This window comes from Phoxinus phoxinus, assembly GCF_949152265.1.
Source record: "Phoxinus phoxinus genome assembly, chromosome: 12".
Classification (NCBI taxonomy): domain Eukaryota; kingdom Metazoa; phylum Chordata; class Actinopteri; order Cypriniformes; family Leuciscidae; genus Phoxinus; species Phoxinus phoxinus.
This window is the reverse complement of record NC_136887.1, coordinates 3,527,766-3,593,251: the sequence shown is the minus strand read 5'-3', so window position 1 is coordinate 3,593,251 and position 65,486 is coordinate 3,527,766. Positions and strand designations below refer to the sequence as shown.

The 65,486-nt window shown below is 43.9% G+C and overlaps 2 protein-coding genes across 2 annotated transcripts; both read right to left on the bottom strand.

The window, feature by feature from the left end:
• Positions 1-5,124: 5,124 nt before the first annotated feature.
• Positions 5,125-28,371, bottom strand: LOC307007815 (zinc-binding protein A33-like). The gene is made up of 6 exons (XM_079630186.1): positions 27,733-28,371; positions 7,673-7,768; positions 7,304-7,534; positions 7,164-7,186; positions 6,964-7,082; positions 5,125-6,594 (listed from the first exon to the last, which is right to left on the bottom strand). Exons 1-6 carry the CDS (start codon positions 28,126-28,128, stop codon positions 6,053-6,055), a joined length of 1,407 nt encoding a protein of 468 aa, XP_079486312.1. The 5' UTR covers positions 28,129-28,371; the 3' UTR covers positions 5,125-6,052.
• A 9,150-nt stretch (positions 28,372-37,521) lies between these two features.
• On the bottom strand, positions 37,522-58,635 carry LOC307007822 (uncharacterized protein). The gene is made up of 3 exons (XM_079630193.1): positions 58,347-58,635; positions 51,172-51,912; positions 37,522-37,751 (listed from the first exon to the last, which is right to left on the bottom strand). The coding sequence occupies exons 1-3, from the start codon at positions 58,450-58,452 to the stop codon at positions 37,678-37,680; spliced, it is 921 nt and encodes a 306-aa protein (XP_079486319.1). The 5' UTR covers positions 58,453-58,635; the 3' UTR covers positions 37,522-37,677.
• Positions 58,636-65,486: the final 6,851 nt, after the last annotated feature.

Sequence of the window (65,486 nt, the reverse complement as noted above, 5' to 3'; positions counted from 1 at the left end):
ATCTGGGGAATAGACAATCACATCGTCCAGGTATACCAAGGCGGACTCCATCAGCTGGCCTCCCAGGCACCGCTGCATCAGCCTCTGGAAGGTGGCAGGAGCGTTGCAGAGGCCGAAAGGCATCCGGTCCCATTCAAAGAGACCGAACGGGGTGGTAAAGGCGGTCTTCTCCCGGTCTGCCTCGGCCACTTGCACCTGCCAGTAGCCACTTGCCAAGTCCAGCGTAGAATACCATGCCGAGCGTGTCAAGCCAGCCAGGGAGTCCTCGATCCGGGGTAGGGGGAACGCGTCCTTCTTAGTGACCAGGTTCAGCTTGCGGTAGTCAACGCAGAACCTCCATGCGCCAGTCTTCTTTTGCACCAACACGATGGGAGCTGCCCACGGGTTGCTGCTCTCTCTGACAACCCCTCGATCGAGCATACCCTGTAGCAGTGTGCGGACCTCCGTATACAGGGTAGGTGGGACGGGTCGATACCTTTCTCTACTGGGCTCTGCCTCTCCGGTGGGGATCCGATGTTGCACGACGTTGGTGCAGCCGTAGTCCTCTTCGTGTGCCGAGAAGACATGTTGCCACTTGCTCAGCAGATCTCGCAGCTTCCTGGCCTGTGCAGGTCCCAGCTCCTCCCCTTGCAGGGAATATCCCTTCAGGTGGCCGGGCACCTCCTCTCCTAGACTCTGGGGCGACGAGCTCGCTTGGGTAAGGGCCACTTCAACCACCGCAGGGTGTACTTGGCGAAAGCTCACGTCCTTGTCCTCCCGCACCTGATGGGGTTCTACCGGCGTCACCTTGACCAGCCGCTGGTGTTTGTGTAAGTGCACGACATGGGGCGTCCCGTTCCGAACTCTCACCGGGATCCGTCCTCTTCGTGCCACGGCCAAACCTCTGGCGACTTCTACCTGCTGGCCATCCCAGTGGGGCTCCACCAGCACCCATTCTTCCGGTCCCACGTCCCGCTGGGGGACTCGTACCCATACTAGGGCCTCGCTGTTCGCTGGCACGGACAGGGCATACCGGCACGCTACCCGACCAGTCCCTTCGCGGCCTTGCCGGGCCCGGGACATCTGGATCCGTCGGCAGTCAGCGGCGACACGTTCCCATTCCTGTTGTTCTGCCGGTGAGACCCCTCGAGCGGGCTTTGCCCGAAACAATTCTTCCCAACATGCAGATAATACATTCATACCTAGTAGGGCCCGGTGACTCCCCAAGCAGTGGTCCTGTACGATGATCACTCCTTTCTGGGGCACGATAACTCCGTGGATCTCCAAGTCCGTCAGCCTGTAGCCAATGTAGGGGATGTCCAGACCATTTGCTCCTTTCAGGGAGAGCCAGGGAGCCTCCGTCCCATGCATCCTCTGGTTTCCAAACAGCTCTTGCGACAGGCTTTCCGCGAATAGGGTCACCTGGGATCCGGTGTCGATGAGACAGGGCACCTTCACACCGCACACCTGAACCTCCACCACTGGGCTATGCCCAACCAGCCTGTCCTTGGAGCCTGCTCCGACGGGTGGGTCATCTAAGGGGGTCCCAACCACACGACCCACTGTGGCCGGTTGACCTAAAAAAAACCCTCCGAACCTCTTCGAGGGCCACGCTGTCGGCTGTAATGGCCTGGTTGGCCACAGCGGTTGCAGATAGGTCGTCCTTGCTCGTCCCATTCGAACTGGGGCCGGTTGGGCCGATTAGGTCGCCTCCCTGAGTCCCTGTTCCCGTCCGAGTACGCCCGATCCCGCGAGATGGGCCTCACCTCTTGCCTGGTAGCCCCGAGACGCAGCTCGTCCACGAGCGTCTTGGTTAGCTCTGCCATCTGCTCCCGGACATCCTTTAGGAGTTCGAGCTTCAGAGTCTGTTTCCACTCTGCCATGTCGGGGACAGCCACTGCGGAGCTACTTACGGCCGCACACACAGGGGGTTCTCTCACCTCAACCTGATCAATCTCCAATGCCACCGCTTCTTTCTTTAGGTCTTCAAAGGTAAGTTCAGGGTCCCTTCTGAATTGTACTCTAAGGCCCTGGCGTACTGGGCCTTCCCTTAGCCCCAGCAGGAATTGGTCCCTCAACAGGGTCTCACCATCTCCGAGACCATGGTCTGGGCATCCCTGCAGCCTGGTAACTTGCTCCCGTAGTTGGAGGGCGAAAGCTCTGACGGATTGGCGGGGGCCCTGCTTGCTGCTGAAGAACTGGGCCCGGAGAACCGCAGTTGGGGTGGCGTCACCATACCTTTCCGTCAGGAATCCGAACACAGACTGGGCGGTGGTTCGGACAGCTTCGGGGGCGGCTTGGACTTCCCGCCGTGCTTCTCCTTCAAGGGAGTTGAGGGCAAACTGTAGCTGTTGAGTCGCACTTAGTCCCTGTAGCCCGGCCAGATACTCGATCTGAGCCCGCCATTCGGAGAGGCGCACCTCTGACTCGCTTCCTCCATATTTCTGGACCCAGGGGTTTCCCATGAACACTGGCATAACTCGGGGTGGGGCCCCCAGTGCCTCGTCGTCGGCCATCTGAGAATCCCTGGTCGCTCAACCCGAGGTGAAACCCTGCCGACTTACGCCAAAATCTGTCACAGGTCGGGGGGGTCAAGCCAGACTGCACCCACCCCTGAATCCCAGGACCACCTCGAGGAGCGTACCAGGAAAACCAGACAGACGAGAGAGTAAAAGTTAACAAGGTTTATTTAGTTAAAATCAATTAAAAGTCTCAGTGCTAATTCTGTATCTCCCAACCAGAACGGGATCGGACCGCGGACGCCGGGAGGGCGTGGAGTTCTCTTCGGCAGCTCGTGCCTATGCGTGGCCGGTAAGGGAAAAGAGGAGTCGGCCACCCGTCCACTGAGTGGGGGAGTATCCTGGTAAGTAGAACTTGTAGCTGCTTTAGTCAAGACGATGCCAGGAATATTTCTTATGTCCACCTCTCTTCACAGCGACATCACATACGGCGTTGGCCAGGAGGATCCTTCCATCTGCACAGCAGGGTAAGTAGTTCAACAACAGGTATATGTTCTTTGAATGAGTGATGGGGCTTACGGCTGGGAGATGCTTCGATCCAGACGAGGAAGGGAATAACTCTGATGTCCACCTCTTTTCACAGCGACATCACATACGGCGCTTGGCCAGGAGGATCCTTCAATCTGCACAGCAGGGTAAGTAGTTCAACAACAGGTATATGTTCTTTGAATGAGTGATGGGGCTTACGGCTGGGAGATGCTTCGATCCAGACGAGGAAAGGAATAACTCTGATGTCCAACTCTCTTCACAGCGACATCACATACGGCGCTTGGCCCGGAGGATCCTTCAATCTGCACAGCAGAGTAAGTAGTTCAACAACAGATATATGTTCTTGGAACGAGTGATGGGGCTTACGGCTGGAAGATGCTTCGGTCCAGACGAGGAGAGGAATAACTCTGATGTCCACCTCTCTTCACAGCAACATCACATACGGCGCTTGGCCAGGAGGATCCTTCAATCTGCACAGCAGAGTAAGTAGTTCAACAACAGGTATATGTTCTTGGAATGAGTGATGGGGCTTACGGCTGGGAGATGCTTCAGTCCAGACGAGAAAAGGAATAACTCTGGTGTCCACCTCTCTTCACAGCGACATCACATACGGCGCTTGGCCAGGAGGACCCTTCAATCTGCACAGCAGAGTAAGTAGTTCAACAACAGGTATATATTCTTGGAATGAGTGACGGGGCTTACGGCTGGGAGATGCTTCGATCCAGACGAGAAAAGGAATAACTCTGGTGTCCACCTCTCTTCACAGCGACATCACATACGGCGCTTGGCCAGGAGGATCCTTCAATCTGCACAGCAAGTAGTTCAACAACAGGTATATGTTCTTGGAACGAGTGATGGGGCTTACGGCTGGAAGATGCTTCGGTCCAGACGAGGAAAGGAATAACTCTGGTGTCCACCTCTCTTCACAGCGACATCACATACGGCGCTTGGCCAGAAGGATCCTTCAATCTGCTCAGCAGAGTAAGTAGTTCAACAACAGGTATATGTTCTTTGAACGAGTGATGGGGCTTACGGCTGGGAGATGCTTCGATCCAGACGAGAAAAGGAATAACTCTGATGTCCACCTCTCTCTCACGGCGACATCACATACGGCGCTTGGCCAGGAGGATCCTTCAATCTGCACAGCAGGGTAAGTTAATACATGTACACACAATCTTCCAGGAGGTAGGGAGAATCTTCACACTGAACGCCTGGGTTGTTTTGTTACGGTGACAGTGGTGGGCTTTCGAGATGGTGAGCGTACGGCATTAACTCTGCATATATTCCCCACACCCTGTAACTTCACTTCAAGCAATTTCTTGTGCAAACACACCACTTCAGGCACTGCATATCCACTCTTAGTGTAAATAGAGCCAGCACTCACCCAACGATTGCTCCTTCCACTGTCAGGCTGGATCGAGTCCCACCCAATAGCGAGGAAGTGCGAACGCCTCCTTACTGACCCGGGGACCAAGCGGTTCTTGCCCACACTCGAAGGAGAAGACGGGAGTTCAACTGATCCCTTAATCCACACACTCTCCGGTGATACAACCCTCGTGAACAATCCACTCCACAACGTTATGTCAATCTCAGTGCAGGTACAGTACATACATTCAATCAAATTCCACGATCATATTACTTATCTTCCCTCAGATGATGATGGCGCGGCTTGGTCTGCACTTGGTTCTCGTAACTCACTCTCTTTCCGTCCTCAAGATCTCCACTCGATCGCTGTTATATCTGTCGCACAGCCGAACGGCCAAACCCCACAACAATCCTCAGATACCTTCGCACGCCAGCCCAACCGTCAAAGGGATCCACTTCTCTCAGGGGAACACATCCGAAGAAAGGACAACCAGGAAGAACGACCGGGAGAACGAACAACCAGTGGGAATCACCAACTTCCTGGTCTCTGAACTTCCTTTTTATATGGTTCCTCCGCCTCCATAATCCTCGCACAGATCCCAACATCTAACTCTCCGCACCAGATGTCAATCCGTCATTAGCGTTGTTATGGTGACATCATGCGCAACCCGGAAATGAACCGGTGTTACAGCAACACCGTCCCGGGGGGAACACAATTCCAGCGGGACTTAGTTCCGCTTCCCTTTCGTCACCCCGTGACACTTTTTTATTTCAAAAACATTTGGCATTATTTTACTTCCATAAACAACGCCCTTCACCCGTGACTTATTCACGATACAGTACTAGCCTCGAGTAGCTTATTGCTTACATATAAACAGCTGCTTGTACGTTCATGTTTCTGAACTCGAGTTATAGGATAATATACAAATGAACATATGAGGATTTCACTGGCAAGAAGATTTACTAAAATATGTCAATACTTTATCTTGTCTTACATATTGTAAACATGAATTTAAACATATAATAATTTTAATTTTTTATTTAATTTTAATTTTAATAACAATCATTTTTCTTTATCAACTATTACATGCACATATAAAAATTAGTACATATACACAAACCTCACAGCAACACAAACACAATTATTACACAATAATTTATCCAATTGGCTCTAATATGCAGAATCAGAAAACAGGAAAAAAGTGAGTATTCGCTTTATAGACCAAACCTGAGGAAACGGCACCATCTCGTAAAAAGAAAAAAATGCTTTTATTTTATTTTAAAGCCCTGCCAACAGAACAAAAGTCTATTAACAAAGACTGCATCATTTTATAGTTAAATGGCCCTGTGATAAAAACAAATTGGCCGTTTTAATGGGTTTCAATGCGGACATTTGTGTCCTTGAGGTCCTGAGAGTAAATATGTTTTGTACCCAGAGATTTATGAAAGGAAATGCAGAAAGGAAATAAGAAAATTCCAATAAAAATACACACTTCTGCCAAAATGTATGCAGTTGCCATTAACACAGGAACAATGGTTTTTAAAAAAACTGAGAGACAAACGTGTCTTAAAGGAAACACAAGGGTTAATTTGGTTCTTAACTTTACAGTGAAGTGATTGATCAATGAGACGCTTTGATTACAGTGTTATTATTGAAGCATAATTTGCAAAACTGTATTAATCCAGAAGCAGAATCAGATTTAACTGTGATTTTCTGCTGTAATAAACAGTTTAACTGGTAAGATCCTCAGAGGAGTTGTGCAGATATTACATAAGAATGGAAAGACAGTTTCTGTGAAGGATCTCCTGAATGTGAACAGACAGTCTTTAGTTACAGGATCAGAGAATGACACTGTTCCTCTATCATAGTCCAGCCGAACTCTCACACGCTGGAGCTTCTGTTTAACAGTAAAGACAGTCTCGGGTTGCTCTGGGGATTGTGAGCTGTATTTGCTGTTCATGTAACACACATACCAGACATTAGAGTTACAGAAAACATGTCCCTTCCTCTGGTTTGATGCTGTGGTTATTCCAAGACTCCAGCCTGTACTGTCTCCAACCTCCACATCCCAGCAGTGTGTTCCTGAGTTAAAGCCCTCAGATCCCAGGACACATGGATAATAGTTAAACCGCTCTGGATTATCAGGAAGTGTTTTATCATCATCACTGACCGACACACTGGTCAGATCAGCAGAGAGTGTGAGATGAGGAGATGCTGTGTTTGGATCAAGAGTCAACGGCGCTGCAGAGAGAATAACATCAGATTAGAGGATGAGATATGATGTATTTAAATGTAAATGTAAAACATTTTTCTTTTGTTGAAAGAGATCATAAATTATACGATCATAACATTGGTCTGTCCGAACGGATTGAGGCTCCAGGTTTAATATCAGTGTTCAACAAACACGATTGTATCCTAATATATAAACATAGGTCATGAGGAATAGACTTCATTATGAGTTCGCTGTATGATCTGATGATTTCCTGTAATGCAGTTCAGATTCACTTAGTAATTCGATTGATTATTAAATATATTTCTATCAAATGTTATGTTGTGTGTGTTTCTATCTGCACTATCTTCTGCACTGGTGTCAGATCTGCTGAGACTCACTGTGTTGGACAGTTTCCAGCATCTTCTTCCCGACTCTGAACGGCAGGTTACCCAGATAACGCGACACATGAATCAAAGCTCCAGAACTCATCCGTGGATCCGGCTGTGAGATCTGGACTCTGAGGAACATTCAGGAGTCAGAACTGCAGTGAGTTTGAGTTCAGATCCACTGAGAGAAGAGATACGAGCAGCTCACTTACCTTTCCATTGAGGCGTTAAAGTTCTGGAAAATATAGAGTTTGAAAACATTTTAATATCTTATCAAACACTCTCACTGTCAATGAGTCTCTCTATACAAGTTGTTTTCTGCACAGAGAATGAAGCCAGATTGATTTGTCACCTTTAGAAACGAGACGTCGTTGTCTTTCATCATCTCCTCCATGTCTCTGAGTGTGTGTGAAAGAGCTGAGATGTGTGTGTTCATCTCCTCCAGCTTCTCCTTCATCCTCTGCTTCTTCTGCTCCTCTTCCTCCCTCAGTGCAGTGACTGCAGCTTCTTCTTCGTCTCTGAGAAACTGATGAAGCTTCTCAAACTCTTCTTTAATCTGACGCTCTGTGTGCTCAGCTTGAGACTGAAATCACATCACATTCACTTCAGTGTGAACACACACTCCACTAATGTCAATAATACACTCTGTGTGAACACACACTCCACTAATGTCAATAATACACTCTGTGTGTGAATGTTGAGTATTTAACTCTTTCCTCACCGTGATGTGTTGAATTGTTTCATCACACTTTTTCTTCATTTCTTCTCCATGTTTGAGCTTGTTTTGTAGGGACGTCAGCGCTGTATTAAATTCCTCCTACAGGTTAAGATGAAAATCTGTGAAACTTATGCAGCTTTAAGAGGTTTAAACAGTGTATGTTTGGATATTTTTATTGTTATATTATTTATATGTTGAATAGATCATTCCCAGTTAGCATTTGTGCCCGAAAATGGCAAGAGATGTATTTTTAATTATTAATTTGGTAAGGATGAACATCAAGAAATCATGTTTTCACCAAACAAATGTGTGATTTTTTTTTTGCAATGGCCAATTTCGCAATTATTATATCCATGCAGTTGTATACTTTGTTTTGTCCTTTTCACACCTAGGCCTTCAGTGGTGTCCAACCTGAATGAATAACTTTTAGTAAGCGCACAGACTCTCTATAATTGTTGTGAAATTGCTGTTTTTATTTCGCACCGGCAGTTATAGGGTTAATGCGGTGAGTTCGGGTAAGTTAGAGAGGAACGAGCGAGTGAGTTCGGCTTGTGCTTTATTGTGCAGTGGCTCTTGCTTTCCGAATCCGATTATAAGTTCAGAAACGGAGTATTATTGAACACACTGCTCACTAGTCTCGCGTAGTGACTGACGGCTGAAGGTCTGGAATTCATAGCAGCTTTCTTTGGCCAAGGCCCGCCCATAAGGCCGTTTGACCGACATGTCAAACAACCAATTACAGTTCGTTTCGTTCAGCGTCACGTTTCGGGGCGTGGAAATGTCCTCACAACAACAGACCGGCGTGCAACAAGTCAGTCAGCATAGAAAATCAAAGAAGGAGAAGAAAACAAGCAGTAAGTCATTGATCTGTTCGTGCACGTATAACAACAATGGCGTCTGCATTACCACAATATAACACAATACTGAATCGGCCAGCTGCAATGTCAGCGTCTGTTGTTTTCTGTTTGCCGGCAAACGCGGCTGATGTCCCCTTCGCAGTTCTTCCATAATAGATAGGAGGGGACACACAACTAGTAAAATTGGATCTGCTGGGAATCCTTCTAAATGCTGACAACGGGTCGACCAGGCTTGAAAAATAATACTCTTCCCAAATCCCGTCGGCAAACAGGCTAAAATATCTCTTTTTTGTCTCCACTAAGTGCCTCAAACAAAACTCCTGGACATCTCTTAAAGAGTCTATGCCGTGAACCTCGCATACTTTTGAGAATCCTACGTTTAGCTGATCTTGATAAATGCTCATTGTCACTCATGTAAACACAACAGTTTTTCTTCCGCAATCACACGTCTGCGCTTTGTTTCCCGGCGGACCGAAAATAAACGCGACACTCGCGCCCCACGGAAATCCGATAAAATTTAACCAATCAGATGACGACTTCGACATTCCTGAAGTGTTTCCAGTTAAGTGTACCTGCATCAGTGCCCGGTTGCATAAAGCACCTTAAGTTTTTCCTTTAAAGGGGTGGTTGATTGCGATTTCACTTTTTTCATTTTAAATAGTGTGTAATGTTGCTGTTGGTGCATGAACAGTATCTGCAAAGTTGCTGCGCTGAAAGTTCAACGTAAGCAGAGATATCGTCTTTTAAAAATCAGGAAGTTTAATGCCTACAAAAACGACTCGAATGGGACTACAACGAGATACTTCCCGGGTTTTATACGTAACTAACCCATACATTTACATAAACCCTCCCTCCGGAATATGGAAAAAAAGGGGCGTGGCCATATTTCTGCGGCTTTGTCGAAGAGGAAGAGTTATAGTGGAGAGCTAGCCATGCCGTCGAAAGTGTGTTATTTTGTGGGTGGTGATGGCGCAATGGATAAGACACATGCCTATGGTGTGAGAGACCTGGGTTCGAATCCACTGTGAGACACCAATGTGTCCCTGAGCAAGACACTTAACCCCTAGTTGCTCCAGAGGCGTGCGACCTCTGACATATATAGCAATTGTAAGTCGCTTTGGATAAAAAGCGTCAGCTAAAAGAATAAATGTAAATGTAATGTAAATTTTCACCCAGCTGTCAGGTCTTCTGTGCTCGGGCTTCCTATGGACGCTGTAGTTCGTCAACAATGGCTAAAATGTATGTTTGATTATGTTCCTGAAAATTACAATCGTAATTTAGCTCTCTGTGCTGCGCATTTTACGGAAGACAGCTTCCAGAATCTCCACGAATTCAATGCCGGTGTTCTGACGGAACACCATACCCATCAGAATGGGATACCTTCGGTTAATGCGCATGCGCAGCAGTGGAATTAGTGGAATTGCGCATGCGTTAAATTTAAACCATCATTTCAGCATACCAGATTACAAGCGGTAAGTGTTGGTGTATTATATCGCATATTATATACACATTACCTAATTGCATTTGTATTAAACCAGGGGCCATCAAAACAGCATACCCCTTTATAAACTGTATTTTTTATTAATATACCCCTTTATAAACTGTATTTGTATTAAACCAGGGGCCATCAAAACAGCATACCCCTTTATAAACTGTATTTTTATTAATATACCCCTTTATAAACTGTATTTGTATTAAACCAGGGGCCATCAAAGAAGCATACCCTTCACAAACATGGTATGCAGTTTTGACAAAGTAGGCTAAATTGACAGATCCCGCTATAAAACTCAACTTCCGGTATGCTATTCTGACAAAGTATGCTACATCGACAGAACACCGGGATTAAACAACTGTTACTAAAACATGAAGCAGTTCTAACCCAGAGGCAGCCGTTGTTGGGCTACAACCTGTAAGTACTTAATCATTTTAAATGTATTTGCATGTATAATTTCAGACGTAATGTTTTAGTTTTATCTGACGTAAACAAATGCCAGCGCTGGCCACTTAGTTATGCTATTTCGTGTGTCTATGACAAACGCGTACACACATTTTGAACCTGAATTTGTAATTATGTACTAATTTTGTAAATGTATTTTCCATGTATACTTTATGAAATAATTTTTCGATTTGATCAAGAACGTAAACCAATGCCAAAGCTGTTTGTTTATAGTAGCCAGTTAGTTCGATGCTATTTTGTGTGTATAAGACAAACGTGTATAAAGTTAAACAAATGATATGTAATCGCAACAGCAAACTTCAGCTGCGGTATTACTCAGTCATTTATTATGTTATTATAAGAGCCAAATGTGGTGTTTGTGTATTTATATATTGGGTGTTGTTTCCTGTTTGTACAGTGGGTGTCGCTCTAGTGTTACCTGAGGTCAAATGCATAAAAGAAGCATCCAAACTGCCAACAGGAAGGGGGGTTTGGCCCGGAAGGGCAAACGGTTTTTGACCGCTGTGGCGCATATAGGCTGAAAACTGATTGTTGACAATGTAATTGTATACAATAGGGGTGTAACGGTACGCAAAAATCACGGTTCGGTACATACCTCGGTTTTAAAGTCACGGTTCGGTTCATTTTCGGTACAGTAAGGGAAAGAAATGCAAAACATTAAACTGCTGGTTGTTTACTATAAACTTTTTTTTAACAATTTGTTTACACTTTTTTTAAACACACTTTTTTAATAAAATATAGGCTAATAAACAGAAAATATATAAAATAAAAAAGAATAAGAAATAAAATACTGCTGCAAAGTTCTCCACTAAATAAAATACTCTCAAACCAATATTGGCCATGACGCTAGCTAGCGAGAGGCTGGGCTAAAGCGAGCGTATGTGGTGATCTTTATTTATGCAATATTTATGTCCGAGCCCGACCCGAGTTAAAATCCTATTTTTTTTCTCATACTAATGACACATGTACGTTTGTTTGTGTGGAAAGCCCGCTTTTAACAGAAAGGCATTCGGAAATGTCCACAGATGAGTGCATCAGCGCGCACGGAGCTACAAGCGCTCATAACACAGGCGCGTGTGCACGTGTTTCGTTGTCACAGCAACATAAACAAATTTCCGCACACAGGAAGACAGATGTAATGGTACTATTTTACATGTATTTGAATCACAAAAACGATTAATCAGATTTAATCAGTGCAGCGCGGAGACTTCCGACACTTAATATGTTCGTGTGGAAACTCGGAATTGACCTATGTTCCGCACACAAAACTAGCCTAATTTAAGGGAATGATTGCATTCGGTACACATGTGCACCGTACCGAAAGTGCTGTACCGAAACGGTCCGGTACGAATACACGTACCGTTACACCCCTAGTATACAAATATGATTTGCCTGTGAAACTGGATAAATGGACATTTACCTCTGCACGGTAGAAACAAATAAATGCAATAATCAGCAAGACAAACGCCTGGACATTCTTAAGACCGAAGCCAATGGTAATAGAAAGCAAACAAACAGTGCGTCAGCCAGGGCATTACGGGGCTAAACCACTCCAGTAGCTGCTAGTATTAGACTGAGCGGTTACATTTAGTCAAAAACCTCGCTCACAAGGAACTTTGCTGGAATCGTGTGGGACGCAACGAGATGGCATAAAAGGATGCGCCGCTTTGTTGGCCGGGGGATTAAAACTACGCTGGTGGAGGCAGTCAGCTGTTTGTGAAAGGACGCGCAAGAGCTACGAGGCTGAAGCCGGCTGTCGTGCAGCGGATCACCGGAACATCGCAAGGCGCCCAACGCAAGAGGTATGTGTAGCGCTACACTTTTGGCCATTTGATTGTGTGCACACATAAAAGAGAATAAACCCAATGCATTGGTAACCAGATAAGACGGACAATAGAGCTTTCACTGACTGTTACGGCGAATTTTGAGTGACTGACTCGTTATCATGGAGGCGCGTGACGCAGTGTCGGTCATTAACCCCCTGGGGTCGGCAATCACGCCGGCGTGATTTGCGCGTTTTTTTTCACATAGCAGCAAAATAGACCTAAAATACTCAGTCAGTTTTGGTCATACAGCCTTAAGAAATATGAAAAAATAAGCTGTTAAATGTCTACTTTTTTATGTGTCCACTTACAATCGAAATAAAACATTGTGCTTTTGTAAAATAAAGAAAGTAAACAGGGAGTGCTTTCTGCCTCTCCGTCTCCGTGAACTTTTTTTCTAAAGCACGTCTCTAAACTCAAATAAAACTCAGTGAATACTATTCACTCAGACATGAGCTATATATCTCTATAATCATTTAAGTGTGTAGTTTTAAATGATCTAATTCAAAACTAAAATAAATATTCTCTGTTTATGTAATCTATATATAAAGAGCGAGAGATCAGCCGTCCTCATTATCTTTCTGCCAGCTCATTACTCCGCTAATGTGACACGCCCATCGACAGCGCGCGCGCTATTCAAATTCTAATCTGAAGCAACACAATGCAAACTAGTCAACGCCCACAACAGCTGGAGAACACACTCGCTGTGAGGAATAATAATATCGTGATAATCCTGGAAATTTTACCTCAAACGTGCTGGAGTAGCCGAACAACGGATCCAGCTGCAGATCATCAGTAAGTGCTTTGTTCTAATCGCGATATGAAATGGTGTCTGTAAACCGCAAAAGACTGTTTAAATTTGAATCACGTTTCTGTGTTTGAATGAATGCACGGCGCATGCGGTTGTTTACTACAGCTCGCGCGAGTTTCGCTTTTAGCAAACTATATTGCCTACTGAGATGAGTAAAAATCGACTGAATACGTTGAAATAAAATGTATTTGTATAAGCAACATATTAAACTGCAAATTAACATTTATGCCCTAATATATATTATAAAAGACCATATGTTACAGACGAAATATGAAAGACAACATTTCGTTTTGGATAGATTATTTATAAAGTTTTTACTGCCACATCAAAACCTAATTTACAAGGTGCAAACAAAATCTTAAAAGGTCAATATAAGCCTTCTCTATAAATTATTTTTGTGTTTTATTAGTGACAAATTTGGAGAGAGGATAGCCTACATCCAAAACTTTCTGAAAATACGAATGAGAATTAACTGCACAATTACTAGAAATGTTTACCTTGGATATTATACAATTTGCAAGCATACAGTTTGTGGAAAAATACACTTTTTTCAAGATGTTTCCAATTCTGTAGTAATATATATATATATATATATATATATATATATATATATATATATATATATATATATACCGGTGTATATATATGTATGTATGTATGTATGTATGTATATATGTGTGTGTGTTGTCTTTGCATTTTTTCTTGTAGCCACAGTGACACCTAAGGCTCATTAGTATGCAGCATTAGCAGGCCTTCTTTGTCTCCAGGTGTGAATGAGGACATTATTCATGACCTTGTTGGATCATTCACGCCCACCTGCATATTGCCTTTCCAAACAAAAAGTGTCTTACAAAATTTAAATCAATCTATTGTTTAATTTAAACGATTAGCCCGGATGATTTTCAGATCATTTTGAAGTAAATACTCTAGCCGACAAGATCCATTAGTCAAAAGTATTGTGGGAATATGTGAAGTTGGTCGTTTGTGGTCTTATATCAGACAATTTAAGTTTGAGTTTTTTGAATAACCACGCATAAATAATATTCTCTCAAAAATGCAAACATGTACATACATGTTGCTCACATATTATGCTAGCCATGTTCATGCTAAATAGAGTGTAATTACACCTTTGCCATTAATATGTTTATAAGCAACTGAAAAAAAATACAAATATCTGGGCATGTCAAAACATCTCAAGGACCCCAAAAACACCTTAGACCCCAGAGGGTTAACGGGACTAGTGCGCTTAAAGTTACAGCTGGTAAATCCAGTAGTGTGACTAGCGGTGCTCAAGCACAAACTGGAAAGCGGGCAGTGAAGCTCACTGCAAAGGCGCTTGCTGATAAATTGGACAGGTTGCAAAATGATAGAAAGGCTAAGCTTAACAAAGCCAGTGTGTTAAGAAAATCAATACAAACTCTGATAGAAAAGGGTGATAAAAAGCAGATACTGAGTGCTCTTGGAGAATTGATTGAGGTATGTGATGAATCAAAATGCATGCATGAATCTTTGTTGGGTTTATTGCCACTTGAGGAAAAGGAAAAACATGAAATATGGTTTAAAGCAAAAATGCTGTTTAATGATTTATGTATTGCTGATACAAAAAAGTGGGTTTCAAGCAATGAAGGTCATGACTTGGTAAATGTTGATGGTATTGATGATGTGAATCCTAATGACAGCGTTTCCCAGGTTGGTAGTAAGCGCTCAAATCAAAGGAGTGTTAACAGTGGTAGATCAAATACCACATCCTCTGCACGGATTAAAGCGGAGGCAAATAGAGCTGCGCTGGAAGCTCGTGTGTCAGCTTTAAAGGGGCAACATGCTTTAGAGGAACAGGAGCAGCAGCTGAGGAGGAAAAGACAGCAGCTTGGTTTGGAGGCTGAACTGGCTGCATCCAATGCTAAGCTGGCAGTATTACAGGCCGCTGATCTGAAAGGTTCTTCTCGGGCATTGTCAGATGGTATGAATTCCTACCTCCAAAAGGAAACTGTTAATGTTTTAAACCCTATGGCAAGGGAATATCAGCCTCGAGCAGAGAAATCAAAACAACAAAATGACATGACAAATTTGTCATTTCCACCGCATAAACAACTATCAATGGACGTGCGACGAAAGGTAACTGACCAATGGGTTGAAAGCAATACGTTGGGAACGTTGAATTATTCCCAATGCCAACCAACAACAAGGGACGTGGAAGGAACGCTAGGATCTCAGCTCTGTCAAGATCCACCTGGAGACATACTTAATATCATGCGCAGGCAAAATGAAATATCGGCCACTTTAGTGCAGCAGCAGCGTTCATTGTCTCTGCCACCACGAGACATTCCCATCTTTGAAGGTGACCCTCTACAATACAGAACATTTATTAAGGCTTTTGAGCAAGGAGTGGAGGGGAAAGCAGGAAATGCAGATTGTTTGTACTATTTGGAACAATTTACAAGAGGACAGCCGCAAGAACTTGTGCATAGCTGCCAACATATGGATCCTGGGCGTGGCCATGTAGTGGCAAAGGGTCTTCTACAGGAGCACTTTGGCAATCAGTATAAAATTGCAACAGCTTATATTGAAAGGGCTTTGACCTGGCGACCAATACGAGCTGAGGATGTAAAGGCACTTCAAGCTTACTCCTTATTTTTGCGTGGCTGCCGTAATGTGATGGAGGAGCTCCAGTACATGCAGGAACTGGATATGCCTGTTAACATGAGAGCCATTATTGCAAAGCTGCCATTCAGAATGAGAGAGCAATGGAGGACAAGGGCTCATGACATTATGGAAAGAACTAAACATAGAGCTCATTTCGAGGATTTGGTTAAGTTCAGTCGTGTTAGTATTCTTTCCCCTGTTTGACCCTCTGTTTGGCAACATACAGGATTCACCACCCGGTGTCGCTGGTATGAAGACTCTCGCCAGGTTAAAATTCCAGCCTAGGAACAGAGTGACTGGAAATATCGTTGCCACCACAGTAACATCTAGGCACTTGTTGGAGGGGGAAAAAGAGCCAATATTGCCTCCGGGGAAAGAAAGGAAAGCTGGATGCCTTTGCTGTGCTCGTAGTCACCTGTTGGAAGAGTGCAAACAGTTCAGTGGAAAGAAGCACAAAGAAAAGATTTCTTTTTTGAGGGAAAAGGGAGTTTGCTTTGCATGTTTAGGTCATGGTCACATGAGCAGGGATTGCGACAGGCGTTTGACATGCAAAGTTTGTGGCCAAACTCATCCCACCGTGCTGCATATCAAAAGGCAAACTACAGAGGAGCCATATCATAACCGGCCAACTTCGCAGGAAACATGTGGACATACAGGGGCCGGTAAGGACCAGTGCGTTCTGTCCATTCTCCCTGTTAAGGTGAAATCTGCGAAGGGAAATTGCATCATAAACACCTATGCTTTTCTGGACCCTGGAAGTTCAGCCACGTTCTGCACGGAAGATCTAATGCGGAAGCTGAATATTACAGGCAGAAGAACTAATTTCTTATTACGCACCATGGGGCAAGAAACTGTTGTTCCAGCCTTCTCGTTGACTGGTTTGGAGGTATCTGATCTGGACAGCAATGGCTTCTATATGCTCCCGAAGGTTCTTACACAAAAGAAAATGCCAGTTACTTTGGATAACAGGGTAACGCCTGAAGACCTGGCTAGCTGGCCGTACTTGTCAAAGGTACACGTCCCAAGCATAAAAGCGAATGTTGATCTCTTAATCGGAACCAATGCTCCCAAGGTATTAGAACCTTGGGAGGTCGTCAACAGCTGCGGGAATGGCCCATACGCTGTTAGGACGGTGCTAGGATGGGTTGTTAGTGGTCCGCTGAATGGTAACAGCGGGGCATTGGAGGAGGATCTTCCCGCTGCTATGGTGAACAGGATATCTGTGGGCAAACTGGAACAGATGCTGACCATTCAATACAATCATGATTTCAACGAAAGGAATATAGAAAAGAAGGAAATGTCCAGAGAAGATTGTAGGTTTCTTGAAACTATGGAGCGCTCGGCAATACTTCAAGATGGAAGATATTGTTTGAAATTGCCCTTCAGGAACAAGGAGGTCTATCTCCCCAACAATTTGGCAGTGGCTAAGCAGAGGATCGAGGGTTTGAGGAAAAGGTTCCTTAAAGATAAACACTTGCACCAAGAGTATACAGGGTATATGAACAATCTAATTGGTAAGACCTATGCAGAGCAAGTACCTCAGCAGCAACAGCATTGTGAGAGCGGAAAGGTGTGGTATATTCCTCACCATGGTGTCCACCATTCGAGAAAAGGTTCCCTTCGTGTGGTGTTCGACTGTGGAGCCACTTGTAAAGGGGTCTCGTTAAATGGTGAGCTCTTGCAGGGTCCTAACCTTACCAGCTCGCTGTTAGGAGTTCTAACTCGCTTCAGACGGGAACCCGTAGCTTTCATGGGTGATATTCAGGCCATGTTCCATCAGGTGAGGGTGGCTGAGGGAGATAGAGACTTTCTCCGCTTTCTCTGGTGGCCAGATGGAGACATCAGTAAGGATTTTGTGGAGTTTAGGATGACGGTACACCTGTTTGGCGCTGTTTCGTCCCCCAGTTGTGCAAGCTACGCACTTAGAAGAACTGCTGATGATAACAATTCTGAGTTTTCAGCTGAAGTTCTTCAATGTGTCAAGCATAATTTTTATGTGGACGACTGCTTGAGGAGTTCAGCCACAGATGAACAAGCTATCCATATGGTAAGAGATCTAATTGCTCTGTGTCGAAAGGGAGGCTTCATCTTAGAGAAATGGCTAAGCAACAGTCGCATCATCTTGCAAGCCATATCCGAAGATCAGAGGGCTAAGGACCTTAAGGAGTTGGATCTAGACCAAGATACACTTCCAGTAGAAAGAGCTTTGGGTCTGCAATGGTGCGTGGAGACTGACTCTTTCAGGTTCAGAATGGAGATAAAACAACAGCCTCTAACAAGAAGGGGTATGTTGTCAGTTAACAGCTCAGTGTACGATCCGCTTGGGTTACTGGCACCTGTCACTTTGCTTGCTAAAGTGATGCAGCAAGAACTCTGTCGGAGGCATTGTTCATGGGATGATGCTCTGCCACAGGACATCTTGTGCAAATGGAAAAGGTGGTTGAAAGACCTGGAGCTGCTGACTGCATTTAAGGTGGATAGGTGCATTAAGCCAGTGTATTTTGGAGAGATCAGGCATGCGCAACTACATCACTTTGCCGATGCCAGTGAAGGTGGATACGGGACGGTAACCTACATTCGGATGTTAAATCAGGAAAACAACATTCAGGTCACATTTCTGCTTGGTAAAGCCAGAGTGACACCATTGAAGGTTGTAACTATTCCCCGACTGGAATTGACAGCGGCTGTCCTTGCTGTCAGAGTGGACTCAATGTTAAAAGAGGAATTGGATTTCCAGTTGGAGGAGTCAGTATTCTGGACTGATAGCACTTCGGTGTTAAAGTACCTTAGCAACGAGGACAGGCGCTTCCACACATTTGTGGCCAACAGAATCTCGACCATCAGAGAAATATCTGAACCCTCACAGTGGAGACACATTGGTTCTAAAGATAATCCAGCGGATGATGCATCGAGGGGTCTGAACGTCTCTGATTTTCTGAAGAAAAGCACGTGGCTAGGAGGTCCTTTATTTCTTTGGCAGCAGGAGGAAGACTGGCCTAAACCTGTGTCTGAATGGTCATTGGACTTAAATGACCCAGAGGTGAGGAAAGGGACTACAGTAAATGCCATCAATGTGTGTGTCGTGTCTAGTCCTACTGACCAGCTCATTGCTTATTTCTCTGACTGGAGGAGGCTGAAGACAGCAGTTGCCTGGTTTCTTAGGTTAAAGGTTATATTGTTATCAAAGGGGCGCCCGAAGGGGCAGTTGGAGGCTGCTGTGGCCGATCATCCAGAGGAAACCAGTCAGGATGGATTGAACAACACTGAAGGACAACGGGGCACAGTGACATCTAGGAGTGGAATTCTGACACTGGAAGATCAATTAGAAGCTGAGATTGCCATCATTCGTTATTGCCAGCAACAGAGATTCAAGGAGGAGATTTCGGTTCTGCTATCGGGGAAAGCAGCAGTGAGTAGACGGAGTTCCATATATAGACTGGATCCAATGGTGGAGGAGGGACTCTTAAGAGTTGGAGGAAGGTTGAACAGAGGAGCGATGCCTGAGGAAGTCAAACATCCCCTCATTCTCGCCAAGGATCAGCATGTCTCCATGCTTATTCTTAAGCACGTACATCAGACTCTGGGACATGGTGGACAGACTCATACACTGTCTAAAGTGAGGAAGAGGTTTTGGATCACCAAAGCCAATTCAGCAGTTAGGAAGGTTATTGCTGAATGCGGCTTTTGTAGACGGTACAACGGAAGAGCAGTGGAACAAAAGATGGCAGACCTCCCAAAGGTGAGAATCCTTCCTGATCTACCGCCATTTACGAACACAGGAGTAGATTACTTTGGACCAGTTGAAGTAAGGAGGGGACGATCGACTTGTAAGCGGTACGGAGTTATATTTACCTGTATGGCAAGCAGGGCCATCCATCTGGAAGTGGCAGTATCCCTGGAAACGGATGCATGCATCAATGCTTTGCGGCGTTTTATCAGCAGGAGAGGACAAGTGGAACATCTGAGGTCAGACAACGGTACCAACTTCATTGGGGCGGAGAGGGAACTCAAGAAGGCTCTCGTTGATTTGAATCAGGATACGATTCAAGGAGCCATGTCGCAGATTGGAATCCGGTGGAGTTTTAATCCACCAGCTGGTTCACACCATGGTGGCGTGTGGGAACGGATGATCCGCCTGGTGCGAAGGGTTTTGACTTCTGTCTTACGTCAGCAGACATTGGATGATGATGGACTTCATACGGTGTTCTGTGAAGTGGAGGCCATTTTGAACGATCGGCCTATTACTAAGCTCTCGGATGATCCCAGCGACCTGGAACCTCTTACTCCAAACCATCTTCTTCTTCTGAAGGGTAAACCAGCTTTGCCACCTGGAGTGTTCAATCCGCACGACCAATATGGGAGAAGACGTTGGAGACAGGTACAGTACCTCTCGGATCTTTTTTGGAAGAGATGGATGCGAGAGTACTTGCCTTTGCTTCAAGAGAGGCAAAAATGGAATCAAAAGAAGAGGAGTTTGATGGCTGGGGACATTGTGGTAATAATGGATTCTTCAGCTCCTCGTGGCTCTTGGCCACTCGGCAAGGTTCTGGAGGTTTTTCCCGACAAACATGGGCTTGTGCGGTCTGTAAGAATACAGACTAAATCTAACATTATGGAAAGGCCAGTGACAAAGCTCTGTTTGCTGCATGGAGTATAAATATGTTTGTTCATGCTGGGTTTGACTGTACTTTGATGTATTGTAGCATTTTGGCTCTCTTTTTGTTTTTTGTTAAATTGTAATGGCTGTTGGTCATTAACAATTAGGGGCCGGTGTATAAGAGCCAAATGTGGTGTTTGTGTATTTATATATTGGGTGTTGTTTCCTGTTTTTGTACAGTGGGTGTCGCTCTAGTGTTACCTGAGGTCAAATGCATAAAAGAAGCATCCAAACTGCCAACAGGAAGGGGGGTTTGGCCCGGAAGGGCAAACGGTTTTTGACCGCTGTGGCGCATATAGGCTGAAAACTGATTGTTGACAATGTAATTGTATACAAATATGATTTGCCTGTGAAACTGGATAAATGGACATTTACCTCTGAACGGTAGAAACAAATAAATGCAATAATCAGCAAGACAAACGCCTGGACATTCTTAAGACCGAAGACAATGGTAATAGAAAGCAAACAAACAGCGCGTTTAGCATTACGGGGCTAAACCACTCCAGTAGCTGCTAGTATTAGACTGAGCGGTTACAGTTATATTAAATGTTTAATCAGGAGAAAACCGTATCTCAGAAGCTAACAAGCAGCAGTGGCATTTTCAAGTAGGCTAACAGCGTATCGAAATGATTATATAATAATAGTAGAATAGAATAGAATAATAATTGAAAAAAAAAATACCATTCAGAAGCGTTTTGTAAGAGCCGTGTTTGGGGAGGTTCTGCTTGACTCTCTTCTTTCTGGGTCTGATTCTGGCTCAAACTGACGGCAGTATTGACACCATTATTATTTACATTGAAGGAGCACATGCAGCTTTCGCCCGTAAAGGTGATGGGCGTGAAGTTTCCGGACAACGTGCATTTCGCAGTTTAGACAATTACAACACACCGGCCCAACTAACCAATCTGAGCCCATTGCCTGTTTCTGAGAGAGTGGTTTCATAGAATCAGGAAGTCAACCGGTCGTTCAAAGGACAGAGGAGAAAGCGGCTTACAATAAAGGCGAAATTTATGAAAAATAAGGCTTAAAAAAAAAAAAAAACGAAGACATGTTATATTGCACCCCATAAACACAATCATGCAAATAAAAACAGCAGTAAACCACCCCTTTAAGTATGACACTTAAGGGGCGATTTCCCCTTACCTAAGAGAATAACTTAAGGGTGTTGCATATAATCTCTTAAACGATTCTCTTAGGTAAGGGAAACATTTAAGTGTTTCACGACATCGATCCTGAATTCACGTTATAAAAGTCTGTTGTTGCCATAGATACGCAAAACACTAACACAAGCGGGAAAGAGCCCCCGCAACCCGGTGAACCACTCTGCTGACAGACGATTTATGAACGTGGAAAACATCTCCCACTATCGTCTGTTGCAAAAAAACGCAGTGCTATAAGCAGTTGTAACAACGCAGGTAAAGAGTGGTTGCGATCTGTGACACGGTCAAGGGCGCCGTCTAGTTTGTTAGTGATGTCAAATATTGCGCGTCGATCAAAACGGTATTCATGCAACAATAGGGTTCTCCCTATCCCTAAAAATTATTCTTGGCACATAATTATCTTCAGCTCGTTCCATAAATTCAGCCATGTCGTCTTATTTTTTTTCCAAACCTTAAGTTATACTTAGGGAAATGACCGTTAAGGGGTTTTATGCAACACTTAACGCTTTTTAAGGGATTACTTAAGTGAAAAAACAGCATTTAAGGGAAATTCTAAGTGTTTATGACGTTTCACTTAAAAAAAACGTTAAGTAACACTTAAGGGTATTTTTCTGCAACACCCTTAGGTTTAAGGGAAACATAAGGGCGAACTTAAGGGAAAATTTCACTTAAGGTGCTTTATGCAACCGGGCACTGACCTTTAGCCAACGTTCCGTGGGCGTGACGTCTGAGGCTGAGACTAACTGCTCACCAGCCTGTGCATGTATATCTCACTCACTCCCGGTAACAACAGTATTATAAAACAAGGTGGCCCTCTAGTGGAGTCAATATGCAATTACACCATAAATGTATTTAACACTACACCACAGCAGAGAAGGCCTTGCCACTGATATTTGTGGTTGTGCAAATACAAATACAGAAAGTGAAAGTATGTTAGTATCAATCACTTTTCGGTGTCATAAATCACATATTATTATTGAAAATATTAATAACCCATGACATGTGCAGATGCTGTTACTTTTAAGATGATTTGAATGATTCATTAGCGTGGTGTTGCTGTGTCGCTTGTGGCAACCTTACTGTGTCGGTGTCATGTTTCCCGCTGGCAGCTTGATTAATGTCCTCTCAGCTCGCTTTATGCTGTGCCTGTGTGTTTTTTGTAATCTGTTAATGGAGCCTGTTTACACCCCTGCTGATCTCAAACTTTTACGCTGCCACGCCCCCCTGGACCCGTCGCTGTATAAACTCTGCAGCTCACTCGGAATTATTCGTCGTCCACGTTATGTATATCGCTTCAAAAGAAAACCGACTCTCATCTATGGACATGTTGCTCACATCCCAAATGTTTACACGCCCGATCGTTGTCAACGATACCAGCCAAAGACCAGGGGAATTAACTTTGACAACCTTTGTCACCCTCCAAGGCTGCCACCTCCTGCCTCGTCATCATGCCAGAACTTTAACATTGGCCACCTAAATGCGCGCTCAATCACAAACAAAACGGCCCTAATAAACGATATCATTGCGGACAAAAAATGTGACTTGTTTTGTCTCTCAGAGACCTGGCAACAACCTGGTGACTGCATTAATTTAAACATGCTGACCCCCCCTGGCTACTGCTACTTATCCAAACCCAGATCTGTAGGGAGAGGGGGTGGGTTGGCTGTAGTGTACCGCTCAGATCTGACTGTTAAAGAACTTAGGCCATTTGAAGTGACATCATTTGAATATATTGCTGTGAAAGTTGTTTCTACTCCATCCCTCTTACTATTGCCAATCTACCGCCCCCCTAAACCATCTGTAAATTTTCTGTCTGAACTGAATGAACTTCTCACTGTCATTTCATCTCTTTGTTCTGCTGTGATTATGTTAGGGGATTTTAACATTCATGTGGATACTAATTGTTCATACACCTCGGAGTTTAACTCTGTATTGGACTGTTTTAGTTTGACACAGCATGTTGACTTTCCTACTCACACTCATGGCCACACTTTGGATCTGCTCTGCTCTTCTGGTCTGAATGACATCTCTGTCTCTGGTTCCATCTCTGGTGTCTCTGATCATAAGCTCATTGAATGCCATTTCCATATGATTACCCCTCCTCCCTCCTCAGAGAAAACAAATATTACATGTCGTAACATCAGGTCAATAGACCACAGCATGTTTTCTGCCTCTATACAGGCCTCGCCACTTTTCGACCTTGACGAGCTCTTGTCCGCGGATGACTTGGTTGCTATGTACAATGGCACCCTGACCAGCCTGCTTGATAGCTTAGCCCCTGTCAGGACTAGGCTTGTACCAGCAAACCGTACATGTCCCTGGTTCACCCCTGAGCTCAGGCAACTTAAGGCCGCTGGCCGGCGTCTTGAACGGCTATATAAGAAAACTGGCCTTACAATTCACTCCATGCTTTACACCGAACATACTCAGGCATATAGGGATGCCCTCAATGCTGCCCGCTCAAACTATTACTCCTCATTCATAACCTCCTCCATGTCCAGGCCTAAAACCCTGTTCAGGACCTTGGACAAACTCCTTAAACCCCCTGTCACCGCCTGTCCTAAGACCCCTGAGCAGTGCCAGGCCTTCTTACACTTCTTTGATGACAAAATTAGCCAAATCTACCACTGTTTCAACCCAAATGCTATCACTCTCTCTGCTTCTCCTCCCTCTCTTGGCCCTCAGCTCTCTCATTTCACCGCTATAGACTCACTCACTATCACTGACATTATTAATAAGTCCAACTCTACATCGTGTCAGCTTGACCCTGCCCCCACCCCTCTACTTAAAGCCTGCATCACATCCTTATCTGAACCCATTGCATTGATTGTAAACACCTGCCTCAACTCTGGTGATGTGCCTGCTGCCCTTAAAACTGCTGCAGTCACACCCATCCTCAAAAAACCGAACTGCGACCCTACATCACTAGTAAACTACCGCCCTATCTCCAACCTCCCCTTCCTGGCCAAGGTATTGGAAAGAGTGGTGGCCTCACAACTACACACCTTTCTCAATCACCATGACCTATATGAGCCTTTTCAATCTGGCTTCCGTTCATGTCACAGCACAGAGACTGCCCTTCTACGTATAACTAATGACCTCCTTCTGTCTGCTGATTCTGGTTCACTTAACATTCTCATCCTCCTTGACCTTAGTGCTGCTTTCGATACCATCAACCACAATGTTCTAATAGCCCGTCTGTCTGCTATTGGTGTTTCTGGCACAGCCCTCAATTGGTTCCAGGCATACCTCTCAAACAGAAAGCAGTTTGTAACACTTGGTCCACATCAGTCTTCCATGTCCCCTGTCACTCGTGGTGTCCCAAAGGGTTCTGTACTTGGGCCCCTCCTCTTTCTCATATACATCCTGCCTATTGGCCAGATTATACGCAGCCACGGTCTTAACTTCCACTGTTATGCAGATGACATCCAACTCTATTTAACCACTCCCTCTGCCCCTGACCTTCCACCACGCTCCCTCACTGACTGCCTTTCTGATTTAAAACTATGGATGCAAAACAATTTTCTCAAACTCAATACAGATAAAACCGAAATTCTGCTGATTGGCCCTAAAAGCATCCTCTCCAAATCTCCCAGTTTCACTCTTAACATTGATGGTTCACCTGTCCATCCTACCCCCGTTGTTAAAAACCTTGGCATTCTACTTGACTCCACCCTAAGCTTTGATCCTCATATCAAATCACTCACTAAGACTGCCTTCTTTCACCTCCGTAACATTGCTCGCCTCAAACCTTTCCTCTCTGTTAGTGATGCACAGACTTTGATTAACTCGTTCATTATGTCCCGTCTAGACTACTGCAACTCACTTTTCCTTGGTCTCCCTGCTAAATCCCTTCAAAGGCTACAATATATTCAAAACTCGGCTGCCAGGCTCCTCACCCACACCAGACGATCAGCACACGTCACCCCCATTCTCCACTGGCTACCAGTTTCATCCCGGATCAAATACAAAGTCCTACTACTCACCTTCAAAGCCCTCCACAACCTTGCTCCCCCCTACATCCGCGACCTCCTGACCCCTTACACTCCTTACCGCTCACTCAGATCCTCTGACCAAAATCTCTTGACCATCCCCCGCTTCAGACTTTCCACCCTGGGTGGCAGGCAGAGGTGGGTAGAGTATCCAAAAACTGTACTCAAGTAAAAGTACAAGTACTTCTAGAAATATTTACTCAAAGTAAAAGTAAAAGTAACAATCTTAATAGTTACTTGAGTAAGAGAAGAGTAAAAAAGTATCCAATGAGAAAACTACTCAAGTAGTTAGTTACTAGTTACTTCGGATCACAGGCCGATATATATGATATATATATAAAACATGATATTATTTAGATATTTTTTATTTAAATGACTATTATTATCATAATTAGTATCCAATGAGAAAAGTATCCAATGAGAAAACTACTCAAGTAGCTATAGTTAGTTACTTCGGATCATAGGCCTATATATAGCCTACTATGATATATATATAAAACATGATATTATTTAGATATTTTTTATTTAAATTACTATTATTATCATAATTAGATAGGCTATCTTTGCCACAAAAACAGAAGAGACAAGCATTATTTCTGCCATCTGTAGCCCGAAAATCATTGCCTGTCCTTTGGTTTGTATAATAGTAACTTATACAACTACAGTTGGATTATTAGACAATTTCGAAATATAGTGTATCTGCAGAGTTTTGCATTTAAAGGCATGTAAAGGGAAACATTGACAGAGAAGAAAGAGTTAAAACTCTTCACATGTGCTCGCGCTGACCGCTACTGAACATCTGAACACAAACGACGATCAAACGCACATCGACGGATCTTCTTCTGTCTGTTCTCCAAAATGTAATAAAATGTATATTTCTGCAAGCATGTTTAAACTGGTCAACAGTGTCTAAGGCAGGCAAAGGCATTCGTTTTCAAGTTGAGTTCGCACGCGACTGCGCAATACACACACATTACCGCGGGATGGCGGGTGTTCATTTCATATGTGGACAATGGTAGCTTATTTATTGTATAAAGTAATGTGTCCAAAAAAACGGGTAATGTCATACTTTGAAGTAGTGCTATCATATCGTAATAATCTGTTTGGTTGTAAAATGTATTACCTGAATGAAATTAAATCGAATATCGTCCTGTGGAACGATATTTCACAGCTAGGATATATCGTCCTCAGCATACGAAGATAATAGAGATCTTCATCGCTGGCAAAAATTATGCATTTGCAGATTTGCGTTCACTTGACTGTACTGTAGGTCCACAGCCACTTCATCCAACGCTCTTGATGTTCTTAAATCTTCCTGTTACGACTCCGAGTCGAGTGTGAATTGAAAGCGCTTCAGACGATTCAGTGCGTGCAGGGAACTGAACAGATCATACAAACTGATTCGCGAACCGATTTAGACAGATCTGCCCACTTGTTTGATGAAGTCTTTGAACAGAATCGACTCAAAAGAGTGATTCATTTGTGAATTGAGCATCGCTCATGCCCAGAAAAAAGATACAGCGCGCTTGGAATAAACTACGCATTTAACAACACGTATTGCATTAAAATAAAGTAACGAGAGGAACATCGCTCAACATAACGAAGTAAAAGTACCGTTTTTTTATTAGAAATGTACTCGAGTAAAAGTAAAAAGTACCCACATTTAAATCTACTCTTAAAAGTACAATTTTTCCCAAAAAATACTCAAGTAAATGTAACGAAGTAAATGTACTTCGTTACTACCCACCTCTGGTGGCAGGTCCTTCAGTGCCTTGGGCCCCAAACTCTGGAACCGCCTCCCACAACCTCTTCGTGACTGTCCTTCTCTTCCCGTCTTTAAAGCACATCTTAAGACCTTTTTGTTTACTGAACATTTCTCCACACCAAACTCATAGCTTCATCCAGATAACCTGTCTTTGTAGTATTGTTTTGGTTGTTTGTTGTTGTGTTTCCTTGCCTTCCAACTATGTAAAGCGACCTTGGGTTTGAGAAAGGCGCAATATAAAATAAACTTATTATTATTATTATTGAACATCAGAGGGGTTTTCAGAAAATCATAGAGATTTAGTCTGAGTAAAAATAAATACAGGTCTATTGTTTACAGAAATAATACTGTTTCTATGTTTAGCACTGTATTTATGAAATGAGAGACATTAGTCTTACCTTGTGAGATGAAAGCACTTCACTGATGGGTCTGAATGTGTGGTTGGTGTGTTTCTCTGAGTCTCTGCAGACGAAACACACAGGCTGTTTGTCATCCAGACAGAAGAGTTTGAGTTTCTCACTGTGTAAACTGCAGATCTCCTCAGATCCTGATGAACGTTTCTCATTTCTCTCCTTCAGGAACGACTCACACAAGTTTTTTAACGCTAGATTAACTGGAGGTTGATGATTTGAGGATCTTCTCCTGCAGACAGGACACTCCTGAGTTTCCTTAGTTTTCCAGAACTGTTGTAGACACTCTTTACAGAAACTGTGACTACAGGACAGAAGAACAGGAACCTTGAAGATGTCACAGCAAACAGGACAAATATAATCATCTTCAGCTGCTGAAGCCATTTTCACCGCTTGAGTCTCGCAAACTAAACTTTACTCTCACTTTCTGAACGACGGTTTTCTAAAATGAATCACAATGAGAATCAAAGATCTGCTGTCTGTCCAGAAATGAACTTCACAAAAATCCTTCTGTAAAGTGTTTCTCTTTGTTCTCCATCTATTGCTTATTCTTTATTGCTTTTGTTGAGACAAAGTCGGTGTGACAGAAAGGAGAAATAACAAGTCAGTCTCTTCCTGGTTAGTGTTGTAAGAGAGAGGAGTTTATGATCAGCTTTGGGTGTGTACAGTTCAGTTCAAGATTATTGTCATATGCATATTAGTACAGAGTACCACAGCAATGAAATACAATGTGCAATGGCACTCTCTCAACACTAGTCAATAAATAACAATTATAATAACATTAAAACATCCAAGCACAGTAAGCACACTAAGCTCAAACCTCAACCCTCCTTCCTGTTGTACTATCATTCAGTATCCATTCATTATTACTTTATGATCAGCTTTGGGTGTGTACAAACAGGAACGTCAGGATTTCTTCAGGTAAAATGTATTCAAAATGGACCTGCATTGAAATGTTAAAATTTAATGCTATAAAATATTGCATAAAACTTAAAAGAACAATTAAAATACAAAACTATTAATTATAAAAGACCTCAAAATGATTATACTTTTTATTTATTGCTCTTTATTTGTCAGAGAGTTTCTCCAGGGTCTGTCATGATCAAATCAAATCAAATTTTATTTATGTAGCACATAAACAACATAACAGTAGTTGGCCATTGTGCTGTACAACAGAATACATATCTAAAAACAAAACAAAAAGAGCACAGAGCAATGATAAATGGAGTTTACATCAGAAAATTCTACATTAATTTTCTGTTATGATCAAATCTTTGTCAGTGTAATGGGCAGGAATAAAGATCTGAGTGACTTTGATAAGGGCCATCGCAGGAGGTAAAGCCAGCGCCCGCGGTCTCTCAGCCCCACCCAGCGGCTGAAGTCCGTCACCGCTCTCGCTCAGCCAAGCGCCAGCAGTTCACGGCGAGACAGGGACCCCGGCCCACGGTTGTGCTGGACTCCGAACCTCGCAAGCCTTCCTAGCCGTGAGAAGAAGGGAGAATTCGAGGCTGGACCAATCTCCAAAAGACTTCTCAAACATTTCCCAGTTCCCTCCTCTCAGGTGGCTGGAAATATATATACTGCAGTAAATGGGTCTATTCTAAAACATGCGCACCTGCAAACAAACGCAGTTTTTCCGGCGACACAAATAAAACACGAAAAGAGCTCTTTTCTGTCTGTGTCACATGTAGGTCACGTGCCCACTGTAATGTACGCACCCCTACACACAAGCACTGTCCCCACAGTAAATGTTTCTCCAGCTCATGCTGTGAATGTAGATCGTGTGCCCACGACAAAGTGCGCACCGCTACACATAAGCACTGTACTGACAGTCCCAAACTTTCCCCCAGCATGCGCTGGAAGTGTAATGAATGTAGTTTGCGCGCCCACTGTAAAGTGTGTGCCCCTACATGCAAATACGGGTTCAAACTCCCTCCCGTCCAGCACGGGAGAGATAATAAATGTAGATCGTGTCCCACTATGAAGTACGCAACACTACTCACTAAAACTGTTCCCACAATATCAGTTTTTCCCCTCCCTATGACGAGAGACATGATAAAGGGTGCTCCCGCTGTAAAGCGTGCGCCCCTGCACATGAGCGCTGTTCACACAGCTGCAACACACAGTTGGACGGTCGGGTCCCTATCTCAGAGCGGCCCTCCTCCAGCTTTTATTCAACCCCTAGCTATGCGGGCCGAGGCCTGGGAGGCTATCCCCGGTATATCAGAATGGGTGTTGAACATAATAAAACGAGGCTACTCGCTACAGTTCGCTCAGAGACCACCGCGCTTTCAAGCAGAGACGACAGTGAATATGGGCGTGGCTCACGTCCTTCGCACAGAGGTGTCGAAGCTGTTCCCCTTTCACAGAGCGAGTCAGGAGCTGTTTCTCAATGTCAAGGAAGGATCCTCGGAAGCCAGAATTTCAAGTCAAGTCACCTTTATTTATATAGCGCTTTTTACAATACAGATTGTATCAAAGCAGCTTCACAGTGATAACATAAAAATAATACAAAAAACTATTTCATCATCGTCCACCTTTAAGGCAGATCTATAATATTGTTAAATATTAAATGTCCCCAACTAAGCAAGCCAGAAGGCTAGGCAACAGCGGCAAGGAACCAAAACTCCATCAGGGACAGAATGGAGAAAAAAACCTTGGGAGAACCCAGGCTCAGTCGGGGGCCAGTTCTCCTCTGGCCAATGAGTGAACAGTGTATGATTATGATTCAGGAGCATTACAGGTCAGAAGTTCAGAATGAATCAGAGTATTTGTCCAGTTCCGGTTGGTTGAAGTCGGAGTGGAGGGAGGAGAGACTGGTTGACACTTCAGGTCAGCGGCGTCGTCGTGTCCTGGCGCTGGTCCTTCATCAGATCTGGATACGGCCTGGTTCCGGTGGACAGCGGTAAACCTCGGGATAGACAGAGAGACTAATATTAGCGTAGACGCCATCCTTCTTATGATGTACCAAGTACATCAGGATTTACGGGAAGTGTTCCCGGTCCCGGCTGTTCTAAACTATGCAGCCTAACATTGAATTATAGAAGTCTATAATGTGTTGTGTATGCTAGGCCGAAGAGATGTGTTTTTAGTCTAGATTTGAACTGACAGAGTGTGTCTGCTTCCCGGACAATGTTAGGAAGTCTGTTCCAAAGTCACTGACCTGTATGAGGACTGTTCATTTTCCTACAGGATTTGAAAGAGCAGTTGAAAGCAATGACATTTTGAGATTGTGTATTTACATTAATTGTGAACTGTCTGGGCCTGTTGTTTGTGAACAAATCATAACATATTGTTGCAAATGAACAAAGTTGAGTCAAATATTTTTGTAGAACAGTGATTAAAATGTTGAAAATTGTCTGGAATATATTTTTGTATTATGTGACATGAACATTTAACTTTTAATATGATTTACTAATCAGATCATTTCTATTTTTTAATGTTTTAATCTGACTCCGCATGTTAAAGGGATAGTTCACTTTAAAATTAAAATTCTGTCATCATTTACTCACCCTCAAGTTTTTCAAACCTGTATTAATTTATTTCCTCTGCTGAACACAAAGGAAGATATTTTGAAGAATGTCAGTAACCAAACAGTAGTCTGTACCCATTGACTTCCATAGTATTTTTTTTTCCTACTATGGAAGTCAATGGGTACAGACTACTGTTTGGTTACTGACATTCTTCAAAATATCTTTCTTTGTGTTCAGCAGAAGAAATAAATTAATACAGGTTTGAAACAACTTGAGGGTGAGTAAATGATGACAGAATTTTAATTTTAAAGTGAACTATCCCTTTAATGTTCCTATTCATACGCATGGTCATACCCTTGATTTGATCTGTACATCAAGGGCCAATATCTCTTCTATTTCTTCTTCTGACACAGGTATCTCTGATCATAAACTTCTTGATTTTAGCTTAAGCTTGCCTATGCGCAAGAAATGTTCAACAACTGTTATATCCTACCGCAATCTCAAAGCTGTTGATACTGCATCATTTTGTACCTCCATTGCTTCTTCTAATCCCTCTGATGTCTTTGATATCTCCTCTCCCTCCCTGATATTATCTAACTATCACTCCATAATTTCTCAAATCTTACAAAAGCATGCTCCTGTTAAGACCAGAAGCGTCCCCTCCGCCCATTCTTCTCCTTGGTACACTCCTGAGCTTCGTATACTAAAGGCCACAGGTAGACGGCTTGAGCGTCTCTACTGGAAAACTGGCCTGATTGTTCACTATTTGGCTTTTATTGAATGACAAAAAAAATAAAAAATTGTAATTACAAAAAAATTACAAATCAGCCCTGACCTCGGCTCGTTCTAGTTTTGTATCTGCCACAATTAATAAATCAAGCAACAGGCCACAAGCATTATTAAACACAATAAATTAACTTACCAAACCTCCATCTCAGGTTGCTCTAGCTTCAAATGAACTTTGCTGTTCATTCATGAATCACTTGCTAGAAAAGACAGATGCCGTCCACCAGTGCTTCTCTAATGATGCAATGAATATTAGATATTTGCCGAATCAATCTAGTCAGTTCCTGACTTTCTTTTCTCTGACTACTCCATCTTCTGTCTCTGAGTTAATTTTGAAATCCAACCCTTTATCTTGTCGTCTTGACCCTGCTCCTACTCTGCACCTATCTCCCACTTCATCAATGCATCTCTTACATCTGCTTCATTCCCTCTGCCACTCAAAACTACTGCTGTTACCCCTGTTCTCAAGAAACACAACCTTGATCCCTCAGTTTTAGTCAAGGTACTGAATGATCTGCTTCTTTCTGGTGACTCTGGTTCTCTGTCTATACTCCTGCTGCTCGACCTCAGCGTTGCCATTCTGAGCAACGTACCTGCAGATTGTGAAGACAGAGTAGTTTATGAAGTGCTGGATGCTGCTTTTGGGAATGAGGAAATGAAAAATGTTTGATCGCCTCTTTGATAAGACTAACCGACAGCAGTTTCTTCTGATTGAGACCGTTAGCAAGGTTAACTCGGACTCGCTGGTATTCGGACTCGGACTTGTCTCGGTCTCGGCCACTGGTCTAGCCAAATATGGCTTTTGGTCTCGACCGAGTCCAGGTGTCTTTATTATGTTCCCAGTACCGTATTATTGTAGTATGCACCCCAAAACTTCCGCAGAAACCTACACAGATTTCCGCAGATTGTGGTGCCCGTCATTGACAAGTACGACCTGCGCATGTGTGATATATTTTATACTATTTGCTACTGCAATACCAGCGCATAACTGAAATAACAGATCCGTCTATCCACTGCCGATCATAATATCAAATTGCTATATGGACTAGTGACTGTGAATATTAAAGACTACTATCAAAGTCTGATTGTTCAGCGAGTCTCTGCAAATAAGTGCCGCAGGTTCATGTACTACACATACTTTTGCTTTTAGATCAACAAATAATAACCCAAAATGATTGTCTTGATAATGTCATGCACAATACTTTTTTTCCTGTCCTGGACTCGGTCAAGACCAAGGGCGCTGAACTGTGTAGAATCTCATATGGTCCAGCGCACTTGGATCGGCGTTTGTAGATCGACTGATCGAGTCTGTTTTTCACAGATGGCTTCTGCTTGTATACGTGAAGTTGACTATATGTATAAAATATCTTCTTATTAAACTGTCTGGACACTTACACAGTTCTCAATGCTTCGGTTTGAAGGTAGGGACCCTCATTATGCTACCGTGTTAGTGTGGGGCTATTTTGAGCCTTGTTAGTGGTATTAACTAGCGATTTTTATTTGTCATTACTCAATGCCCTGTACTAGCGTTATACTAGAGTTATAGGCTAAACTGTTTTAAGAGATTAAACTATTTACATTCGATAATCATGAAAACAAATCTCAGATAACGGTTGACTAGGTAACAATGTGTAATTAGACCAAAGGTTCATTTTGCCCCGGAGTTCTCCTTTAAGGTATCAGGAGTAAAAGTAAAGGTATGTATTCTGCAGGGAAAAAAACTCCTTTATGATGGTTTTGCATTTATATTACTGCGTATGTTGCATTTTACTTCTGAATAATTTTTAAGGTTGATACATTTAAACTATATACTTTTGTTTAGTTTAATGTAAAACAATGCATCATATTGTAAAATAACATAATTTTGTAGTGTTGCTGTCCTGTGTGGAAAAAAAGTACTTTTATGTGAATATTGACAAAGTATGTAGTTCCTTACATTCCACCACTGGTTATTTTGAAAATGAAAGTAACAAAATGTAGGCCTATTGTCACAATATGAACAAATTGTTGCTAACTGCTGCATCCCATTTCAAAGGGCGCATCTGAAGCTCTCGGGCCGGTCTAGCCTACGGACGATTGTTCGTGTCGCCTAGCAACAGTGACAGCTGCCGAGCGGGAGTTACATTTGCACTGGACTTTTTTTTATTCAACTGGGTTTTATATTCAAATAGGGTTGAAAACCTGTGTACATTTATTTACCATGGTCCATTTATGTACATAATAAAAAGAATACACTAGCCTACAAAATCACATCAAGGTAAGATATAAATGAACATTTGAACCTATACAATATATATATATGCCTATGTATGTTTTCTTTCCTTTTCATATTTCATTACATTATTTACGTACGTTAACACCCAATACTTGAACAGTTTAAAGTGTAATCCGGCAATTCAGGACGGGATCCAGCAAACCAGCTCAATTTACAACTGGCCATGGTCTTGTCTAAGCCGAAAATACATGATCCGGCGGCGCCGGGGCTGAAACATCCTCACTATGTCCTCCAGTAAAATATAAAACATAAAAATGACAATAGCCAATTCTGGCTCCATAGCTGTTTCCTTAATTATATCAAATGGAATTATCAGGATGGCAGCTGTCCTCTCGCACCGTTGCTTTGCTTGGCGGCAGTTGTTTGACCTCTAGAGTGAAGGTGTGTGTTCACCTTGAGAATTTCATCTTTGTTTCCAAATGCAATGACTTCAGTTTTGTCTTTGTTTAACTGAAGAAAGTTTTGGCACATCCAACTGTTTACTTCATCAATGCATTGGAACAGGGAGTCAATGGGGCTGTAATCTTTAGGCGATAGGGCTGAGTAGATCTGTGTGTCGTCTGCATAGCTGTGGTAAGAGATTTGGTTCTTTCTCATTATTTGGCTCATTGGGAGCATGTACAGGTTGAATACGAGTGGCGCAAGAATTGAGCCTTGAGGGACTCCACATGTCATGGATGTCCACTCAGACTTATGGTCTCCTATACTCACATAATAACCTCTCGCTTCTAAGTATGACCTTAACCATTGTAGGACTATCCCAGAAAGCCCCACCCAGTTTTCCAGCCAGTCAAGAAGTATGTTGTGATCAACAGTGTCAAATTAATTTGCCTGTATCAGTATTTAAGCAAATATCGTTTATTATCTTTATGAGCGCTGTCTCTGTGCTGTGATGCGATCGGAAACCAGATTGAAAATTGTCAAAGTATCCATTTGAGCTTAAGAATTTGTTCAGCTGATTGAAAACAACTTTTCCAATGATCTTGCATATGACTCAAGATTTGAGATCTGTCTATAGTTGCTTAATATAGTCTTATCCAGATTGCTCTTTTTTTTTTTTCAATTTGGCATCAATTTCTTTGAAATCAGACATAGTAACTACTTTCTCAGGTTGTGGTCTGATCTGTCTGACCCCAGTGCAACTCAAGGATGTGCTGATCACCTTTCTGATATTAGTGATTTTCTCAGAGAAGAAAAAAGCAAACTCACTGCACTTGCTGTCTGAGAGCATTTCACTGGGAATCTGGCTTGGGGATTGATATTGACAATAGAGAGATTGACAAACCAATCTCTCTACAGTAGCAAAACGTAGAGAGCACAGTACTGTACTGTATTACACAATTACAGTACCATGTAGTTACTTTAAAACTGAAATACGGTAATGCTACTGTAAATGTCACACACCTCAATCACCGGATCACCTAATTACATCAGCACCTGCACACTCCTTCACTTTGTTGTCTGGTCTCGTCCCTACGTGGTCTCACAAACTTTAACCTAACACTTACCAGTTTGCTACTTACCTCAAAGATTCCTCTTCAGTGTTTCACCTCTGATCATCTGCTTCCTGTCATACGTCCTCCGTCTTCTGTCTTCAGCCCGCTGTATCCACAGTCATCTACTACATACAAGAGATCAAGATTACCATCCAGCTAAGTTCATTTTCCAGTTCAAGTTCTTCAATATCAACTCACCAGTCATCTCTGCTGTTCCACTCCGTGCCTCTGTTCAAATAAAACCTGTTATTGCACTACTTGCCTGTCCACTTCTCTCAATACCGGGACAGAAGACCAGACTACATGCAGAGCCCCACTGAGACTACCACAGTTTTTATTTTTCAAAGTGCCAGAAGCCTGGAGGAATATGTCACAGAATTCATCACCTTCAGTCATCGAGCCACTTGCAGTAACCTCACCCTTATGGAGGGATTTTGTTGCCCGCTGGATGATGAGATCCGCTTGGTGATGCCGCGAGGAGACCCACGTATGGACGCTAGTAAGTTATATCAACTTTGCGCTCTGGATAGATGGGTCCTCGTTCATCGTTGGCAGAGCGGATGAAGACACCACAGCCACTCAACCACCATCACCAGCCATCTTACTCGCCACACTGCCTGAAGATCTACACATCGTACCTGCCCAGTCTGAGTATCTTCACATCATGCCTGCCTAGCCTGACCCTGTTCTCTTCATGCCTGCCGAGCCGGAGATTCTTCACGTCATGCCCGCCGAGCCGGAGACTGTTCACGTCATGCCCGCCGAGCCGGAGACTGTTCACTTTCGAGCCCGAGCTTCACGTCAGTCCCGCAGGGCAGGGACAGGGACAGTGGGACAGGGTCATGGATTCCACCTGGGCTGTTATCAAGTGCACTGCTGACTTTTGATGTTCCCTGAGTAAATTAACTTTCTTGAACGGATTTGTCTCCTGCAAGTTATTACACTACACTAATATATTACTTCACATGCATTGATGGTTTGTACTTTTAAATCCATTATATTATAAATGTACAGATTATTGATGGTCTGTAGTTTTACACTGCTTTCATTTTTAAAGACTTCATATTATTGTTAGGTGAGGTTATTAATAAATGCCTTCTTAAGCAAAGCCATGAGTTTGTGTAAGAAAAAAAAGAAAAACTGTATAAAGTAAAGTAACTAGCTTCCGGCCAAACTAACATACGGATTCAACTTAAGTCTAAAGCGCAATTTATGTGATTAATGCGACGTACTGCTGATATTTACTCTACGCCATGATGATGCAATACGTTACTTCTGACGTCACAAGTTGCGCTTTAGACGCAAGTACACAGCGTATGCACCAGATCTGATATTTTAGATCTGGTTCTTGATTTTAGTGTTCTGTTTGTTTGTTTTTTTGTGATTGACTCTGCACCTTCAAATAAATAAAAAAATCAATTATTCTTTAAAAAGGTTGTTAAAATAAACAAGACATTTTTAACAAAAAGCTTATTGGGAACATGGGGTAAATAAAATGAAATATTATTGTGTGAGAGATGTCTCAATGTAAAAATGTCTCAATGTAGATTTTGGTGAGCTTAATAGGTAAATTTACCCTACATCTGTTTTTTATAGTCATCATATTTATATCATCACAAGAACTCAGTTCATTATAGGTATTTTAGAATCGCATTACACATAATGCAAAATTAAAGTCATATGACGAGCACTTTTTGCTCTCTGACAAGAATGCCAGCAAATGTTTTAAAAGTTATACTTCAGATTAAAATATCCTTTGTTTTATTCAGATTAGGATTATTATATACAAAATACGATAAACTATTTCAGGGATCAGGGTGCTCTATAATAAGTTAGCCTATGTAAAGTAATTTATTATAGAATTGTAAAATTATTATTTCTGGGCAGAAGAGAAAGATCTGCTTTATTCCCAAGCCTTCCAAGCTTGTTTAAGGTAATAACAGATCCTTTCCTTCTTTGTCCATTCTGTAGGTTTTTCTAAAACAAAGATGAACAGATAACACAATTATTAGAAATATTTCTGACCTCACATAAAAACAAACAAAAAACAGAACCACTTTAACTACTATGCACTAACATTTACATTAATTATTGTAAGCAGTACATACATATATTTAAAAAATACCTGCATACCCACCCTTAAACCGACCTATCCCACCAAACCTGTACCCGTATCCACCTCAACAGCAACACAAGTGTTTAGCAATAAAACATCAGCACAACAAGTGCATTGCAGTATTTAAAGACACCTAATATAAAGTAACTTACATTTTACTCTTACAGTACATTCCTATCTATAATGCTACAAATGCTTACGACAGCCCTGCTTCTGCTTAACGTTGTCAAAATTATTCCAGTTTGCATGGATTCGAGGAAACGGCTAGAAAATCTGTATTATGCAGGCCAGACAAGTAATTTGGCGATGTCACTTTGTAAAGGTAGTCCAAAACGTGGGTTCGTGGAAAAAAGCCCATGTTAATAAGCTGCCATTGGACGCATAATGGGTCGGAGGGATCGTAGTGTGAATTGGGAGGCCGTGGCCCCACAGACTTGGTGGGAAGTGGGCCTTTATTACTACCCCCCCTATTCACGGAATACGACCTACTTGCCACGGGACCGTGGCTTTTTGGACACCTCTAGTGGGCGACAGAGAGCATGTTGCCCCCAGGACCACCCCCCCCAACACCCCCCCAACACCCCCCCCCGTCCCACGAACCCACTATTTGTCCAATAACCCACTATATTGGGCAAATGCCCCCCCACCCCCCCGGAACACCACCCCACCACCCCCCCCCGTCCCACGAACCCACTATTTGTCCAATAACCCACTATTTGGCGCAAATGCCCCCCCACCCCCCCGCCACCCCCCGCCACCCCCCACCCCCCCCCCACGTCCCACGAACCCACTATTTGTCCAATAACCCACTATTTGGCGCAAATGTCCCGTAGCCCCCCCCCCGACACCCCCCCACCCCCCCCGTCCCACGGACTCACTATTTGTCCAATAACCCACTGTTTTTTTTTTGTTTGTTACGGATCACCCCGCGCCGTCAGTATGTCGCTCGGGGCGGGCCCCGGGGCCACTGTGCCGAATTTGGGGCCCCTGGGACATTTCCATCAAAATCCCACTTCCCCATTAAATGAATGGGGCCCCATAGTGGTTTCGTGGACACCGCTTACGAAGGGCCGATCGACTAGGGGGTGACGTTTTCCTTCTCGCCACGGCCCCCTGGTGCGGCCCTGAAAGTTTGGGGCCCCGGGGACCTTGTTCAGGGGCCGCAAAGTCGAAAAAGGGACTCACGTCCGCGAAACCACTATGCCTTTCAAATGGCCCGTGGGACGGTCCCCGTACGCAGACGGAGGGTCGTGGTTCCTCGATACTTCAGATCCTGACTCTCCAGGGGCCCCTTACGTGGGGCCCCGAAGCTTGGGGCCCTAGGGCCCTTAAAAAATATTGCCCCTCCCCCACCATCATGTGCTTTTGACATGTCGCTCGGGACGGGCCCCGGGGCCACCGTGCCGAATTTGGGGCCCCTGGGGCCATTCTGTCAAAATCCCACTCGCCCATTAAATGAATGGGTTTTCCACCGTGGTTTTGTGGACACCGCTTCCGAAGGGCCGATCGACTAGGGGCCGCAGTTTTCCGACTCGCCACGGCCCCCTGGTGCGGGTGGGAAAGTTTGGGGGCCCGGGGACCTCGTTCAGGGGCCGAAAGGTCGAAAAATGGGCCCCTCGTCCGCGAACCCGCTATGCCTTTCGAATGGCCCGTGGGACGGCCCCCGTACGCAGACGGAGGGTCGTGGCTCCTCGATACTTCAGATTCCGACTCTCCAGGGGCCCCTGAAGCGGGGCCCCGAAGCTTGGGGCCCTAGGGCCCTTACAAAAAATTGCCCCTCCCCCACCACCATGTGCTTTTGACATGTCGCTCGGGACGGGCCCCGGGGCCACCGTGCCGAATTTGGGGCCCCTGGGGCCATTCTGTCAAAATCCCACTCGGCCATTAAATGAATGGGTTTTCCACCGTGGTTTCGTGGACACCGCTTCCGAAGGGCCGATCGACTAGGGGGCGCCGTTTTCTGACTCGCCACGGCCCCCTGGTGCGGGCGGGAAAGTTTGGGGCCCCTGGGACCTCGTTCAGGGGCCGAAAGGTCAAAAAAGGGGCCCCGCGCCTGTTCGTGTGGCAGAGATTAGGGTTAGAGGGTGACAACGTTTTGCCTTCGCTCAAGAGCCCGGTGCTTTCGGTACATCGCTCGGGGAGGGCCCAGGGGCCACCGTGCCGAATTTGGGGCCCCTGGGACATTTCCATCAAAATCCCACTCGCCCATTAAATGAATGTATTCGCCGTAGTGGTTTCGTGGACGCCGCTTCCGACGGGCCGATCGACTAGGGGCCGCCATTTTCCGACTCGCCACGGCCCCCTGGTGCGGGCGGAAAAGTTTGGGGCCCCTGGGACCCCGTTCAGGGGCCGCGAGGTCAAAAAAGGGCCCCTCGTCCGCGAACCCGCTACGCCGCTAAATGGTCCGTGGGACGGCCCCCGTACGGAAACGCAGGGTCATGGTACCTCGATACTTCAGATCCCGACTCTCCAGGGGCCCCCGACTCAGGGCCCCGAAGCGTGGGGCCCTAGGACCTTCCTGCACAAAGTTTCCCCCTTATAACCAACTTTCACTCAAAAGGCTCTTAGGGTACATGAGTGGAAGAGACACAAGGCTGAGATTAGGGTTAAAAGGGCGGGAAGGGGTTGCCTTGGCTCTAGAGCCTAGCGCCTTTGGTATGTCGCTCGGGGCGGGCCCAGGGGCCACCGTGCCGAGTTTGGGGCCCCGGGGACATTTCTATCAAAATCCCACTCGCCCATTAAATGAATGTATTCGCCGTAGTGGTTTCGCGGACGCCGCTTCGGAAGGGCAGATCGACTAGGGGGCGCCGTTTTCCGACTCGCCACGGCCCCCTGGTGCGGGCGGGAAAGTTTGGGGCCCCGGGGCCCCCGTTCAGGGGCCGCGAGGTCGAAAAAGGGGACGCTCGTCCGCGAAACCACTATGCCTTTTAAATGGGCCGTGGGACGGCCCCCGTACGCAGACGGAGGGTGGTGGTGCCTCGATACTTCAGATCCCGACTCTCCAGGGGCCCCTGACGCGGGGCCCCGAATCGTGGGGCCCTAGGACCCTTTTGAAAAACCGCCCCTCCCCCGCCAAAAAATCATTCAGAGGCCTGAAAAGGCTTTTTGAGAGTCAGGCAAAGGAAGAGATTTTGCACAGAGGCTAAAAAATGCTTGCCCTCGCTCTAGGGCCTGGTGCTTTCGGTACGTCACTCGGGGCGGGCCCTGGAGCCACAGTACCGAATTTGGGGCCCCTGTGACATTTCCATAAAAATCCCACTCGCCCATTAAATCAATGGGGCCCCATAGTGGTTTCGTGGACGCCGCTTCGGAAGGGCCGATCGACTAGGGGGCGCCGTTTTCCTTCTCGCCACGGGCCCCTGGTGCGGCCCGTGAAAGTTTGGGGCCCCTGGGACCTTTCTATAAAAATCCCACTCGCCCATTAAATGAATGGGTCCCCATAGTGGTTTCGCGGACACCACTTCGGAAGGGCCGATCGACTAGGGGGCGCCGTTTTCCGACTCGCCACGGCCCCCTGGTGCGGCCCTGAAAGTTTGGGGCCCCTGGGACCTCGTTCAGGTCGAAAAAGGGCCCCTCGTCCGCGAACCCGCTATGCCTTTTAAATGGGCCGTGGGACGGCCCCCGTAAGGAGACGGAAAGTCGCAGGAGCCCGAAACTCGGCGAGTTCCGTCGTCTAGGGCCCCTGAGTCGGGCCCCCGAGTTTGAGGGCCCTAGCCACTTGGCAAGCGTTTAAAGTCCGGGTGAGTGTACTGCCGAAAACGGGCCTGTTTTCCAAGTGGAAACAGGCCAGAGAGGTGGACGAAAAATGTGTCTCAGGCCCTAGGGCCCGGGCCCTATCGGTACGTCACTCAGGGCGGGCCCAGGGTTCACCGTGCTGAGTTTGGGGCCCCTGGGACCTTTCTATCAAAATCCCACTCGCCCATTAAATGAATGGGTTTTTCTATAGTGGTTTCGCGGACGCCGCTTCGGAAGGGCCGATCGACTAGGGGGCGCCGTTTTCCTTCTCGGCACGGCCCCCTGGTTTGGCCCTGAAAGTTTGGGGCCCCTGGGACCTCGTTCAGGGGTCGCGAAGTCGAAAAAGGATGCTCGTCCGCGAAACCGCTATGCCTTTTAAATGGGTGGTGGGACGGCCCCCGTAAGGAGACGGAAAGTCGCAGGAGCCCGAAACTCGGCGAGTTCCGTCGTCTAGGGCCCCTGAGTCGGGCCCCCGAGTTTGAGGGCCCTAGCCACTTGGCAAGCGTTTAAAGTCAGGGCGAGTGTACTGCTGAAAACGGGCCTGTTTACAAGTGTCTGCCATTGACCTCAGTGGCAGACAGAGAGATGGATCAAGTTTCTCAGGCCCTAGGGCCCGGGCCCTATCGGTACGTCACTCAGGGCGGGCCCAGGGTTCACCGTGCTGAGTTTGGGGCCCCTGGGACCTTTCTATCAAAATCCCACTTGCCCATTAAATGAATGGGTTTTTCTATAGTGGTTTCGCGGACGCCGCTTCGGAAGGGCCGATCGACTAGGGGACGCCGTTTTCCTTCTCGGCACGGCCCCCTGGTTCGGCCCTGAAAGTTTGGGGCCCCTGGGACCTCGTTCAGGGGTCGAAAGGTCGAAAAAGGGTGAAAAACATGTGCAAGGGGTCAAAAAGGTCAAACCAACGAAACGCGCGTCCGTACGGAGACGGAAGGTCGTAGGAGCCCGAAACTCGGCGAGCACCGTCGTCTAGTGACCCCGAGTCGGGCCCCCGAGTTTGAGGGCCCTAGCCGCTTCCAAAGCGTTTCCTGACCCCCAATTGTAAAATAACCCAGTGATTGTGAATGGTGACTGGAAATGTGGATGGTGACTGGAGACTTTTTTATTTTTCATGATGACCCACTGGGTCCTATGGACACCTAACGTTTTATCGTGTTTAGAACGGGTCGAGACCTTTACTTTGAGACCACCCGCGGCCTCGTGGGCCCCTGGGGCCCCGAGATACAGATACAAACGAACAATTATCAAGGCCAAAACTCGACGGATCCGGCGGGCCCCGGGCTCTACGGAACCGTCTGGTCGAGCTGAAAAGAATGGTAAAAATTTCATGAATTTCGGTGGTGTTTTGGCCGAGATATTAGTCGAAAACCACGGCGCGCCAGTCAAAATGGCGTCCGAAAGCTGACCTCTCGACCTCTGGGACAAAACGGCTCGTATCTTGGCAGCGCAAAGACGCAGAGAGCTCAAACTCGGGTGAAGGTGTCCCGAGGGGACCCTCTCCTGAACGGGAGAGTCACGGGCCCCGGGGCCCTCCCAAAAAAAAATTATTTTACAAAAGTATTGGGTTATTGGACAAATAGTGGGTTATTGGACAAATAGTGGGTTATTGGACGTTTGCGCCAAATAGTGGGTTATTGGACAAATAGTGGGTTATTGGACAAATATAGTGGGTTATTGGACAAATAGTGGGTTATTGGACGTTTGCGCCAAATAGTGGGTTATTGGACAAATAGTGGGTTATTGGACAAAAATAGTGGGTTATTGGACAAATAGTGGCTTCGTGGGATGATCCCACGTAGCATTTATCCCATTGTAAAAATAGTGGGTTCGTGGACAGTGGAATTATGGGATGGGACTTGGTGCTATGGACTCAGGGGAGGCCCCTGAGTACAGTAAAGTAGTTTTCATCAAGACAGGAACTTTAATTAAAATGTCTATCAAATGAACTGTCTGAATCCCCATTCAACCGATGGCACGTGGGATTGTGTCCATTTGCAGCATATTTTCATGTATGCGGGAAAATCATTTTCCAAAAATAGTGGGTTATTGGACAAATAGTGGCTTCGTGGGATGATCCCACGTAGCATTTATCCCATTGTAAAAATAGTGGGTTCGTGGACAGTGGAATTATGGGATGGGACTTGGTGCTATGGACTCAGGGGAGGCCCCTGAGTACAGTAAAGTAGTTTTCATCAAGACAGGAACTTTAATTAAAATGTCTATCAAAGGAACTGACTGAATCCCCATTCAACCGATGGCACGTGGGATTGTGTCCAATTGCAGCATATTTTCATGGGTGGCGGGAAAATCATTTTCCAAAAATAGTGGGTTATTGGACAAATAGTGGCTTCGTGGGATGATCCCACGTAGCATTTATTCAATAGTACAAAATAGTGGGTTCGTGGACAGTGGAATTATGGGATGGGACTTGGTGCTATGGACTCAGGGGAGGCCCCTGAGTGCAGTAAAGTAGTTTTTATCAAGACAGGACCTCTTAAAAAAAAACTATGTCCAATATTGACTCGTCGGGAAATCATGATTCAAAAATAGTGGGTTATTGGACAAAAAGTGGCTTCGTGGACACGTGGTTTATGAGCCCATCTTTAATATTTTTTTGATAAAAACTATTTTACAGCACTCAGGGGCCTCCCCTGAGTCCATAGAACCAAGTCCCATCCCATAATTAAACTGTCCAGGAACCCACTATTTTTTTCCATTGAATAAATGCTACGTGGGATCTCCATATCTCAGCTCTAGATTGATCTAGAACCTCCATTTTTGCATTCCTCTCTTAGTCTCAACACCCTCTAACAGAATCCAGAGTTTCAAGTAGATCAGAGAAACTTTTTTTTCGGACCCAAAAAAACCGACAGGCATACACACCCCTTACGCTTTTTTTGGGTCTGGAAAAAAAGTTTCTCTGATCTTCTTGAAACTCTGGATTCTGTTAGAGGGTGTCTAGGCCTAGAGAGGAATGGCAAAATGGAGGTTCTAGACCCTTCCAGAGCTGAGATATGGAGATCCCACGTAGCATTTATTCAATGGAAAAAAATAGTGGGTTCCTGGACGGTGGAATTTTGAGATGGGACTTGGTCCCACAGACTCAGGGGGGGCCCCTGAGTGCTGTAAAATAGTTTTTATTAAAAAAAAGTGAAAGCTGAGCTTAAAAACCTTGTGTCCACAAAGTCACTATTTGTCCAATAACCCACTATTTTTGTATCATGATTTCCCACAAAGTCAATATTGGACATAGTTTTTTTCCCAAAGGTCCTATCTTGATGAAAACTACTTTACTGCACTCAGGGGCCTCCCCTGAGTCCATAGGACCAAGTCCCATCCCATAATTCCACTGTCCACGAACCCACTATTTTTACCATTGGATAAATGCTACGTGGGATCTCCATATCTCAGCTCTGGATGGCTCTAGAGCCTCCATTCTTGCACTCATGTCTAAGTCTCATCACCCTCTACCAGAATCCCGAGTTTCAACTGGATTGGAACGGGTGAGTTCTCGGGAGGATCCGGGTGAATTGTCGGAAGGATGAAAGTCCCATTTTTGACCGGGCATAACTCAGGAACCAAGCCGACTTTGGGCTCCATACTCTGGGGTCATGGGGTGCCCATGGGTACCTCTCCACACCAGGAGTTTGGAGCTCCAACTCGGCTTGGTTCCCGAGATATACCCGGTTAAACCTGGACAGGAAGTGGCCGTATCTCGGAAACGGAAGGTCCCAGGAGCTGGGGACGGTGGGGTCTGAAGGGGCCCCATGGGCCCTCCTCATGCCCGGAGTTTGGAGCCCCAACTCGGTTGGGTCCCCGAGATACACCCGGTTATACACAAGTGACTTTTGGACAAAACGGTCGATATCTCGGAAAGGAAGAGTCCCAGCGGGTCATCCTTCGGGGTGGTGAGGGTCCCCAAGGGGCCCTCTCAGACCCCAGAGTCCCGAGCCTCTGGGACCCTTCCTTCTGAAATGCACCCTTTCCTGTTGGGCCCCGTATCTCGGACTGTGGGGCCCCTAGAAGCACGGGCTAGGGCACGTTGGAGAGGGCCCCTGGGGACCCTACTTTGACCCGAGTTTGGTGCCTCTAGGTGGCTTGGTCGCTGAGTTATAGCCGTTCAAAGTTCGGGGCCTATGGATCCCACATAGCATTTATTCCATTGTAAAAATAGTGGGTTCGTGGGACGGGGGGTGGGGGTGGGTGGTGTTGGGGGGGGCAACGGGACGTTTGCGCCAAATAGTGGGTTATTGGACAAATAGTGGGTTATTGGACAAATATAGTGGGTTATTGGACAAATAGTGGGTTATTGGACGTTTGCGCCAAATAGTGGGTTATTGGACAAATAGTGGGTTATTGGACAAATATAGTGGGTTATTGGACAAATAGTGGGTTATTGGACAAATAGTGGGTTATTGGACGTTTGCGCCAAATAGTGGGTTATTGGACAAATAGTGGGTTATTGGACAAATATAGTGGGTTATTGGACAAATAGTGGGTTATTGGACGTTTGCGCCAAATAGTGGGTTATTGGACAAATAGTGGGTTATTGGACAAATATAGTGGGTTATTGGACAAATAGTGGGTTATTGGACAAATAGTGGGTTATTGGACAAATAGTGGGTTATTGGACAAATAGTGGGTTATTGGACAAATAGTGGGTTATTGGACGTTTGCGCCAAATAGTGGGTTATTGGACAAATAGTGGGTTATTGGACAAATAGTGGGTTATTGGACAAATAGTGGGTTATTGGACAAATAGTGGGTTATTGGACAAATAGTGGGTTATTGGACAAATAGTGGGTTATTGGACAAATAGTGGGTTATTGGACAAATAGTGGGTTATTGGACAAATAGTGGGTTATTGGACAAATTGTGGGTTAATGGACAAATAGTGGGTTATTGGACAAATTCTGGGTTATTGGACAAATAGTGGGTTATTGGACAAATAGTGGGTTATTGGACAAATAGTGGGTTATTGGACAAATAGTGGGTTATTGGACAAATTGTGGGTTATTGGACAAATAGTGGGTTATTGGACAAATTCTGGGTTATTGGACAAATAGTGGGTTATTGGACAAATAGTGGGTTATTGGACGTTTGCGCCAAATAGTGGGTTATTGGACAAATAGTGGGTTATTGGACACATATAGTGGGTTATTGGACAAATAGTGGGTTATTGGACAAATAGTGGGTTATTGGACAAATAGTGGGTTATTGGACAAATATAGTGGGTTATTGGACAAATAGTGGGTTATTGGACAAATAGTGGGTTATTGGACAAATAGTGGGTTATTGGACGTTTGCGCCAAATAGTGGGTTATTGGACAAATAGTGGGTTATTGGACGTTTGCGCCAAATAGTGGGTTATTGGACAAATAGTGGGTTATTGGACAAATATAGTGGGTTATTGGACAAATAGTGGGTTATTGGACAAATAGTGGGTTATTGGACAAATAGTGGGTTATTGGACAAATAGTGGGTTATTGGACGTTTCCGCCAAATAGTGGGTTATTGGACAAATAGTGGGTTATTGGACGTTTGCGCCAAATAGTGGGTTATTGGACAAATAGTGGGTTATTGGACAAATATAGTGGGTTATTGGACAAATAGTGGGTTATTGGACGTTTCCGCCAAATAGTGGGTTATTGGACAAATAGTGGGTTATTGGACAAAAATAGTGGGTTATTGGACAAATAGTGGCTTCGTGGGATGATCCCACGTAGCATTTATCCCATTGTACAAAATAGTGGGTTCATGGACAGTGGAATTATAGGATGGGACTTGGTCCCACAGACTCAGGGGAGGCCCCTGAGTGCAGTAAAGTAGTTTTTATCAAGACAGAATCTTTAAAAAAAAATGTTATGTCCAATATAGACTTATTGGAAAATCATGATACAAAAATAGTGGGTTATTGGACAAATAGTGGCTTCGTGGACACGTGGTTTATGAGCCCATCTTTAATATTTTTTTGATAAAAACTATTTTACAGCACTCAGGGGCCTCCCCTGAGTCCATAGAACCAAGTCCCATCCCATAATTCCACCGTCCAGGAACCCACTATTTTTTTCCATTGAATAAATGCTACGTGGGATCTCCATATCTCAGCTCTAGAATGATCTAGAACCTCCATTTTTGGATTCCTCTCTAGGCCTCAACACCCTCTAACAGAATCCAGAGTTTCAAGAAGATCAGAGAAACTTGTTTTTCGGACCCAAAAAAACCGACAGGCATACATACCCCTTACGCTTTTTTGGGGTCTGGAAAAAAAGTTTCTCTGATCTTCTTGAAACTCTGGATTCTGTTAGAGGGTGTTGGGACTAAGAGAGGAATGGCAAAATGGAGGTTCTAGACCTTTCCAGAGCTGAGATATGGAGATCCCACGTAGCATTTATTCAATGGAAAAAAATAGTGGGTTCCTGGACGGTGGAATTTTGGGATGGGACTTGGTCCCACAGACTCAGGGGGGGCCCCTGAGTGCTGTAAAATAGTTTTTATCAAAAAAAATATTAAAGATGGGCTTAAAAAACACGTGTCCACGAAGCCACTATTTGTCCAATAACCCACTATTTTTGTATCATGATTTCCCACCAAGTCAATATTGGACATAACATTTTTTTTAAAGGTCCTTTCTAGATGAAAACTATTTTACTGCACTCAGGGGCCTCCCCTGAGTCCACAGCACCAAGTGCCATCCCATAATTCAACTGTCCACGAACCCACTATTTTTTTCCATTGAATAAATGCTACGTGGGATCATCCCACGAAGCCACTATTTGTCCAATAACCCACTATGCGGGAAAATCATTTTTCAAAAATAGTGGGTTATTGGACAAATAGTGGCTTCGTGGGATGATCCCACGTAGCATTTATCCCATTGTAAAAATAGTGGGTTCGTGGACAGTGGAATTATGGGATGGGACTTGGTGCTATGGACTCAGGGGAGGCCCCTGAGTACAGTAAAGTAGTTTTCACCAAGACAGGACCTTTAGAAAAAATGTCTATCAAAGGAACTGTCTGAATCCCCATTCAACCGATGGCACGTGGGATTGTGTCCGATTTCAGCATATTTTCATGTACGGCGGGAAAATTATTTTGCAAAAATAGTGGGTTATTGGACAAATAGTGGGTTCGTGGGATGATCCCACGTAGCATTTATCCCATGGTAAAAATAGTGGGTTAGTGGGACGTCTTCCCAAAACAGTGTGTTATTGGACAAATAGTGGGTTATTGGACGTTTGCGCCAAATAGTGGGTTATTGGACAAATAGTGGGTTATTGGACAAATATAGTGGGTTATTGGACAAATAGTGGGTTATTGGACGTTTGCGCCAAATAGTGGGTTATTGGACAAATAGTGGGTTATTGGACAAAAATAGTGGGTTATTGGACAAATAGTGGGTTCGTGGGATGATCCCACGTAGCATTTATCCCATGGTAAAAATAGTGGGTTAGTGGGACGTCTTCCCAAAACAGTGTGTTATTGGACAAATAGTGGGTTCGTGGGACGGGGGGGTGGGGTGGGGTGGTGTTGGGGGGGGCAACGGGACGTTTTCCCAAAATAGTGGGTTATTGGACAAATAGTGGTTCCGTGGGACGGGGGGTGGGTGGGGGGGTGTCGGGGTGGGGCCGGGGGGCATTTGCCCCAAATAGTGGGTTATTGGACAAATAGTGGGTTCGTGGGACGTGGGGGGGGGGGGGGGGTGGGGGGGTGTCGGGGGGGGCAACGGGACGTTTCCGCCAAATAGTGGGTTATTGGACAAATAGTGGGTTCGTGGGACGGGGGCGTGGCCTCGGAGTCGGGGGGCGGGGTCGACGGGAAGTTTGCGCCATATAGTGGGTTATTGGACAAATAGTGGTTTCGTGGGACGGGGGGGGTGGGCGGGGGGGTCTGCGCAAAACATTGGTCAAACGGACAAATAGTGGGTTCGTGGGACGGGGGGCGTGGCCTCGGAGTCTGGTGGGAGTGGCCGACTGGACGTTTGCGCCATATAGTGGGTTATTGGACAAATAGTGGTTTCGTGGGACGGGGGGGGGGGGCCCACTAAACCAGTGGTCAAACGGACAAATAGTGGGTTAGTGGGACGGGTCACGCGTGGCGCCACACCAAGGACGAAGGCGGAACTGCTCAAAGGGGTCTCCGAACACGGGGGCCTCCCGTCGGGCCCCCGAGGGCGTGGGGGCCCCTCGCGCCTGCCCGCGTGTGTCGGGCGCCCGTCCTGGGTCGGGTGGCGGCGTCGGCCAGCCCCCCAAAAATTTCGGGGGGCCGGCGCGCTCGTCCGCGGACCAGCGTCCGCGAACCCGCTCTCCAATGACGAAAAGGACACTTTTTTTTTTTATGGACTAGCTAGAGAAAGACTACGTTCATGCGCACATATTAAAACGTGCATATCCATAGACTAAATACGTAATGTGCATGTGCACGCCGTCAGCGTTTACACAGATTCACACTTTTGAAGTTTGCGCGGAGATGATAACGTTTTCAAAATGTTTCAAAACTTGCACCTTGGAAACTATTTAAAAGTTTGCATTCTCGAGCCAACAAACACTGCTGTCATAAAAAGTTAGTTCAGGCAAGAATAAAAAGAAACATATCCATATCAGTACTTAATTCAAGCGAGTAGAAATGAAAGCGTAAATATCAACTCAATAAAATTAAGTAAAAATTACTCAACTTTTCTGATACTGGGGTTCCCATCATGCACTGGACCTTGAATAATTAATGAGGTTCATTTTTCACTGGTTTCCAGCTGTATTTACACTGTTTTATCATTGCTTTTGTTGTCAGGATTAGTAACTTGCCATTTTGTGACATTTCGAGAAAATTTTCTGCTCAAAATGACACATTCAAACACAAAAACGATCCATCAAATGTTACCGCCATTGTGTATTGTCTACCAAGTATTGAGGTCTTTGCATTCACATCATGCTTAACATCTGACATGATGAAGTATAAATTACTTAGATACTCTAAGTAAAGCACATACTATAAATGACTGGTATAATTCAATAAAATTGTTTGAGTGAAATGTAATGCAAAGGAAATTTCAACTAAATCGATATTAATCAACCTTCAAGTTAAAATTACTTATTTTCTTTGTTACTTTTACTTAACTAGGTTAAGTAAAGTTTCTTAATTCCATAATCCACGTAAATTTAACTTAAAGATTTCTAATTAAAGCTACTGATAAATATGTTTAGGTTTTTACTTAACAAATCTTTGTATATTTACTAGCATTTTCTGAGTGAAAAAACTTTCCTAGCTTTTTACAAGTAAATCCTACTCCAAATTTTTTTCAGTGTAAGGTAATAACTAATGATTTTTACAACGGAAGTGAATCAATCAAAACTAACTTTAGCTGGACAATAACTTTATTCTAGAGCTGATGTAAAGCCAAAACAATCTCTGTTACCTTAATTTCCTATTATCACTGTAAAGCTGCTTTGAAACAAAATCTATTGTTAAAAGCGCTATATAAATGAAGGTGACTAATAATATCTGCGGTCATAAACCGCCCAGTTTCAAAAGTAATTTTGGTCTCACCTGCTGAGCTGATCTCCTCCATGACCGAAGCCTCTGTTGGCAGTGGGATGCTTTCCGAACCGGGTAAGATCCCATCGCTGGACTCCTCAAGGTTGAGTGTGTGTGTGGAGTCGTCGCTGGACTCCTCAAGGTTGACTGTGTGTGTCGAGTCATCACTGGACTCCTCAAGGTTGAGTGTGTGTGTCGAGTCGCCACACTGAGCTTCTGTAGAGTCTGTTAGAGACACAGAAGTCTCCACTGTGTCCACAACGCTGCAGAGCAAGGGCAGCTTCATCGCCTTACAGGCTCTCCGGAAGAATGATCGCGTCTTCCTCCAACTCAAGCCTTTGTCAATCTCACTCTTCTGCTCCACATTGTCCACAGCGACCGACGTGATGTCCAGCGTAGTGATATTGGCTCTGGTCTTGTGTAGACTCTGGCTATCTGAAGCCCCAATGGTCTCGACAGGCACTTCACCAGGCAACACAAAGTCTGAACACATGTTGTTTGAACGGCTCTGAATGCCAAGGCTCTCTATCTGCTGCTCGGAGATGCATGTGACTTCTGAGCCAGGTGTAGTGTCTTCTCTCTGTGTTTGTGGAGACTCTAAACCCACGTAATGTGTCTTAGAGGGAGGCAGAAAAGCCTCCACTGAGTCCTGAGACTCCCGACAGCAGAAGCGGAGGAAGACGTTCTCCACAGCCTTCTGGGCTCGACGCAAGAATACATGGATCACATCCTTGTGGGGACTTATAAGTTTTTCTAAAATGAAAGAAAACAACTATTGGAAACTGCTCTGACCTCAGATGAAATGAAAATAACATTTACTTTAATATTCATATGGTTGTTCTTGTCTTTGAGCGCCACTAACTTCCATTCATGCATGCAAGTGCAGGAGGAGATTTTGCATTCGCATACTAAAGTTCAAGTGTGGTGATACTATAAAGATATCGTGCTTTCCTGCTTTTTTAAGGGACAGGGTTACAGTCAAGTAACCAGAGACATTCCCTTTCAAAAGCTACACTCAATGCTCTGCTTGATTTAAGTGTTTTGGGAATGAGAAAATCCACGCCGCCGCACTGTGGGTGTCTGGACTGCTTACATTTGTGTAGTGTGTGCTCACAAGAACGTGAAGGTCTCAGACATGACCTTGTGATGTCGACTCAAGGACATGAGAGCCCAGAGTGGCATGAACATCCAAACAATAAAATCTTATGAATGTGTGTGGAGAGGTAGAGCCCTGCATTTCAGCCCGAGCCCGACGGGCCCCGACTTATTTACGCCCCTAGGGCCGGGCTTCGGGCCAATTTTCACGTCATAGTTCACACGCGGGCCGGGCCTCGGGCCTGTTTTAGGCTTATCCTTCTTTTTATAGCCTATTTCAGACATGTATTAAAATTAAATATGAGAAGTTGACGATGGAAAAACAAACATAGAAAGACGTTTTAAACCTATCACACTGACATATGACTGACACATGACAGTCTGCTCGCGCTCGCGCGCACACACACACACGCATGCACACAGGTTTCCCGGCGGCGCGACCCAAGATTTGCGTGACCAGCTCGCTGTTTTTAGTGTCCCCGCCAGCAGCAGAAGTATAGAGAGCGTGACTTCAGCGCAGCTGGAATAGTTCAAGATAGTTCGGGCTGACTGGATTAAAACCTTCCACTGTGGATGCTGTGATTTTTCTTCACGATGCTCTGTAACTGTTCTTAGCCATGTTAGGGGGCTGTCTTGTTGGCTTTCGTTTGAAAACGACTTTATTTTCATCAGTCTGTTGGAAACTATTGGAAATAAGAATGGCCACGTTCTGTAGTGAAGACTTGATTTTTGAGGTAAGATAATGTGTATGTTTGTTTTTAATTTAATGCCATTTATTTGATTTGTTTATAGGCTATAGCTCATTTCGTTTACGAGCGCTGTTGCCACTGTGAGCAGCCGAGCAGTTTGCCTCAGCTTTTAAAAAATGATAATAAACGTTTAAACTATAACTGTCTATGTGTGATATGCTTAAGGTGTTTTATGGATTTTATTGTAGCCAAGTAAAGTGTTGATTTGAGAGGCTAAATGGATCAAACATGTTTAACTCGCTGTCGGCTGCTTGGTCGTCAATAAAAAAACAAAAAGAAACCGAACATTTGTCTAAATTAACTTAATAAAGAAATGATAAGAAACATAACTAACAAAACGGAGCTATTTTAATGGCTGCAAATAGTTAGTTTGCCCTAGACCAGGCTACATGTAGCCTATATTTAAAAAAAAAAAAAAAAAAAAAAAACGGGCTCGGGTCGGACTCGGGCTGATAATTATGATGAGCTGTCGGACACGGGCCGGGCTAGGGCCTGAGCGTCTCGGGCCAGGGCCGGGCTAGGGCCTAGATTTGAGGCCCGTGCAGGGCTCTATGGAGAGGACCACCCTGCCGCATCTCAAACATGCTGCAGGGGGACACCCACTGCCAAGGCTCGGGTAGAAGCGACCCCCCTATTAGAATGAGACCTGATGCCTAATGGTGAAGCTTGACCACGCGCCTCATAGTCAGGGGCAATAGCATCCCTCACCCAATGTGAAATTGTCTGTTTTATGGTGGCCGCCCCCCTGTTACGTCCACTGTGACAAACAGATACCGGTAGTTGCTCTGACTTACGCCACTGGCTAGTGCGGTGGACGTAGGTCTGAAGAGCACAGACTGGACACAGCCTGTGAAGTTTCTCCTGATCTGGCGTTGTTAACGGCGGAGGGCAGAAGGCATCAAGAGTGACCGGATGTACAATCGAGAAAGCAACCTTAGGCAGGTAGTCAGGATGAGGATGCAAAATTGGTTTCCATTTCCATTCAATTCCATTCCTGGGGCAAAGTCTAGGCAGGATAACGAGACCGACAGAGACTGCAAATACCCAATCCTTTTTAAGGAAGTGAAAAACTTTAAAGTGTGTGGAGAGGCTTTAAATCTTAAAAGTCAGAAGTTTATCAGATGCTGACTCTAGAGTTTCAAAGCCAGACTCTCCAGGACTATAGCTAAGTCCCATGAAGGGATTTTGGTTCTAACGGGAGGCCTCAGCTGCCTGGCTCCACGAACGAAGTGGGCGAGCAGAGGATGTTACCCAAGTGGCACCCCATCAATCAAGGCTTAGCAAGCCGATAAATCGGCCACATAAACCCTGAGAATGGCAGGGAATCCGCCTGCTGATAACTTTTCCTGCATGATGTTCAGAACTGAATCAATCTGGCAGTTAACTGGATCTGCATTACGTGCAGTGCACCACCTTTCAAAGACACCCCATTTATTGGCATAATTTCTCCTAGTGGAAGGAGCCATAGCACTGAGAATGTGTAGTAAGAGGCAAGGCCCTTGTTGGCAAACTCTGATCTCCCGGGAGCAGAACAACTGGAGGAAATGCATGCAGGCGCATTCTGGGCCATGTATGTGCCATCGCATCCAGACCCAGGTGAGCTGGGTGACTCAGAGAGAAGTAGAGGGGACATTGCGGTGTCTCTTGGGAGGCAAAAAGGTCCACCTCTGCTTCGTAAAATTTTAAGCAAATTTTTTCACTACCTCTGGGTTGAGTTTGCATTTCCCTGTCGGTATTTTCTTTCTGGACAGTTAATCTGCTCCTACATTCTGATGTCCAGGGATATAAACTGCTTTGAGTGACAGGAACTTGTCCTGAGCCCAAAGAAAAATCTGCTGCGCTAGCCCAGTTGAGACTGCTGTCGTGTTGTCCACCCGCATTAGGACATGGCAGTCTCTCAGCTCATGGAGGAAGTATTTCAGGGCCAGAAATACAGCCATCAACTCGAGGAAGTTGATGTGCCAATTGAGCTGATGACCCTCCCATTCCCCTTGGGCTGGTCGACCACTTAAGAACTCTCCCCATTCCGACTGGGAGGCGTCTGTCGTTAGCATTCTGCAATGGCAAGACGCACATAGAGTGGGACCCAAGGTGAGGAACCGGGGTCTGAGCCATATAGAGAGGGTACGTAGCGTGCGGCGCGTGACCCTTATCAGCCTTCGAGGTTTGGCCCTTGGATGAAACTCCCGGGCTTTGAGCCACGACTGGAACGGTCTCATACTGTATGCAAAAGGCCTAAAGGGATCACGGTGGATGCAGGTGCCATGATACCTAACATTCTTTGATACTGAAGAACAGTGAGATCTTGGCCTAGCCTGACTTTGCTTAGGGTATCGTGAATGGCCTTGATTCGAGTGGGAGACAGCTGTGCCCACATCGTGATCGAATCCCATATGACCCCTAAGTATGTTGTTCTCTGGGTTGGAGAGAAAACGCTTTTCTTGTTGTTGAGTCGTTGACTCTTTTGATTGTGCTAGTATCAGCTAATCGTCGATATAATTCGAAATGCAGATACCCTGGAGTCGCAACGGAGCCAGCGCTACATCTATGCACTTTGTGTATGTGCGGGGTGATAAGGCTTGGCCGAATGGAAGAACCCAATATTGGTAAGCTTCGCCCCCGAAATCTAACCTCAGGAACTCCTGTGTTGTGGCAGTATTTCTACATGAAAGTATACGTCCTTGAGATCGATCGTGACGAACCAATAGTGATGTTGAATTTGTGACACAATTAACTTGATAGTTAGCATCTTGAACTTGAGCGCTTTGACTGAGTGGTTCAAGCCTAGTAGATCAAAAATTGGACTTCTTGGGAATCAGGAAGTATCTGCTGTAGTAACCTGACTCTCTCTCTCTGGAAGGGGAATATGTTCTATGTTCCCTTTGACCAGAAGAGACTGCAGCTCTTGTGACAGTAAATGCGTCTGCTCCGGTTTCTTCACCTCCCGAAACCTGCTGATGACTGTGTTCACCGAGTCGCCAAACAGGCCGGAAGGTGAGATTGGGGCATCATGCAGGAACACTGTCCCTGTCCTTGATGCCGGTGAGGTTCAGCCACAGGTGCCTCTCCGTGCTAACCAAAGAGCCCATTGAACGGCCAATGGCGTGAACCGTTTGCTTGGTCGCACGGAGAGACAGATCCTCGCTCTAACGCAAGGGCAGCGTGCTCTTCCGCCAAACATTAAAAAACCGTATTGGTCCAATTCAGCCATCGGGCGTGAACAAACACACACCGTTTGTTTTGTAGATCGCTCATCTTTTTTTTATTTTCTCTCACTTGTGAAGATGAAAAGAGAAAGGATTTTCTGGCCACTGCCTACAAAAACAAACTCCTACTAGAAGAAATAGAGAGTTTTTCAGAGTTTGAGTAGCACACACACACACAGCACTGTGTCTGAAGACAAAACCTGTGTCACATCTAATTATAGCCGCCGACACACGCGCAATCCGATGACATCACTGCACGAGGCTATAAAAGTTCAGTCGATTCCACTGACGTGTTGCACTATATACACCGCTGGTCACGCACAAAAACGTTCCCAAGGCGCTTCATCAAGCGCAGCATTGAGTGTAGACCATTTGAAAGGGAACTGTAATGATAGCTTTAGCGTTCACACCAACCCACAATAATGCTCTGGGGTATTTTTATAAGTGCGGATTGCGGTTATGTAGTCTGTCGCTTTAAATGCTCGAACTATTAAAAGTTAAGTGGATTCTGATTGGCTGTCAGGGTTTTTATAGCTCATCAGCTGTTTTTAACTTTCATCACAACATGTTTCTGAAAGTGTTTGCAACAATGTTGTTTCTGTCACCAACTGTGTTAATATTTTTTTTTTATTAAACTCATGTTCCTGGTAATCTTGAATCAGAATAAGTTCCTCTTGCACCATCTCTTCTCTTCTCTGATGAAGAGGGCGGGGCAACGTGTCACTCACATGATATCCACCAATAGCAAACCACAACCATTCAATCAATTCCTCACAGACACAATCAAGCCCCGTCCACATGTGTACCTGAAGCGTTTCACTCGATATACGGCACAATAGAGGAGAAAAAACTAGCGGAACTTCCCTTTCATACTGACTTTAAAACTTTATATTTATAATTAATTTATAAACGGGCCTGGAGGATCTGAACAGCACAGTCTGAACTATTGGCTGCAGGTTTACAGTGTTGAGGATAAAGTGCAGATTTTATGATGTAATCAACATTTTGAATTTAAGTGTCTAATATAAATGCAGCACAATGCAAGCATTTTCATTTTGCAAAACATATTTTCAATTCTACATTTATAAATAATAATAAAAAAAACACATAGCCTATGAGTGACCACCAGCAAAGACCACGGAAATGCAGAATGCTAGAGCTCAGAACAATGTTATAATCAGAGCCGGACAGTAGCGGAGTACATTTACTTGAGTACAATTTTGAGGGATCTGTACTTTACTCGAGTATCATTTTTGGGGAGTACTCATGACTTTACTCAAGTACATTTGAGAGGCAAATATTGTACTCTTTACTCCACTACATTTCTATCCATAATAACCGTGAGTACTGAGTACCCGTTACTTCTAAAAAAGGAAAAAAGACAAATCTCGAAAACCCTCAATTTGTTGTTTCCCTCTCAAACGTGACTGGATTGTGCAGGCGCCACTGATTGGGACAGCCTATCAGCAATCAGCTTTCAGGTTCAGAGGTGTGTCAGAACATTGCTATATTGCCTTCTTTGCTGGTTTAGGTTTATTGATTTGATTGATGAAAAAACTGAGAAACTCACATGTACACACAATGGTTAGCTGAATTGTCTTTTCTGATATTACACATTAATGTAAGCTGAGCGTTTGCTTTGATGTTCTTGAGTATGCGGTGTGTTTAACACAGTCAGGTTCAAATGTGGGTGCAGAAAATCCATTAAAACTCTAGCAGAGGTTTGTCAGAGCGTTGCCATTGTGCTATTGCCTTGTATTGCCTTTATGTAATGTTAAATAAAGCAACATGGTAAAAAGATGAAAATGACTTGATTTTACTTTCAATTCCTTTTACATTCTCCAAGGTTTTAACATTAACATTTTTCATAACTCCATGTAGGACGTTTCTGTACATAAGCACTGTGGCAGTAGTAATGCAATATTTAGAAAATGTACTCTTGATACTCAAGTACTTTTAAAAACAAGTACTTCAGTACTTTTACTTGAGTAGACATCTGACTGTAGTACTTTTACTTGTAGGCTACATGAGTAAAATTTAGCAAGGGATATCTGTACTTTTACTCAAGTAATGAAGCTGTGTACTCTGTCCGCCTCTGGTTACAATGTCTCTGTGTTGAATGTAATTTCAGTCTCACCTGATGATCTGTTCTCTACAGGATCCTCCATGATACTCTCACTCTCCAGGCTCAGGTGCGTCTGCTCAACACCTTCTTCAGAGGAGGAACTCACTGTTATGGACATGATGTAGATTTGTCAGATCTAGACACTGTGTGTATACTCTCTATGCTCTGTAGAATGTGCCTCTGATTTTGTGTGAAGACACAATCTCGTTGTTTCTGTGAAGATGATTCTGCAAGTGTTGTTTATAAAGGCGCTCATTAAGACGAGTGGCGTGACGTCACTGACGCGTTCTAAAATGGAACAACAGGCAAGAAGAAACTACTGTACTTGTTTTGGGACTGTAAGCAGAGGTCCACAACACACCCTGCTCAGCTCCGTCTCCTTCAGCACCAAATATATACATTTTGTTGAGTGTATATAATTAAAGTTGTGAAATAATTGGCTAATATTAACTCTGATTTGGTGCTGCAATGATTCGCCCATCGCGATGATAACTGACCTTCATCTGAGCTGCACTCAAACACCGCTCGTCAATGTCAAAATATTTGAGTCCAATCAAAGCAAGCAGGATTTACAGGAGCGCGAGCCGTGCGCGAATCCCAACGCGGCGCTTCACTTCAGTTTATGGTCATATAGTGCGAGATAAAATGCAAGTATAAACAGCTGTTTTTCGATAGAAGTTTTAAATGACCGACAGAAATAATCAGTTTGATCAAAGACAGACAGTGGATATTATAAGCTTAATTTAACAACACAAGCACCCTATTAAATATATTGCCATTATTATTCTAGACATTTTTTTGTATAACGTTACCTCGAATGTGTTCGACTTTCCCCTGTTTGTATCACTCCGCTTGTTCGTGTTTGCGCAACTTGCATCATTAAGCCAGAAGGCGGCGACAAGTGACTCTTTATGAGTGAGTAATTGAACCATTGATTAAATGAACAGATTAGTCCTCAAATATTGATTCATTTAGGAAAGAAAAAGTAGCTGAAACTGAACTTTGATGCTCATACTAACTGCTCATATGCCTCTGGGCACAGAATGATTGCATTGGCGTTTAAAATGTAACATCTATGCAAAATAATCCTTTAATCATTTCTTATTTAAGGCCATTCCCGTTTCGAATATGTGATTGTGTATAGTCAACAATAAGCATAAACATTCTGCATTTCCAGTTTATAGTGTGGATAATTCAATGCGACATTTAAACTGATTCTCATGTTTAAGAATCTGTTATCTGATAAAATACTACATGCTACATCCTTTTAAAGCTACTGTTGTCCATTTTTTTGGCCTTCAAAACACCTTAAAATTCACATGTTGAGATCAGGAAAATCTAAATTTTCTCCGGGGGGCATGCCACCGAACCCCCCAAGTAGGATCAATTTTTTCCCCTTTGTATCTATAAAAACCTGCAACCTTACTGATTTTGTGTACCCTCATTTTTCTTTATTTTGGAAATATGTTTTATTTGGTTTTATTAATAGGCTACGGAGAAAAACTTTGAGAAAGAATTTTACTTTATAAATCTTTTACTTCTCCTAGCAAAATTTCATATTCATAAATGTAAATTTTCCAATCAAAAGCCATTATTTAAAATGTTTCTCAACGAGTTTCATCAATAGGCTACCTTCAAACGCTTTCTGTTTCAGAGAAGACCAAAGCAAGGAAAACATTGTCTTGCTGTGCTCTCTTCAAAATCCCCCTTTACATTGTGTCGCGTTTTCTTATCCTAACATGCTCTATTTGATCGTATCTCCTTTACTTATTTGCTTATATTTTCTTGTATTCATTTTATTGCAGGTGTATGTATATAGATTTATTTTTCTCTGTTTCTTTTTTCCCTTCTTTTCTTTTCTCCTCTGGTATTTGTTCCGATTATTGTATCTCATGTTGATAATAAAAAATAAAAAATAAAAAAACAGGCAAGAAGAGCATCGAAGCAAAAGTCGAACTGCTAAACTGACGGAGCATCTGTTTGTCAGATCTGCTTCTGTGTCTTGTGCTCTGTGGGACTTTTATGTTGTAGTTTCTTTGTCTAGTTTCTGTAGTCTTTCCTGTGTCCTGTTTCCTGTGGTTAGGTTGTAGTTTTGTAGTCTTTTACATTTTCATTAGTCTGCTCCAGGTGTGTCATTTTCCCTCGTTAAGCTCGTTTACCCCTTTGTTTAAATAGCCCTTGTTTTCTCTGGTTCTCTGTCGGTCGTTGTTTCATGTCATGCAGGTGTCTCCAGTTCCCCGTGGTTTCTTTGTTTTTCTCAGTGTTATTTAGTTTTTCAAGTAAGTTATGATTGTTTATTTTCATTAAAATCTCCCTGCATTTGGATCCTTCAACTCTGCCTGCCGTCTTTGATTCCCCCGTCCCGTGACACTGTTTGAAGGGACACATGTTCACTAATAGGATAATTTACTGACAAACCATATATAGGCATATAAATATAGGCATTTTTATTATTAATATATTGTATAAAAGAGTAGTGTAGTGGTGTTCAGCAGTTTATGGCACATCAAAAGAATGAAAGATTAATCTTCAGTTTGCACTTTTACAAAAAGCTAAATATTTTGGGCTTCATCGATCTGATTACTGCGAACACTTTCAGCTTTCGACGATTAAATGTGAGTTTGTGAAACTGTTTATGAGTTTAGTTGTGTGATGTGACTGATGAAAACATAAGTAGGCCGTCTCTGTTTGCATAAGTGAAAACGAGTTATCATGTGCTATTATTAATCTATTAGCAGTAGAAACTATGTTTTAGTTTGAATTTATTGGCTATAGCTATAATTAATGTTAATATGTTATGCATTCGGCTGTTGCATAAAGTTGTTGAGGACAATTATTTTTTAATCAAAATGTTTGTACATACTTTATTAACCCCAGTTTAAGTTTCGGAAAAGGCGACAGATGTTAATTATAATAATAATAATAACTTTATTTTGTATAGCGCTTTTAAAAGTCAATTCTCAGAGCGCTTTACATAGACAATAGATAAAATAAGCATGAAATACAAACTATTACAGTGCATGCATACAACAATATTATAAATCTAAAAACAATTTAAAATCAATAAACAAAACATAAGTTATAACAAAACCATAAAATATATTAGGCCTACATGGAGAACCACAACAATCACGTTTCACCCAAAAGCTTCTTTAAAATAATACGTTTTAAGGGATGACTTAAACCATTTAAAAGATGGAGCACTTCTAATTTGTGAGGGCAGTGAATTCCATATATTTGGGGCAACCGAAGAAAACGCGCTCTCACCCATTGTTTTAGGCGCGTTACCGGAACAACTCAAAGACCGGCATCGGCTGAGCGAAGATTGCGTGTCGGAATGTAGGGTACTAAAAGATCAGAAAGATATTACGGAGCAAGTCCATTTAACGCTTTGTAGGTCAACATAAGAATTTTAAAATCAACACGAAATTGAACAGGCAGGCCAATGCAATGTCTCTCAAGACAGGTTTTATATGATCTCTTTGTCTGGTCCTGGTCAGAATACGTGCAGCAGAATTTTGTACCCACTGAAGTCTGTGCAGAATAGATGTCAATGCTCCCGCCAACAAGGCATTACAATAATCAATCCTTGAAAAAAACAGAGTATTAAAGCCACACCGTGGACTTTGTGACCTAAAGAGTTGACACATACAAGTTATTTAAAATGATTCCTCAGGCCAATATACAGTGTTTGACACTATTAATGCTCCGAGCGGGGCTGCCCTCTTGAAATACCCCCTATGAGTTTGGAGAAGACGGACCGTCGTTGGACAGGTCATGTGACCTGGAGAACGTATCGCTTCACGGCCGTCCATTTATTAAAGGATAATTCCGGTATTTAACACCTTGAGTCTATATTGTAGTTTGTTTTGGATGAACAAGAGTGGTGGACAAAAATTTTTTGACAATGGTTCCTCTCTCTCGAGTTTTTGACTATAAAAGAATTGACCATGGACCCATTTAACATTGGAGTCAATGTGCATGTCCGAAAATGTCATTAAAACAACCTTTAACATTAGTTTTCAAAACTGTGCAACTCACCGAGTGATTAGTGATGTTAGTTGATGTTCCAGAACCAAAAAGTGTTGCGAAATACAGTTTCTGTCGTGTTTTATTCGTCATTTTGTAAAATCCCATTGTTGAAAAAATAGTTCCACTATAGCAAAATAAACGGATTGGAATCATATATTGCGACGATATATTGTTTATAATCATCAACGAACACCACTAACCACTCGGTGAGTTTAACAGTTTTGTAAACGAACATTATTGGCTGTTTTAATGACATTTTCGGACATGCACATTGACTCCAATGTTAAATGGGTCCATGGCCAATTCTTTTATAGTCAAAAACTCGAGAGAGGAACCATTGTCAAAAAAATGTTGTCCACCACTCTTGTTCATCCAAAACAAACTACAATATAGACTCAAGGTGTTAAATACTGGAATTATCCTTTAAGTGGATGTCTTCTAGACTTTTGCGACAGTGCTGCGGCGCTTGTGGCCTCTAGGGGCGCTAGACGTGAAAGTTCCGCAAAAGTTCCGCGGTGTGGCTTTAATACATTTTTCTGCTACAGAGAGGCAGCATGGACCGTAATTTAGATATATTTCTAAGATGAAAAAATGAGACTGTATAACGTACATGCAGGTCAAATGTTAAATTAGAATAAAAAATGAGGTTACTCCCAAGTTTTTTTATTTAAATTGGAACTTCTCAGATGTTTCAGAGAATATGAAGAGGCAGTGGATGAGCAAGTGTGTGTGTGTGTGTGTGTGTTTCCAGCAGAGGGAGACAACATTACGCAAATGATGTCACGAACATTAATTTCTATAATTTCTCGCTCTTACCTCAGAAACAGTTCATCATGAAACACTCGTAAAGCTTCTTTGTTGGCATCAATGTTTCCATGAGGAATCTTCAACATCTACTGCACGTTTCTTTATAGCTACTGTAGTTTTAAAATGTTCTTCACACTAAAGAAAAAAAAGTTGTTTTAAGAACTGATCACTGGTTCTTCAATGACATCACTGTGAAAAAACTCATTTTATGACCTTTAAGAGTATGCTATGCTATATGCAATTCCGAATACAAATAACTATTATGAAGGCCATCAGAAATTTGACTTTTAATTCAACCCTTGAATCAGTCCTTGCTATTTTAAAGATTTATATGATTTTAATGAGTAAAAGTGTTTGCTTGAGTGGTGACTCTTCAGGGAGATTGGTTGTCATAATCATTCCGGTCATCATTATATCCAAAAAGTGAACGTCAGCGTTTAGAGAGGGAGGAGGAAGAAGAAGGAAAACTTCAGGAAGAGAATGAGTGATCTGGCCAATACACTCATCACACACCTGAAGTCAAGCAGACATGATTCTCAAACAAGAAAGTGTCTTTCCAGCTTGAGAAAGACACACTGATCTGCAGTGAGGAAGAGAGTGTGTGTGTGTGTGTGTGTGTGCGTGTGTGTGCGTGCGTGCGTGTGTTTGAGACAGAGCTCATAATAAAACAAGAATCAACATCAGATTGTGTGTGTGTGTGTGTGTGTGTGTGTGTGTGTGTGTGTGTGTGTGTGTGTGTGTGTGTGTGTGTGTGTGTGTGTGTGTGTGTGTGTGTGTGTGTGTGTGACAGAGCTGGTAATAAAACAAGAATCAACATCAGTCTTTAGGAGATGAAGAACTGAGGGGTTGAAGTGTTGTAAAGTGACGTGGAGATTAAACTACAGGTAGTTGACAGGGTTTTCTCAGTTTAGCTTGGTCACGTGACCTACCCGTGGCGCGAAGCTGTGGTGTTGTTTAATGATCCTACACTGACCTCTAGTGGCGATTTGCAGTATTACACACTGTTTATATCTGTTGTAATGCATGCTATTTTATCATTATTTACCATTGATGCCACTGAACTTTAATTAGTATTAATATTGGTTTACTGTTGTTATTTCTGCAGGCAACACAAACCACACACATACACATATTACAGTGCCCTGTAGAGTTGTAAGAGACCAATAAATTCATCTAAAGGAAAGAAGTTTCTGCGTCTTCTCTGACCGGAGGATTAGGCCAGTATACATACAGCCAGCATTTCATCACCGCAGCTGTTCCGTTACAGTGTACGTGGCGGCCCTGGCTGCTTACCACGCCCCTTCGAGTGAGGTTTCTCTTGGGAGACACCCACTTATATCTCGCTTCCTTCGTGGCACGCTGAGGCTGAGGCCAGCAGTACGCACGAGGGTACCATCATGGGACTTGGCCTTCGCTCCTTTCGAGCCTCTTGAAGAGGTTTCCAAGAAGTTCCTTACTCTCAAAATTATTTTTCTGCTTGCTATTTCGTCTCTCAAGAGGATTGGAGACATTCAAGCACTCTCGGTTGCTCCCTCGTGCCTGGAATTTTCCCTGGCATGGCTAAGGCTTTTCTCTATCCGATACATACGTAACCCGGGACGTTTCCTATTCTTCGCGGAATAAGACAGGGTTTATTTTTATTGGTTGTAGAAACATTATCCATTGATATTTTGTGCAATGATAACTTTGTTGGTCTTAGTGTCTTTAACAGAGAGATTCGAATATCACAATTAGCAGATGATACCACTTTATTCTTAAAAGATAAAGAGCAAGTTTCTCCAGTCTAAACTACAAGTAATGCTTTCTCTAATGCTTTTGGACTCAAGCTTAATTTATCCAAGTGTGAAATTATTTGCTTATTTGACAATGTAGAAACTGAAATTGAAAATATGCCAATTAAAAATGAAGTGAAATATTTGGGGATTCAGATAACGAAAAATGTAATTAGTAGACAGCTTATGAATTTCGCTCCACGACTATCAAAAACAAAATATATTTTTAATAGTTGGCTACAAAGAGATCTGTCAATTTTAGGCAGAGTCTTTTTATCCAAAGCAGATTATCCAGATTATCCCTTCCCTGTCTTTAGCTGTAGATAATCACACCTCCAAAAATATGGATAAGATTTTTCTTGATTTTATTTGGAATAATAAATCTCACAAATTGAAGAAATATATTTTAGCAAACAAAAGGAGTGAGGGGAGTCTTGAAGTCCTGAACTTTGATGATACTAACCACACATTCAAGATTAATTGGTTGAAGAGATGCTTGCTTGGGTCAGATTCTGTGTGTTTATCCCTAATAATATATTTA

Excerpts from the sequence above, each read along its gene's own strand:
- LOC307007815 (XM_079630186.1), bottom strand. The coding sequence starts at position 28,128 with ATGGCTTCAGCAGCTGAAGATGATTATATTTGTCCTGTTTGCTGTGAC. Across the intron at positions 7,535-7,672 it reads AAACAATTCAACACATCACG|TCTCAAGCTGAGCACACAGA; the intron begins GTGAGGAAAGAG and ends ATGTGATTTCAG. Across the intron at positions 6,595-6,963 it reads GCTGGAAACTGTCCAACACA|CGCCGTTGACTCTTGATCCA; the intron begins GTGAGTCTCAGC and ends TTCTCTCTGCAG.
- LOC307007822 (XM_079630193.1), bottom strand. The coding sequence starts at position 58,452 with ATGTCCATAACAGTGAGTTCCTCCTCTGAAGAAGGTGTTGAGCAGACG. Across the intron at positions 51,913-58,346 it reads TGTAGAGAACAGATCATCAG|AAAAACTTATAAGTCCCCAC; the intron begins GTGAGACTGAAA and ends CTTTCATTTTAG. Across the intron at positions 37,752-51,171 it reads GGAGGAGATCAGCTCAGCAG|AAAAACCTACAGAATGGACA; the intron begins GTGAGACCAAAA and ends TCTTTGTTTTAG.